This window comes from Theobroma cacao, chromosome 8, assembly GCF_053813885.1.
Source record: "Theobroma cacao isolate CCN51 chromosome 8, ASM5381388v1, whole genome shotgun sequence".
Lineage (NCBI taxonomy): Eukaryota > Viridiplantae > Streptophyta > Magnoliopsida > Malvales > Malvaceae > Theobroma > Theobroma cacao.
The window spans coordinates 12750693-12822781 of record NC_142646.1 but is presented as its reverse complement, the minus strand read 5'-3'; the positions used below and the strand labels follow the sequence as shown (position 1 = coordinate 12822781).

At 35.8% G+C, this 72089-nt stretch overlaps 1 protein-coding gene and 1 non-coding gene across 2 annotated transcripts; both read left to right on the top strand.

Annotated features, from left to right (window-relative positions):
* Window positions 1–40944: 40944 nt before the first annotated feature.
* On the top strand, window positions 40945–59669 carry LOC148761206 (uncharacterized). The gene is given in 9 exon segments (XM_088809264.1): window positions 40945–41207; window positions 41609–41708; window positions 42463–42467; window positions 58713–58771; window positions 59162–59320; window positions 59323–59404; window positions 59407–59454; window positions 59457–59610; window positions 59612–59669. Coding segments are annotated over 9 exon segments (801 nt in total). The 5' UTR covers window positions 40945–41071.
* Window positions 59670–65753: 6084 nt separating this feature from the next.
* Window positions 65754–65860, top strand: LOC148761205 (small nucleolar RNA R71). The gene has a single exon (XR_016028127.1). It is a non-coding gene; the product is annotated as a small nucleolar RNA R71 (small nucleolar RNA).
* The last annotated feature ends 6229 nt before the right edge of the window (window positions 65861–72089 follow it).

Here is a 72089-nt window from a genome sequence, read left to right as displayed (position 1 = left end):
AAGATACGAGCATGTTTCTTAGAAACTGACATGTCACTAGTGCTTTTTTTTACCTGTTTTACTTCTAGCAAAGTCAGCATCAGAATATCTAATAAGACTAAAAGATGTTCCCTTAGGATACCATAATCCTAAGTTTTGTGTGTCCAAGAGATACATAAAGATTCTTTTTATAGCAGTTAACTGTGACTCTTTAGGTTAAGATTGAAACCATGCACACAAGCATACACTAAATTGAATATCAAGTCTGCTAGTAGTTAAGTAAAGTAAAGATCCAATCATACCTCTATAAAGCTTTTGATCAACATTTTTTCCTTTTTCATCTTTATCAAGCTTGGTAGAGGGACTCATTGGTGTGTTGATTGATTTCAGCTTTAGCATATCAAACCTTTTCAACATGTCTTGAGTGTACCTTTCTTGATTGGTAAAGATACCATCTTTGCATTGTTTGATTTGAAGGCCAAGAAAAAATTTCAGTTCACCCATCATGCTCATCTCAAATTCACCCTACATTTCTTCAGTGAAGTTCTTACACAAAGCTTTATTAGTAGCACCAAATACAATGTCATCCACATAAATTTGAACAATAATCAAATCATTCAAGTATTTCTTAATGAATAGTGTTGTATCAATACTTCCTCTCACATACCCTTTCTCAACTAAGAACTTTGAGAGTATTTCATACCAAGCTCTTAGAGCTTGCTTTAATCCATATAAGGACTTATGTAGTTTGAAAACATAATCAGGCTTTTCAAAATCCTCAAATCTGAGATGTTGTTTGACATAGACTTCTTCTTGAATGAGACCATTTAAAAATGCACTTTTCATACACATTGGAAATAATTTGAAGTTCATGAAACATGCAAATGCAAGCAATAATCTTATGGCTTCTATCCTAGCAATAAGAGAAAATGTTTCATCATAGTCAATACCTTCCTCTTGATTATATCCTTGAGCCACTAGCCTAGCTTTGTTTCTAATTACATTACCTTGCTCATCTACTTTGTTTTTGAACAGCCACTTTGCACCAACAATTAGGTGATTGAATGGTCTAGAAACTAATGTCCATACTTGGTTTCTTTCAAATTGTTGAAGTTCTTCTTGCGTGGCTAATATCCAACTTTCTTATTTTTCTACCTCTTCAATACTTTTAGGCTCGATTTGTGAGATAAAGGTTAAAAATTCACATGTTTCTCTAATTCCTCTTCTGGTTTTTACTCTTTCTAAAGGATCACTAATAATTTGCTCATGCGGGTGATCTTTGGAATATTTTCAGCTTTTTGGAAGGTTATTGTGTTGATTTTTAGCTCTTTGCAAATTTTCTAAGGATTGAGCTTCTGCTTCTCTTCCAAGAGAGTTTTTTACACTGTTTTTCTTGTTTTCTAAGCTCATTTCTTCCATTTGTCTTTCAAGGTCCTCTGCATCATTTTCATCAACAAGAACTTCCTTTTGCAAGGCATTAGTTTCATCAAAAACTACATTAATAGATTCTTCAATTGTTAAAGTTCTTTTGTTAAAAATTCTATAAGCTTTATAGTTCAATGCATACCCCAGAAATATTGCCTCATCACTTTTAGCATCAAATTTTCCAAGGGAATGTTTTTCATTGTTCAAAATAGAACACTTACAACCAAAGCTTCTAAAATGGGAAATATTTGGTTTTCTGCCTTTGTATAATTCATAGGGGTTTTAGAAATCATGGCCCTTATTGAAACTCTATTAAGAATGTAGGCTGTTGTATTGATAGCTTCTGCCCAAAAATACTTTGATAGGTTATTTTCACAAAGCATGGTTCGAGCCATTTCTTTAAAATTCGATTTTTTCTCTCAACAACCCTATGTTGTTGAGGTGTTCTAGGCGCAGAAAAGTTGTGATCCAACCTTTTTTCATTACAAAAGTTTTCAAAATCATCTCCTTCAAACTCACCTCCATGATCACTTCTAATGCTAACAATGACAAGTCCTTTTTCATTTTGAACTTTCTTACAATGATTTGCAAATGCAGGTAATGCATCATTTTTGTGAGCAAGGAAGTAGACCCAAGTGTACCTAGAGTAGTCATCAACTATCACAAAATTGTATGATTTACCTTCTAGACTAGTTACATTGATAGGACCAAATAGATAAACATGCAATAATTCAAGAGGTTTACATGTTGAAATAACCTTTTTGGCTTTGAAAGATGTTCTAACTTGTTTTTCTAATTGGCAAGCATCACAAATCTTATCATTATCAAATTTAAGTTTAGGCAGTCCAATAACCAAATTTGTTCTCATTAATTTCGAGATGGTATGCATGTTTACATGTCCAAGTCTCCTATGCGATAACCAACTATCATTTCCATCATTACCATAATACATGTTTCACAATCAAGCTCAAGATCTTCAAGAAATATAACATACATATTTTTTATTCTTTTTCTATGAATGAAATTTTGTTGGTACTAATGTCTATCACTTCACATTTATATGAATCAAAACATATCTTAAACCCTTTATCACACAATTGACTGATACTTAATAGATTGTGCTTTAAACCTTTAACAAACAACATATTATTAATTTGAGCATGAGAATTCTTACCAATAGTTCCTATACCATGAATTCTACCTTTTGAATCATCTCTGAATGATACAGTACCTCCTTTTTTCTTGTCCAACTGAACAAACAACATTTCATTTTTAGTCATATGTCTTGAGCAGCCATTATCCATGTACCATGGCTACTTTTGCTTCAATTGAGCTCTTGAGCATATGTCTTATCGGTTTGGCTCAACCTACAAGACAAATTTTCAATTTTTCTTAAGAGGTACCCATACCTTGATGGGTCCTTAAAGGTTAGCTACTATATAGAATCCTTTTGGAACCCAAATCTTTTTTGTTTTCTGCGTGCTTCTTCTTCTATAACAATTATAAAATGGATGACCAAGTTTATCACAAATAGAACATCTAGATGAGAAATTATCAAAATTTTTCTTAAAGTATATGTTTTTTCTTGATGTTTTTTTTCTCAAACTCATAAGAACAGTATTTTCATCAATTGCTTTTTGCAAAGCTTCAGTTCTGTTATCCAATTCTAATTTTAGAACTTCAAAATTTGTTTTTGAATGTTCTAATTCAGTTTGAAGAAAATTTCTTTGTTCAAAAATAAAGTTAAACTCATGTTCTATCTTTTTCAAATCATTTTCAAGAGATGTAGTCTTTCTTTTTAAAGCCTTATATTTTTATGCCAGTTTTTCAAACTCATCATAGAGGCATTCATATTCTTCTTGAATTTCATCAATTAAAATATCACAAGGAGCAAAAGATACCTCGGATTCATCATCTCTGGCCATCAAACATAGGTTAGCTCTTTTTTCCACTTTCTCTTCTTCAACATCTGAACTTGAAACATCACTATTAGACTAGGTTACAGCCACCATAGCCTTCTTTGTTTTTCTATTTTTCTTTGGAGTTTCTTCCTTCAGCAAGGGGCATTCTAATATAGAGTGTCTAGGTTTTTTGCACTCATAACATATTACATATTCCTTCTTATTGGATTCATTTTTATTTTTGATTTTCCATGAGGAACTTTGATATCTTCTGTACCTTTTCTTAGCCAGCCTCCTATCTCTTTCTCCCATAAGTTTTTTGAATCTTCTTGCTACCACGGCTAATTCTTAATCATCATCACATGACAGATTATCAAATTCTTCTTCAAGAGTGCTTTCTTTTAAGGCAATGCTTTTCTTTCTTTCTTTTGCTTCTCTCTTATCTTCTTCTTTAAGTTTCAGCTCATGAGGGAGAAGAGACCTGCATATTTCATCAAAAGTGATGACTTTTAAATCCTTAGCTTCTCTAATGGTAGTCACTTTTGGCTTCCAAGTTTTAGGTAGGCTTCTAAGAAGTCTTTTCACTAGTTCATGTTCAGGGATTAGCTTACCTAATTGATTGAGTTTATTGGTGACGTTAGTGAACCTATCAAGCATAATGGTGATATCATCACCAGGTTCCATTTTGAACATTTCGTAATTATGGGTTATAAGAGCTATTTTGGACTCCTTGACTTGTGAAGTCCCTTCATGGATAATTCTAAGTTTCTCCCACACTTGTTTGGCAGTGGTACAGCTTGACACTTTGTTAAACTCAATAGGAGTTAAAGCACAATGTAAAGTGTTTATTGCCTTAAAGTTTGTCTGAACTTTTTTGGTTTCAGCTTCAGTCCATTTAGACCTTGGCTTAGGAATCATTTCATTGGTCACAACATTCATGGCCAAAGGGATGAAGGGTCCATCAGTGATAGCATCCCACATTTCATAATCTATTACCCTTATGTAGATTGACATTCTAGTGCTCCAATAGGGGTAGTTCGATCCATCAAATAAAGGTGGTCTATTTGTGAACTGTCCCTCAGCAACTATAGATTTTTGAAAAGCCATTGGATCTCCTTTAGGATGTTAAGTGTGAGACCTTGACTTTCACAGACATGTAACGGAGGTAGACCCTATGATGTGGAGCAGAGGTAGTTTGGTCATTTTCCTGGGGAGCTCCTAAAAGTGGGTTTTCTAATAATATTAAGGCCTAATTAGGCCTAAGACATAAATGAATGATGAAAATAAGGATAAAATGACGATGAAAATAGAAATATCGATAATTTTCAAGGTAGGGGCAAAACAGTCATTTTGCATCTCGAGTCAAAATTTTTAAGTTTTCATGAACCCGAGTATTTCTAGACTCTTATGGACCTTGTCTTAGTGTCAAAGAAGTAAAAAGATTGTATAAAGGCAATAGAAAGACAAAATGACATTGTTAAGGGCATTTTGGTAATTACGTGAGAAATGGATAAACATAAGGCATAAATATCTAAGTTTCTAGCAAGTTCTTCAAACTTCCAGCAACTTCTTCTTCCTCTTTTTCCTTTCTCACATTTTCTTACCTTCCATGGAACCCTCCCTTAAAGCCTCCATAACTTTCTCTCTCTAGCTTCAATTTTTATGCTTTTGAGCACTTTTTCATAGAATCTTTCGTGCTATTTCACTCTCCCACCTTAAAACCCTCAAAAGTCTTTGTTTAGCACTTTCTCTCACTAGTTGAAAGTTTAAGAGAGAGAAAGAGAGACTTGCCAAGTAGCTTGAAAACTCTTGAAAAGGAGTTCAACTATAAGTCCACTAAGGTGAGAGATGAGTTAAGGTTGATTTTAGGTGGTTAGAGATGGCTAATAATTAGAATTATGGGCTGTTATATTTTTTATGGTTATATTGTGTGTGATAGGTTCCAACGAGGCCTCACATGTCCGTTTGAAGCAATAATCGAAGTTAGAGTCAATTAAAGATTCAATAAATATCGGTGAGTGAACTTGCATCAAAGTGATTTTGGGAATTACATATGTGTTGGGATGAAGCATTTAAATGAATTTACTTGGTTTTCATTAAATTATGCATGGGAACAAGCCCTTGATAAAATGTTTTGATGTTGTAAAAATGGATAGTGTGATGAATCCATATTTTTCTGTATAATGTTGATATATATATATACTATGTCATAAATGGTACCATTGCGTGACAATCACAACCGTGCATGTGCGGGGTGAGTGTGCACCTACCGGTGATGATAGTGGTGAGGGAGATGGATGGTGATATTGCCCATGTGCACGATGTGGGGGGATGTACATGATGGCATTAACTGTGCACGATGTGGGGGGATGCATGCGATGACTCCGGCTATGTGCACGATGTGGGGGGATACACATGAGCTGGGTGAGATGGGGTGGTGTACGTGTTTATATATGTTTATATATGTATATGTGATAGAAAGTTTATGATTATAATATGTGATTGAAATGAATAATGAGAAACTTGATTATTGTCAATGTGTTCACTTTGATGTGCAATATGGTAGGAATGGATTTTGTGGCGATGTGAAAATCCCTTAATTGTCATTTGCCCTGTATCTCACTGCAGCGAGAAGCTCTCAGGTGGTGGGGACACAAACCAGCCCAGTTTCTCACTGCAGTGAATAAGAATTCTCGTTGCAGTAAAAATGGATTCTCGTTGCAGTGAGAAACTCTCGAGTAGTCCCAAAATTCTGGTGCAGTACTTCTACTTTGACAACAATTTTGACCACCTTCCATTCAGAACTGGGCAAAGTGGTAAACATAAAAGTTGTAGCCCAGCATATTATCTTTCTAATGGTCCAAAAATCAGGTCAATTGGACTTCTGTAGTGGGATATATTCCTGAAAAACAGAAATATATGTAAACTAAGACTATTTCTCGCTGTAGCGAGAAACTTGCTATCATGCTTGCTATTTTGCTTTATTTTGACATATTTTTCACGAATTTAACTTCATGGATTGATCATGGATTTTTTGTAACACTATGAGGTTATTAATCAAAGTTTGAAAGGAGAGGTTTTTAGTAAGAAATTAAATCAATTGCATTGTTTTTGAAACAAATGCATCATGATTTCCAAGTTCTCCTTTTCGATTGCTTGTTCCCTTCTTATGTTCACTCACTGAGTTTTATACTCATAATTTTAGACTTCATGTTTTCAGATTTGGAGGCAGTTGGGACCTAGATTGAGTGTCCACGTATGCTCGTCTTCTTGGTAGGTACTATGGCATCTCAGTAGCGGTACACTCACTTAAAGTCACTTCGCTGATGATTGAGAGTCTTTTGTCTGTGTACACGTATATGTAATGTAAACTACAAAGAATCATGTTATAAATGAAGTATGTATATGTTGGATTGATGATGATGCCCTTATGAGACGGCAATGAATGATAGTACTTTGAAACATTCATCGTTGAGAATTACAACACATGGTTTTAAAGATGATGGATGGAATGAGGAACAAGATCTCATAAAGAGGCTTGCTTAGGCCTAGAACACTATGCCCATTGAGCCCATGCCCCAGTCATAGCCCAAAATTTGGGCAGTGACAAGTAGGGGGTGTTTATTTTAAAATTTCAATAAATATATGTCGATATACGATTAATAGACATGCCGATTTACTTTAAGTATAATTGTGGATAGCATGAGTTGGTAGAATGTTAGGCATGTGAATGTCATGCTTTTAACAAGGTTTTGCGTATATGTATATATAACCATATATGTAAAGGGTTTTAGAAATCGAGAAATAAGCTCTTTAACACGATTTACATCAAAATGTGCCTTATTGGTTGTGTGACATGCATTCATGAATAAATTACATATTCACCATGCTGATTTGGTATTTAAACCTCATGCAAAAGTTTTACATTGCAAAGTTTTACAAAAAGAGGTTTTATCATGTTACCATGATTGATACTTTTGAAATGGATTGGAAATGAACTTTTGGGGACCCAATTTGATTTTTAAATGGTTTTACTCAACCAGGAGATTTGAGAGTAGGCCGAATGTCACAACAGGATAATGTGACCCTTGTGCACAAGTGAGCTCTAACTAGAGAACCTTTGGGTTGCTGATAAGCTGTTAGACGTGGTTGGGGCCACGGTTTGTGATGTAGATACATGGCTAGGCTACAAGTTGTTATACGTGGCTGCGACCACTTGATTTCTCTGATGTTAGCCAGCATCGTCGAGATTGCCATGGCTGTTAGAATCCGATGGAGGAGGACCTCCCAGATTGTTATTACATGGAAGTGGGTCCACGAGTGATTTACTATGATTACCTACTCGAGAGTGATGTCTCTTTGGGTTTTTAAACACAAATTCTTTCGCGTGGTGAAAATTACAGTTGTTTCGTAGCTTCGTGGTTTATACAGTGATTTTGTTTTTAAATTCCTCAAGGACGAGATGATTTACAAACTTGTGTATAAGTTTTAGTAATGTTTGATTTTACGGGAGCATGTGTGATTATACTAATTCGCTTTAAGTAAAGTTGTTAAATGATTTCGACGGTAGAAATCTTTACTTGTTTTAGTTTTGATACTTGATTTAAATGATTATCTTGCATTAAAATTCTTGGTTTTCATGTAAGGCACAAAACTTCCTTTTGAGTGAAATTGTTTATACATGCTCTTATGTTTTAATATTCAAATTTTTTGTCCCTAGCTTGTTTCCCATCTACACCCTGTTCACTAAGCCGATAATCACGGAGTTTGTGAGACTCACCCTCTTTATCTTCCTTTTGCAGGTAAGAGATCAACTCAAGTGTATTGCCCTGGCATTATTTTATTTCTCTGCGACGTAGGTAATGGTATCTCTTAGACTTCCACTCCGAGTCACTCTGCTGCATAAGGGTCATGTTGTGTAAAACAGTTAGACTTATAAAAATTATTAGTTTATCTATAATGTATTGCTAAAACCTTAAGTTTGTGTAATGAATATTAAGTGTGTTTGAATTTGTCTTAAAATCTACTAGAGTTGGACAATGGTTATTTAGTCGCTATGTCTGGATGACAACCTTTTATTCGATTTAAGCAATCGGCAGTATTATTACAAGTCGACTCATATACGCATTAAAATATCTGAACTAAGTAATAGGAATCTCAACTAAGGCTTGTTCGGGATTTACTGAGTTCAATCGCAAGTCACGAACTCCAGTAACGATCAGGGGGAAGGTCATTACAAACTTGGTATCAAAGCCCTAGGTTTAGTCGAGTCCTAGGAATTCTTGTATCAGGCAACGGAGTAGTGGGGTCGATGTAGAGTCTTGCTTATAGTTAGTGACTACAACACCGATTATAGGCAAGAAGCTGTGTAGACTTCTTTATATATCTTAGAAAACTACCTTGTATAATTATAAGAGATAACTAAATAATGAGAATTGATTGCAGATGTCTAGGTTTAAGATGCCGCATCGGACTATAGCATCTTTGAAAGCTGTGGGTGAGGTAGACGCGCCTAGAGAGATTGATGAGCGATTAGGAGTTTCTGTATCGCGAAGTTGAGGCTGTACTAGAACAAAAGGGATGTGGAGTTCTCAAAGTTCGAGTGAGGGTAGTTCAAGTGATTGAAGGAGTGCTAGTATGGATAGCACTAAGGTTGGTGGGCCAACTCTAGAGAGCTCTACTTTGGATGAATTGGCTGCTGGATTGTGAAATTTGACCCAACAGTTTACAGAATTTACTAGGCACTATGCTGGTGCAGCTGAAGAGTATATGGATTCAAGTTCACAAAATCCGGATTATGACCAAAATATAAATATGATAGAGGAGGAAGGGTCATAGGAGAAGGATGAGAATGATCCAAATGATGACGAAGGAGATGAATCAGTTTCGTTGTCTGCATTTATGAAGTTAAAACCTCCATCATTCACTGGTTCCACTGTGGGAGAGGACCCATGTAGATTTTTGGACACCATGGAAAGAATTTATCACGCTTTAGGAGCTTTGAGCATGAGGTCAGTAACATTGGCTAGTTTCCGTCTTGAGAATGTAGCACAACAGTGGATTATGTCATACATGTGAGGTAGACCTAGTGATGCCAGTCCGCTTGGGTGGAAGAAATATGATAAAGCCTTTCTGGATAGATTTATGCCTTGTAGTGTGCGAGCAGCTAAGGCTAAGGAGTTTGAGGCCTTAAAGCAAACACCCGGCATGACGGTATTTGAGTATGATGTGCAGTTTACGTAATTGTCTAGATACGCCCCATATCTTGTGTTTTCTGAAGAAATGAAAGTGAATCGATTTGTTGCAGGACTATCTAAGTACTTATTTAGAGCTGTTGCTCCGCAGAGGTTTGATTCATATTTCGATGCAGTGGATTGTGCTTGATTAATAGAAGGTCGTAGTATAGAGGCAAGAGCACTTCATGAAAGTACCGAAAGGATTAAGATTGAAGGGCAGTCTAGTCAAAGAAACACTAGTCGAGAAACAACCTTTAGAAGGTCAAGTCAGCCTGGTTGAAAGGATACTATTCAGAATAGAGGACAAGTGTCAACTAGGTTTCAAGGATTGAGAAGAACCTTCAATTTAGTAGTCCACTTCGTTTTGGGAATTTTTTATAGTAAATAATCGTCGAGAACATGGTAATGAAATGACTAGCCCTAACAGTTGATAAATAGGCCAAAGGGATCCTTATTGTGCACATTGTGGAACTACGCATGTGGGGCCATGCACTCACTCGTATGATGTATGTTTTAATTGTGTTCAAGTGGGATATATGCGAAGAGACTGCCTTTATGATAGGAGATCGCAAGGAACTGGTTGTGGGTATGTACAACCAATATTCGTGGGAGCATCTGCAATTTCACCTCCAATTAGGAGAGGTCGATTCGATAAAGGCAAAAGAATAGCTTCTACTTCTCGATCTCAACCTACTAAGTTAACACCATAGGGTACTTTCAGAGGAGGACAAACGAGAGTGTTTGCCGTGGGTCCACAAGATGTGCCTACTTTTAATGATGTGGTGACAAGTACTCTTTAAATTTGTGGTTTTGAAGCATTGGTATTATTTGATCCTAGAGCAACCCATTATTTTGTTTCCTCGAATTTTATGTCAAAATTGAATAGACCTTGTGAAATAATGGTACACCCTTTGGTAGTGTGAGACCTTGACCTTCACAGACATGTAGCGGAGGTAAACCTTATGATGTGCAGTAAGGGTAGTTTGGTCATTTTCTTGGAAAGCTCCTAAAAGTGGGTTTTCTAATATTATTAAGGCCTAAGTAGGCCTAAGACATAAATGAATGATGAAAATAAGGATAAAATGACAAAGGAAATAGAAATAATGATGATTTCCAAAGTAGGGGCGAAATGGTCATTTTGCATCTCGAGTCTAAATTTTTAAGTTTTAGTGAACTCGAGTACTTCTAGACCATTATGGACTTTGTCTCAGGGTCTAAAGAGTAAAAAGTTGAGCCGAAGGAAAGAAGAAGACAAAGTCACCTTATGGAGGGCATTTTAGTAAATTACATGAAAAATTGGATAAACTTTAGATATAACTATCTAAAGCTCTAGCAATTTCCAACAGCTTCCATCCACTTCTTCTTCCCTTCCCATCTCATGTTTCTTCATCTCCATGGGAGCCTCCCTTAAAGCTCCCATAACTCTCTCAAATTAACTTCAATTTACATGCTTTGGTGCACTTTTTTCATAGAACCTTTGGTGCTCTTTCACTCTCTGTCAAGACCCAATTTCCCGGGCCATGACCGGCGCATGAGCTCAATGAGCATAGCTCACTAAGCCCAAGCAAGCCTATCCATTTACCTTTGCTTAACAAATTTATCATATCATGCATACACACACACACACCTTTTCTCGGGTGTGAACATAGCCAAAACACAATGGCATTATCGATAATAATATACATGCACTATACCAGTCATGTATTTAGCAATTTACATTGCATACACATATTCACATTGTTAGATTGTATTCACACTACAAAAGGACCCATGACTTCCAGCGAAGACATTTACAATAAAAAGGATTACTACCGAATGCCAGACACATACCCAGGAGATGCACTACGGGGACTCCTCGATCTAGGGTTCAACAGTCACCTGATCTGAAAACATGAATTTTTTTTTAATAAAACGTGAGTACAATACTCAGTGAGTGAACAAGATGGGAACAAGCATACCATAAGGAATGTTTATCGAAATCATGATGCATTCATTTTCTCAAAACCATGCAATTGTTTTAGCTCCTTTAAACCCCTCATGTAAACCCCACATGAGTAAATCACTTTACAAAAATCCATGCTCAATTATGGTACCAAAGAAATGGGATATATGGAAAAAACCCACTGCAGCGAGAACCAGAACATCAAGGAAAAAGTCTCATTTTTCCCTTAAAACAAGTCATCCTGCTAAAATAACAATAGCAACATGTAACACATGTAAACTTCCAAATTCTAACAAAACAAATGCTTACATTTTGCATTTACAACCATATACCCATCATCAACATGCACACCATCCCATCATCATCATCTCATATGCAACGGCTTATACACATATATCCGGAACAGAAACGGCTTATGCTCATATAGCCGAGTTAGCAATGGCTTATGTGCACTCCCACTCACACATAGCCGGGTCAGCAATGGCTTATGTGCACTCCTACTCGCACATAGCTGGGTCAGCAACGGCTTATGTGCACTCCTACTCACACATAGCCGAGTCAGCAACGGCTTATGTGCACTCCCACTCCCACATAACCGGGTCAGCAATGGCTTATGTCCACTCCCACTAGCACATAGCCGGGCCAGCAACGGCTTACGTGCACTCCCACTCGCACATAGCCGGGTCAGTAACGGCTTAGGTGCACTCCCACTCGCACATAGCCGGGTCAGCAACGGCTTATGTGCACTCCTACTCGCACATAGCTGGGTCAGCAACGGCTTATGTGCACTCCTACTCGCACATAGCCGGGTCAGCAACGGCTTATGTGCACTCCCACTCGCACATAGCCGGGTTAGCAACGACTTATGTGCACTCTTACTCGCACATAGCCTGGTCAGCAACGACTTATGTGCACTCCTACTCGCACATAGCCGGGTCAGTAACGGCTTATGTGCACTCCTACTCGCACATAGCCGAGTCAGCAACGACTTATGTGCACTCCCACTCGCACATAGTCGGGTCAGCAACGGCTTATGTGCACTCCTACTAGCACATAGCCGGGTCAGCAATGGCTTATGTGCACTCCCACTTGCACATAGTCGGGTCAGCAACGACTTATGTGCACTCCTACTCGCACATAGCCGGGTCAGCAACGGCTTATGTGCACTCCCACTCACACATAGTCGGGTCCAAATCAACATGCAAAGAAGCATCCAATGCATATCAAACAATTGTATAGCACATTTTCATAATATAAAATCATTTTACTAAAAGCTTGTTCCCAAGGTACATTTTCTAAGACAAGTTGGATAGAATCTTTAATTTTTCCCAAAACAAGTTTGAAATGCAAGTCCACTCACCGGTATTAGAAGTAGAAATACTCCTATTTTCAGTCCGCGGGTACAATCCCTTACCCGTATCCAATGGCTCACCACCTAGCCATAATCCATGACACATATTCCAATTAAATTGTGTCTAACAGTCATAAGCTATTTCAGGCTCGATATATATATATATGATATGAAATGAAAAATGCACGGGTAGCCATCTAGACCCGGTAGTGGCCTAAATCAATTTTTCATCCGATAAATTGGCCAATGCATCCAATTTCACTCCAAATTAATCCATTTCTCCTCTAATACCTTAATTTACCACATACCATTTAAATAAAGCCAAATTCAGCATTAGAACCCTCACAGTTCCTAATAGAAAAATTCGATCATTTGGTGCACTAGCACCGAAAATTTTTCTACATAATCGTTTCACTTTAATTCATCATTTTCCAAGCCATTTTCCTTGAAATAAAAACAATCCCCCATTGATATTCAGCCCTCATGGTTTGACCAACAAGGAACCCTAGAGAAATTGAATATTTCTTTTGTGTTTTTGTTCATAACCATGCTTAACTATCCCTAAACACTAACATAGTCTGAAATCAAATTATTCCAACAACAATTCCTCTTCCATACCCATTTTTCAGAATTGAATTCATCATGATAACTCAATATTCAACCATGGAAATCAAGAACAAAAGCATGGGTAAGCTAGGTATCAAGGAGAATTAAAGAAATTTTAACTTACCTATCTTGTTTCCTTGAATTCCAACACTTTCTCTTTGATTTTTCCCACCTAGGGCTTGTTCTTCCTTGGTTTCTCTTCTCTTCTGGTTTGGCTGATCACTATGGGAGAAATGGGCTGATTTTTATGCCTTTTATAAAGAAAATAATGAATGGATGAGATTTTAACACATGTCACCATTCCATTGGTCCATGTGTCATACTTAGCCATTAAGCAATATCTCTCCACCACACATTTCTCATGTTTATCCATTTACAGGATGAATAAAATCCCTTGGCCTTGACAAGTGTTGGGGCAAAAAATTTACCGATTTGCCCTCGGGGTAAAAAAAATTACAATTTTGCCCCTATACTCCAAAATGTACCGAAATCAAATTATTTCTACTTTTCAACCTCAAATAACACTAGCATTGATCAATATTAACCAAATGGGGCAAAAAAACTTGTTTTATAAAAATTTTCGTTTAGTCCTCTAGTGGCAAAATTACTATAAGTCCACTACGATGAGAGATGAGTTAGGGTTGATTTTAGGTGGTTAGAGATGGCTAATAATTAGAATTGTAGGCTGTTATATTTTTTATGGTTATATTGTGTGTGATAGGTTCCAACGAGGCCTCACATGTCCGTTTGAAACAATAATCAAAGTTAGAGTCAATTAAAGATTCAACAAATATCGGGGAGTGAACTTGCTTCAAAATGTTTTTGGGAAATACCTATGTGTTGGGATGAAGCATTTAAATGATTTTACTTGGTTTTTCATTAAATTATGCATGGGAACAAGCCCTTGATAAAATGTTTTGATGTTGTGAAATGTGAAATGTGTAAAAAGATGAATCCATGTGCTCCTATATTATGTTGGTATGTATATATATGAATATATGTTGTGCATTGATGAATAATGTTGTGTGATAATGATGACTCAGCTATGTGCGGTGTGGGAGTGCACATGAGCTGATGATGACCCAGCTATATGCTAGTAGGGAGTGCGCATAAGCCGATGATGACCCGGCTAAGTGCGAGTAAGGAATGCACATGACGATGAATGAAGTGGGGTGGTGTACATGTTTATATATGTATATGTGATAGTAAGTTTATGATTTATAATATGTGATTGAAATGAATAATGAGAAACTTGATTATTGCCAATGTGTTCACTTTGATGTGCAATATGGTAGGAATGGATTTTGTGGCATGTGAAAACCCCTTGATTGTCATCTGTCCTGAATCTCACTGTAGCGAGAATGCATTCTCGCTACAGTGAGAAACTCTCGAGTGGTGAGGGCACAAACCAGCCCTGTTTCTCACTACAGGGAAAAATAATTCTCGTTACAGCGAGGAATTTTATTGCAGTGAAAATGGATTCTCGCTTCAGCGAGAAACTCTCGAGTGGTTCCAGAATTTTGGTGCAGTCCTCTCACTTTGATGAAGATTTTGACCACTTTCTGTTCATAACTAGGCAAAGTGGTAAACATAAAAGTTATAGCCCAGCCACTTAGCTTTCTAATGGTACAAAAATAATGTCATTTGGACCTTTGTAGTAGGAGATATACTTGAAAAACCAAAACATACGCAAATTGAGATTATTTCTCACTACAGTGAGAAACTTGGTGTCATGCTTGCTACCTTGCTTGATTTTGACATATTTTTCACCCATTTAACTTCATGGATTGATCATGGGTTTTTGCAACACTATGAGGTTATTAACCAAAGTTTGAAATGAGGGGTTTTTAGTAAGAAATTAAATCAATTGTATTGTTTTTGAAACAAGTGCACCATGATTTACAAGTTCTCCCTATCGATTGCTTGTTCTCTTCTTATGTTCACTCACTGAGTTTTATACTCGCATTTTTAAACTTCATGTTTTTAGATTTGGAGGTAGTTGAGACCTAGATTGAGTTGTCCATGTATGCTCGCCTTCTTGGTAGGTACTATACCTTCACCCACGGTCACTTTGCTGACGGTCAAGGGTCTGTTACTTGTGAACACGCATATGTAATGAAATCCGCTAGTATCCATGTTATAAGTCAAATATGTATATTTGATTGCTAATGCCATTAGGAGTTGGCAAACGGGTGACATTATTTTGACATAATAAAATAGTAAGTATTGGGTCACTATAAAATGTTACTGAAATATTTTAGTAGAGAATTATAATATGTGGTTTTAGAAATGATGGTTGTGAATGATGATCTGGATTGCATAAAAAGGCTTGCTTGGGCTTAGTAGGCTATGCCCATTGGGCGCATGCACCGGTCACAGCTCGAGATTTGGGCTGTGACAGGTAGTGACTACTCCTTTAGAAAACATTTATATAGCGGGGTTTGTCTATAAGTTTTGTGTAGTTCAAATTAATCATCGGGAGACATTGGTGGATTTGGTGTTATTAATGACATTGGGATTTGATGCAATATTGGGAATGGATTGGTTGTATGATTGTTATGCCAATGTCTATTGTCACTACAAATATGTAGAATTTAAGTTTCCTGGAGAAGTCCCCTTTATTATTTATTGACATAGGAGTCCGTACACTAAGGAAATATTGGTAGGAGTCACTAGGGTGGAAATGGAACAGAATTATTTGGTGTGCGTAGCAGCCAAGGAAGATGTGTTAATGGAGGAAGGGGTTCCGAATATTAAAATGGTGCCAATAGTTGACGAATTTGAAGATGTGTTCCCTGAAGAATTGTCAGGGTTGTCCTCAGAAAGGGAAGTTAAGTTTTGTATTCATTTGATTCTTATTCAAATACCTTTTTGATATGTCCCATTGAATTATTTATTTATTATTGGCATACAATTCTTGTCCTGTACACTGAAGTAAAAATATTAGACACAAATGAATGGGAGTGTTTTACTATCATCAAAAACTAATGAAGCCAACAATTTCCCCCTTTTTGATGATGACAAAACATTCCTTGATTAACAGTATATTGTCCATTTAATCTTTTTAGTTCTGCACAAAACAAAAAATAAGGATTTCTCCCCCTAAGTGAGTGCTCCCCTTGAGTGTATGCTTATTTTACTTATTCATTTCAGCCAAATTTTTTATTCATGTCATACAGATAATGACATTGTACATTCAGAATATATTTATGCAGACAGTAGGTGACTGTTGATAAATTTTCATCAATATTTTAGCAGTGTTAGTCAATAGTGAATCGTTACCAGATTTTATTTATGCCATTAATTATTCAACAGATATAGTATAATTAGCATCCATATACATCCTCAGCCATTTTTCATTCACATTATCATATTAAAATCTAATCATCAGCATGATAGCCCAATATCAGCACCAAAGCAACAACAAAAACTCAATGGCGAAAACTTTAATAACAGATTTAAATATTCAACCATCAACTTGTCAACATCCAAAAACATAACCAGCAATGTTTATCAGCATTCAAAACATCTATCAACAAAGTCAAATTTAATTGTTCAACTATCAAAGCAAAAATAGTAGGAAAATAAAAATAGTAGTCAATAATCCTAAATTACCCCTAATTCTTCCCTAGACTTTCTACCATAATTCTCCCCCTTTTTTTCATCATCAAATCCTAAGGACGCTCAATCATCTTCTGAAGAAGGTAAAGAAGTAGACTCATCAGTGCAATAGAAAACATTAAGGGGTTCAAGAGATGGTTCTGGAGGTGATTTCTGTGGTGAGGTTCAGGGGATGATTTTTCAAGAATTTCAAGGGGGTCTTAAGGAGAAGAGATGGCTGGTGGTCTAGTTTTTTTAGCTATTCTAGAGGATTTCCGTCTCTTGAGAAATTTGGTCTTGGTTGCCATTATCTTTATGCCTTTACTAGATGGTTTAAACTTGGCTTGTGGAGAAGCAGTAGCTTTTTCTTTTCCTTTCCTAGATTGTTCCTCTGTAACTGAAGCTGGTTCAAGGGATTCTTTTGGAGATACTGACTTTTGTGCTTTCCTTTTAGTTGTTTCCTTTTCAACTTGTTCTTCTTTAACCATTTGGTGGAAGACATCTATTATTGAGACTTCCTCTGAATTGGGAGGAGAAGGCTGTTCTTGTTGAGGTTCATGATGGGACAGAGGAATTTCACCAAGTGATCCAAGCACCTCGGTACCTTGTTCTAATTCAGTTTCCTTTTATGGCTCAAGTAAAGGGGATTTCCTTGTTGATCCACTTTAGTTTCATGACCCTCGGCCTGAAAAGTAAAACCTTCAGCATCCTAACCTGCTGGTGTAAGACTTGGAGTATTAGAGGTGTCTACAGTTGTAGGTTCAGAAGGCATTTTTCCTTTTTCCTTCAATACATTTTCGAGCTTTGCCAATTTCTCTTCAATTTTCTACATCCTTACTCGTTGGTCAGTCAGCTTTCCATCAATCCTCATGAGCAGGTTGAAAAGTATTTATTAGAGAACTGTAAGGAAGCTGTTTCTAGTTGAGTAGGGAGAGAAGACTCTTTTCCAAAAGTGGCCTTGGGGGTTTTAACATATGTTTCTCCATCAAGCTTATACCCCATTTTAGGTAGACTCCCAAGATATATAGCCTGGTCCCTGCATTTTACTAAATCCAATTGATACCTTGAGCTCCATATTACCTTTTTCTGTACTAAGGAAGAGATCATGTTCCCATACGATAGATTTATCTTGTCAACTCTACAGGCTCCCCTCATTCTCTCTATCATGAACCGACCTAAATTGAATGGAGCACCATTGAAAGCATGCTCCATCAGCCATAAGTCCTGAAGACTAACATAGCTAAAACTGCCACTTCTGCCATGAATGTTTGCAACTATAAAGTAATGAAAAATTCTGATTTGGGGGCTTGTAATGAGACTGGCATTACTTTTAGATGAGTACTTTTCTTTCTTTCTTGTTATAATTTCCCATAGAGATTATGGGTCATTGTTCTCAAGCATTTCAAAATCTCCCTCTTCATATTCAATTTTGAGTAGACTTCCTAAGTCTGTTGCTGTTACAACAAATTATTTCCCATTCACAAAGACATTTAAACCTTCATTACTGAAGTCCTTTAAATCCTCCAGTTTATCTTTATCTAAAGCTATGCTAGCATAAAATTCTTTAACTAGACTAGGACTATAGGATCAGTTTTTGAAAGTACTAAATTTCTTCAGGTTCATCTCTTCAAAATAATCTGACAAAACTACTTGAAATTCAGGAGACTCCTCAAAACTACTCCAATCAATAGATTTACCACAAGTAATAGGGGCATTTTTTATTTTTTTGAACCTATCTTCATGAAATTTATTTCTAAATTTTGAGGATGAAGTTTACCTTTCATGAAGGATTTTTCTTTCTCTTTCTTTTTCTCGACTTTGTATTCCTTCTCTGTTTGTGATTTTCCAGTTTTTCCACTTTCAACAGTGGACACTATCTTCTTCTTCTTCTTCTTTTGTTCTTCTAGTTGCAGACTTTCTTCCAATGGGCGTTTACCCTTTTCCTTCTCCAGAATCTCTTTGGACTATGATGATTTCGCCATTTGGTTTGATAAATTTCTGACTCGGGGTTTTAGGAGTTTGAGAGGGAATGGTTTCAATTTTAGGTGGGTTGGTTTCAGAAGAGAGAAAATGTAGAGAAAATGAGTTAAGGGTAGTTTAATTTTCTCAAAAAACCGTCTGCCTCCCCCTTATGTTGTCAGTTTTTCTCTAATTCAAAATTTGAAAAATTCCTTTTAAACTTAGTTTTTGCCAAGGCGATTTTTCTTCTCTTTGTTATTACTCGGTAGATAGTTTCTTTTCATTATTTTATTCCTCCTTCTTTTGACTGGCTGAGTCTTATTATTTAAAGAGACAGAATGCTTTTAGTTGATTAAGTGCCTCTCTTAGTCAACTAAGTGCCTACTGTCCTTTGAGAAAATTTCAGAATATTTCTTAAAGCTCCTGCACACTGACCATTCCTAAATTTCTCTTAATCTCACAAAATCTTTCCTCATTCAGAGGCTTTGTGAATATGTCAGCTAACTGTTGAAGAGTATTAACAAACTCAATCTTAATATCACCTTTCACTACATGATCTCTAACAAAGTGATGCCTAATCTCGATATGTTTAGTTCTAGAATGTTGAACAAGATTTTTTAAAATATTGATTGTACTTGTATTATCACAATATATTAGAATGTTATGCATTGATATTCCATAGTCTTTTAGTTGTTCTTTAATCCATAAGATTTAAGCACAGCAGCTACCTAGAGATACATATTCGGCTTCAGCTGTAGAGAGAGCAACTGAATTCTGCTTTTTGCTTGACCATGACACAAGCATACTACCTAGAAACTGGCAGGTTCCGCTAGTGCTTTTTCTATCTATTTTGCTACCAGCAAAATCTGCATCTGAATATCCAACTATACTAAAGGATGATTCCTTAGAATACCATATGCCTAAAGTTTATGTGTCTAAGAGGCATCTAAAAATTCTTTTAACAGCAGTCAAGTGTGATTCCTTGGGTTGAGATTGAAACGAGCACACAGACATACACTAAATTGGATATTGGGCCTGCTGGCTGTTAAATAGAGTAGTGATCCGATCATACCTCTATAGAGCTTTTGATCAACATCCTTTTCTTTTTCATCTACATCAAGTCTGGTGGATGGACTCATTGGTGTGCAAATTGATTTAAGCTTCAGCATATCAAATCTTTTAAGCATGTTTTGAATGTATCTTTCTTGGCTAATGAAAATTTCTTCCTCATTTTGTTTGATTTAGAGCCCAATAAAGAATTTTAGCTCTCCCATCATGCTCATCTCAAACTCACCCTGCATTTTTTCAGCAAAATTCTTGCATAAAGCTTCATTAGTTGCACCAAAAACAATATCATCCACATAGATTTGAATAGCAATTAAATCATTTAAGTATCTTTTAATAAACAAAGTTGTATCAATACTCCCTCTACCATAACCTTTTTCAACTAGGAATTTTGAAAGCCTCTCATACTAAGCTTTGGGAGCTTGTTTCAATCCATACAAGGCTTTATGAAGTTTGAAAACATGATCTGGTTTTTCAAAATCTTCAAATCCTGGTGGTTGTTCAACATATACTTTGTCAAACCCTGTTCTGTAAAATAATTACGACGTCATTTACATGCTCAATAGAATGTTTGCATATTTAGGAAGTTCGAGAAATCGTTAAAAGACGATATTGCCCATAATGGTACCATTAAGTCGATTAAGCCTCGAACTAGTTCAAATAGGAATTTTAAGGTGAAATTAAGAGTTTCACAGTCCAGAGATGACTCAAAATGGTAATTCGAAGTTCGAGGATCAATTTGGAGTCAAACCGAAATTTTCACTATTTAGGGCAAAATGGTCATTTGACACTTGGGGATAAAATGGGAATTTTTAGAAAAGCTTTTTTGGCCCTATTTGACTTATTGGAATATGATTTGAGTATTGGAGTATGATTTGAGGTTTAAAAGTGAAAAATTTTAATTTCGGTATAAGGGTGAAATGGTAATTTTGCCACCTCGGGGGCAAATCAGTAAATTTTTACCTCCGACACTTGTCAAGACCAAGGAATTTTATTCATCATGGAAATGGATAAACATGAGAAATGTGTGGTGGAGAATTAAAGAATTAAAAGTCAAATATTTAAAATTTGAACCAATAAGAAAATGCCATGTGTCATGCTTTTATTATTTTATTGTTTCTTTATAAAAAGACATAAAAACTAGCCCATTTCTCCCATAGTGGTCGGCCAAACCAGAAGAGAAGAGAAACCAAGGAAGAACAAACCCTAGCTGGGGAAAATCAAAGAGAAAGTGTTGGAATTCAAGGATTTGATCAAGCAAAGGTAAAATTTCTTTGATTTTGCTAGTGATTTACCTTACCCATGCATTTCTCCTTAATTTTCATGGTTGGATGGTATGTTTTCATGGGGAAATCATGGTTGGCTAAATGGGTTTGGTGAGAGAAATGATGTTGGAATTGTTAGATTTTGAGTTATGTTGGTGTTTAGAGTTAGTTAAGCATGTTTAGAAACAAAACAATAAGAAAAGAATCCATTTTCCCCATGAACCTTCAATGGCCGAACCCTATGTGAAGTGTAGAAGTAATGAATTGATTTTGTGATCAAGTGAATTGGTTGAAAAATTGATGAAATGATGAGTTATGGTGAGAAAATGGAATGGAAAAATTTTTAGTGATAGTGCACCACAATGGCCGAAATTTTCAAGAAGAATTGTGAGGGTTGTTAGGTTGAATTTTAGATTATTGGAATTGCATTTAGTGAATTGAAATATTAGAAATGAAATGAAGCAATTAGGAGCCAAATCGGACACAATTGTCATTTAATCGGGTAATAGGCCGAATTAGGTCAGCACCGCATTTAAGCGGTAGTCGGATAAGTTGCATATCATTTCATACATATACACCGAGCCTGAATTGATTTTATAATGGTCAAGTATTAATGTGGTGAATTATGTATTGTACATTATGGATAGGTGGTGAGCAAATTACACTGGTAAAAGTACAAAAATTGTGCTTGAAGATTGGGATTAGGAGTGCATCAACTCCTAGAATTGTGAGTGGACAATTTATTGTCTTAAATATCTAGAGTAATTATACTTGTTTGATGCTTTTATTGAATAGTGAGTTTAAATTATAAAATATTATGTTTTTCAATTAAAATATTTTTTAATAAAAATGAGATTTATACTGATTTTGAAATCAAATATTATTTTGGGAAAATTGAGTATATGGAGACTGTGTTGAATTTATGATTTTATATGTTATTGAAATTGTGGCTTATGACACTATGGTAGTATGATGGCTAAATTTTTGGGGTTGGCATGAAATAGATGAACAGTTTTGGATTGGTCTCGGTAGACTGGATTACATTTTAGTCGCCATATTATGCTACTGAAAATTTTATGGGTCTGGTGGTATATTAAACGGTCACTGCAGTGGTGGGGGTTTCCGTGGACTGCCTATGAGAGGGGCACGGTAACCCAATTATATATTTACCTCTGGGGGGAGATGTTGGATGAAGTATCTCATGAGGTAAGATTTGAGTGCACCTCACGTTCTGGCAACCACTTGAGAGTGAGACTCAGCCAATGCCAAGGAACGGCTGTGCGTCAAATGTGAAAACATGTTTATGGGTATGGGACATTTAACAGCCTTGGTGGTCTCAGTGGGATAACTTGACAAAGGTACTCGCAAGAATGATTCTGGCAGGGGCCAAGTTTAAGAAATTCATAAGCCGGGAAATTTTGATGAAAAGAAATTGTTTGGTATAGATTGAAATGAAATTTGCGTTATGAACATTATTGAGATATAACGTTTTTATATTGTCTCCATCTACTCGGCTTTAGATGCTTGTGATGGTAATTGTTTACTCACTGGGATTATGTAATCTCACCTCTCTTCCTATCCATTTTTCAGGCTCAAGACAGTTTGTTGATAGTTGATTAAGACGAAGATTAATCTCGGAGTTGCATCCTAGAAAGTAAGGGTTCGTAGCCCTACACCTTCTTGGTCAGTTGGGGGCCCACGTATCACTGTAAACGAAATTTCATACTTTAATTATCTTTATTACTATATGAATAAATTTATTTTACTCTTATGCTACAAAAGTTATTTTAGGAAGACTTTGAAAATATTGTGTTTTAAGAAAATAGAATATTTTATTTAATGTTTTTATTATATTCAAATAGCTATAACTTTACTTTAAACAAATGTTTTAGACTACAAAATTTAATTTAAATCATGAAATATGTGTTTCCACTTACATATTACATTTTTTACAGATTTCAAAATTTTTGAAAAAGAAAAAAAAAATGACTAAAATACCCCTGTGAGACAAAAATAAATTTCATTGTTTTTGGATGGGAAAATGGTCCATATCATTTCAAAACAAGATTTTAGTTACTGTCAATCACAGGGGAGGTAAGAAAACTGATACGAAAGCCTTGCAAGGTTTCGGTCAGCATTCGAGGTAAAGAATGTCTAACGAGACTTCGCGGCGGTTGTCACTAGCTCGATGAGAGTTCTGGGTCGTGATAATTAAGTTGGTATTAGAGCATGATTTTGGGTTTAAAAATCAAAATATTTGGTTTTAAAATTGTTTTAAGAAATTCGCACTGACACTGCGTGGCCCGAGTTAAGTTAAGTCGAATAGAATGCATGAGTCTGCATATAGAGACTTGTTTGTTTTCAATGTGTACAAGAGATTAAGTGATTGTCGTTTGATTTCAGATAGGTTTTGAAGTGTGTTGGATTACACTTAACATGTCTAGGGGGGACAGTGATTCTGATATTTCACAGAGGTTAGTGAGAGACCAATAGATTTCACTACTGAAAGTCTATGGTGTCCTGAACTTAATAATCCAGAAGGAGTTCCATTTAGAGTACTTACTAATTGGGCTCCATTAGATTTGGGAGTTTAATGCATATCCTAGAAATATAGCTTCATCACTATTTGCATCAAACTTTCCTAAAGGCTATTTTCCATTATTCAACACAAAGCATTTACAGCCAAAGCTCCTAAGGTGAGAGATATTTGTTTTCCCACCTTTGTATAGCTCATATGGGGTCTTTGATATCATGGCTCTTATAGGCACTCTATTAAGAATATAAGTTGTAAAACCCGACCATATAAATACATGTCATAACATACATGCACTGAGTAACATGTTATTATGCTAGGAAAGTCCCTAAGAATAGACGAAACTCGGTATTGTACTTAATGGTACACTTGAGTTGATTTAACCTCGAATTAGTTCAAATAGGAATCGTAGGATGAAATTTAACATTTTATAGTCAAGGAATGACTAAAAATGATTGTTCGGAGTTCGAGGGTTCATTTGGGGAAAAATTGAAAATTTTGATGTTTAGGGGCAAAATTGTAATTTTTCCACATGTGGACAAAATTTGAGATTTTGAGAGAATTTAGATCACATTTGACAAATTGGAGAATGGTATGAGTATAAGGGATGAAAAATATGTCTATGGACAATTTTTCAGTTTTTAGGCCAAAAATGTAATTTTTGACTTTTACGGGGGCAAAAGTGTAAATTTCAAAAATTATTGCACCAAGACTTTGGATAAGTCTGAGAATTTTATCTAAGCTATGGATATGTGAGACAAGTGTATGGTGAAAATTTGGAAACAAATGGATGAAATTTTAAAAACGGGCCAATGGGAAAGTGACACATGGCTCTTTTTAATGATTTAATATTATTTTAATGAAAAGTCAGCCCATTTAAACCCCATATTAAGTGATGGCCGGCCATAAGGAGAGAACAAGAGAGAAAATAGAGAGGAAAGGAAGAAAAGAGAAAAACCAAAGGAAAAGTAGAAAATTCAAAGGGGAAATCGCGTTTTTCGACCGTTTATGCGTCTAACGGTAAGATTTTTCGACTTTAGCTTCATTTCTACCTTTCTTATGCCTTTGTTTCCATTTAGCATGCTTGAGGAGAGAGATCAAAAAGTGATATCAAGGGCTGGATGAAATTCAAGGGGGAGGAATTTGAAATTTTTATGTTTTGATTTTTAGTTAAATTGATAGTTTTAAGTAGTTAAATGTGTATAGAAATTAAATTGGGCAAGAAAGCATGAAATTTTCACAATACCCACCCTTGGCTGAATATGCATTGATGTACAATGATGATGAACTGATTTTTATTCTAAGAGAAATGAAGAGAAAATGATGAAAAATGGTTAAATGTGATAGAAAAACAAAGTGGCAAATTAACTGAGTAAATGTCCCATTTTGACCGAATTTTCCAAGGAGGAAAGTGAGCTGATTTTGGTGATTTTAGACGGTTATTGGCTGATATTTAATGGTTAGAAATGTTGTGGAGAAAATGGGACAATTTGAGCTAAAATGGAGCGCATTAGCAATTTAACGGGTAAAGTGCCAAAAATAGGTTAACACCACGTTTAAGCCGTTTTTGGCTATTGCATTTCATACCATGCATTAGTATAGGATTTAAGTCAATTATATAGAGATTTAACATCTATGTGGTGAATTGGGTAAATTTTGCATTGTGTTTAGGAGGAGGGCCTTCCGGTAAAGGCAAGGAAGTCGTACCCGACGAACAGTGATCGGGGCACCTCAATAAATCAGTTAATTTGTACAAACGGTGAGTAAAATTATTATTATTGTAAATTATCTAGAGTTTATTTTTAAATGCTCTTTATGTATTTTATGAAATAAAAACGAGATTAAAATGGGATTTTTGATGTTTTACAAATAAATGTGACAAATAAAGATATATTGGGTTGATTATGAAATTGAGTAATTGGAGGCTGTTAACTGTCTTGAAAATTATATATTTTCCTATAAATGACTTATGAGATATGAGTATATGTGGCTATATTTTGTAAGTGTATTGGGAAATTTATGTAAGCTGTTTTTACTATGCAGGCTGGATAAATAAATAAAAGCCACGTTATACTGTCGAAATTTTATTAAAATTGGTGGGTTGGTCACTGCAGTGACGGGTTTCCGTGGACTGCCTATTAGAGGGGCACGGTAAACTTGATTATATAGTTACTCCGATTGTATAGGCGAGGAGGGTAACTCCTGGGGTAGTATTAGAGCTCACTTCACGTTGAACCCCCACGTGAATGTGTAACTCGGCCAACGCCAAGGAACGACTTGTTTTAAAAATAAAAATGTGTTTCACATGTAAATGTTATAACAACCTTGGCGGACTCGGTTAGATGCCTCGGCCAAGGTATCCCTGAGGATTAGTTTTGGCTTGAGCCTTGTTTTTAATAAAAGACATAAGCCTTAACAACTGTTTTGATAAATTACAAATATTTTATGGTTTAAGAAATAAATTGAAAACATTATGAAATGGTTCGTAATTTGTTGTTTAAACTTGCCTCCATTTTACTCGCCTTTAGATATTTATGATAATGTCTGTTTACTCATTGGGATTGCAAAATCTCACCCACCTCCTTTCCAAACATTTCAGGTCAGTGGTAGCTTGTAGATACCCTATTTTGTCGAGGATTCCAGTTGACATCTCTACCAAACAAACAATAGGTTTCTAACACCAACACTGGGTGTATTTTGGGCCACTTGTCATTGTAACCATTTTGTACATTATAACTTAGTAAATTTTTGTATGTATGAATTTATTTTACTTACACATTACAAAAGATTTCTTACACGTGTTTCTATAAATATTATTTTATATAAAAATGCTATATTTTAATCAATATTTTGAATAGTGATATTTGTCTATAAATCCTTTAAAAAAAATTTCTTTCGATTTATTTGAGCCAAAAACGACCGATAATTGTTTTTAATGGAATGTTTAACAATGATTGCTCACAGTAAAGGAAAGAAACTGATATGTAAGCCTTGCGGGGTTCCGGTTGGCATTTCGAGTAATGAGTGTCAATCGGGACGTCGCGGTGGTTGTCATGGGCCCGAGTGAGGTTCCGGGTCTTGACATAAGCTGTTGTGTTAATAGCTTCTGCCCAAAAGTATTTAGGTAGATTATTCTCACATAGCATAGTTCAAGCCATTTCTTTCAAGGTTCAGTTTTTCCTTTCTACAATTCCATTTTGCTGGGGTGTTCTAGGTGCTAAAAAATTATGATTTAACCCCTTTTCATTACAAAAATTCTTAAATTCATTTCCTTCAAACTCACCTCCATGATCACTCCTAATACTAACTATAGCTAGTCCTTTTTCATTTTCAACCTTTCTACAATGACTTATAAATGCTGGTAGAGCATCATTCTTATGAGCAAGAAAATAAACCCAAGTGAACCTAGAGTAGTCATCAACTATTACAAAGCCATAAGATTTTCCTCCTAAACTAGTTGTACTTATTGGACCAAATATATCAATGTGCAGCAATTCAAGAAGTCTAGATGTGGGGACAACTTTCTTGGTTTTAAAAGATGTTCTAGTTTGTTTACCTAATTGACACGCATCACAAATTTGATCATCCTCAAGTTTAAGCTTAGGCAATTCTATAACAAGATTTTTCTTAATTAACTTTGACATGGTATGCATGCTTACATGTCCAACTCTCCTATGCCATAGCTGGCCATCATTTTCAACTTTTGCTACAAGACATGTTTCACAATCCATTTCAAGATTCTCAAGAAATACAACATACATATTCTTTATTCTTTTTCCTATAAATGAGACTTTGTTAATACTTATATCTATCACTTCACATTTGGTTGAGTTAAAACATACCTTAAAACCTTTGTCACACAATTGGCTAAAACTTAATAAATTATGTTTCAAACCTTTAACCAATAACAGATGACTAATTTGAGTTTGGGAGTTCTTACCAACCATTCCTATGCCATGAATTCTACCTTTTAGATCATCACCAAAGGAAACGACACCTCTTTTTTTCTTGTCTAGCTGAGAAAACAGCATTTCGTTTCTAGTCATGTGTCTTGAGCAGCCACTGTCCATAAACCATGGTTCCTTCTTCTTTAGTTGAGCTCTTGAACATGTGTCTTTTAGATTCAGCTCAACCTACAAAACAAATTTTCACTTTTTCTTAACAAGTACCCATACCTTGATGGGTCCTTGATTGTTAGCAGCAACAAAAGATCCTTTTGGAACCCAAATTTTTTTAATTTTCTACACATTTCTTTTTCTATAACAATCATAGGATATATGACCAATTCTATCACAAATATAACACCTAGATGATGCCTTAATGGAATTCTTCTTGAAGTATGCATTTCTTTTTGGAGTTTCATTTTTCAAACATTTGAGTGCAACATTTTCTTCACTTACCTTTTGTAAGGCTTCAGTTTTGCTTTCCAATTCCAATTTTAGAGTTTCAAAAATTGTTTTTGAATGTTCCAATTCAATTTGTAGAAATGGTTTTTGTTCAAAAACAAAATCAAAGTCAAGTTTAATCTTTTCCAAATCAGATTCTAGAGATGCAGACTTTTTCTTTAAAGTCTTGTATTTCAAAACAAGGTTCTCAAATTCATCATATAAACATTCATATTCATCCTAAAGTTCATCAACAGAAATATTGCAAGGGGATGAGGATACCTCAGATTCATCATCCCATGCCATCAAACACAAGTTTGCTCTTTCTTCAACTTTTTCTTCCTTAGCTTCAGAACTTAAAGTATCACTATCTGACCAAGTAGCTGCCACCATTGTCTTCTTTGATTTCTTGTTTTTATTTGAAGTTTCTTCTTTCAGCAAGGGGCATTCAGACTTGAAATGTCCAAGCTTCTTGCATTCGAAGCATGTAAGCTCTTCCTTTTTGTTGAAGTCATTTTTATTTCTTATTCTCCATGAAAAACCTTGATCTCTTCTAAACCCTCTTTTTGCCAATCTCCGATTCCTTTGGCCCATAAGCTTTTTGAATGTCCTTGCAACTAGTGCCAATTCTTCATCATTATCACAAGATAGCTCATCCAGTTCTTCTTCAAGAATGTTGGCTTTTAAGGCGATGCTCTTCTTCTTTTCTTTTACTTCCCTCATATCTTCTTCTTCCTCTTCCTTGAGTTCTAGCTCATGAGTAAGGAGAAAACCACAAATTTCATCCAAAGTTAAAACATTTAAGGAGAGAACCACAAATTTCATCCAAAGTTATAACATTTAAGTCATTGGATTCTCTTATGGATGTCACCTTAGGCTTCCAATTCTTGGGTAGGCTTCTAAGAAGTCTTTTTACATTTTCATGCTCGATTATTGGTTTGACTAGCTGACTTAGTTTGTTTGTGATGTTTGTGAATCTATTTAGCATGCTGGTGATATCTTCACCAGGCTCCATCTTAAACATTTCAAATTATGGGTCAAGAGGACTATCTTGGACTCCTTGACTTGAAAAGTCCCTTCATGGATAATCCTAAGCCTATCCCACACCTATTTTGCTGTGGTACAGCTTGATACTTTGCTAAATTCGGTGGGAGTTAGAGCACAATGCAATGTATTGATTGCCTTAAAATTGGTTTAGACCTTTATGGTTTCAACCTCGGTCCATTCAGACCTTGGCTTAGGATCATCTCATTGGTCACTACATTTAAAGTTGAGGGAATGACTGGTTCATCAGTTATGATGTCCCACGTCTCATAATCAATTGCTTTAATATATATTGACATCCTAGTACTCCAATAAGGGTAATTTGAGACATCAAACAGAGGTGGTCTATTTGTTGATTGTCCCTCAGCCACTATTGATTTTTGAAGAGCCATTTGGATCTTCCCAAAGGGTGTTAGACCTTAAGATCAGGGAACTTGCTCTAATACCACTTGTTGGTCCCAAGTAAATGTGCTAGAGGGGGGGTGAATAGCACTTTTTGACTCTTACAAAAATTGACTTCTAATTGGGGACAAATGTAAGATAAAAGAAAGAATTAAGAATGAATGAAAAACTAAAAACAGAGCACACAATCGTACAAGAATTTATAATGGTTCGGTCCAAGATCTACATCCACTACCTTGATTGTTCAACCAAGGATTTTCCAATCAATCCACTAATAATGGTGAAATTCACAAGCTTTCACCAAGCTTTTACAATGGCTTTTACCAGGCTTAGCAAAAACCTTTCACAATTATTTTTACCGGGATCAACTAAAACCCAACACCTACCTTTTCAAGGAAAAGTTAGAACCTATGCTCAATCAAGCAATCCTAGCTTGAATCAATCCCTTAGAGTGACCTGCTCACTCTAAGACTACAAGGAGAGAGGTGATAAGAGTGTACCTATGATCACAAGGTTGATCTAAGTGGTACAAAGTGAAGTGCATGTCACACTTATAAAGATAAAAGTTGAGTGCAATAAATGAGCAGAGAATATTTTTTGGTTTTTAAGCTCTTTTTGTTCTTGGAAGCCTTAAGTACATTTCTCACTATTGAAAGCCTTTTAAATAATTGAAAAATCAACTCTGATAAGTGTTAGGCAGTTTTTGACCATTGGAAATAGTTTTGTTGCAGTTCTAGTGCACAATTAAAATTTTCTAGTAGAATGCTCTTAGTCGACTAACTGATATCTTACTCGACTAAGTTGTTTCTGTCTTTTGATCTGTGCTTTTGGCAGTGAGTACTTAGTCGACTAACTTCCTTCTTAGTTGATTAAGTTGGTTCTGTCTTGAAGTCCAGATTTCTGATAGTAGACTCTTAGTTGACTAACCCATTTCTTGGTTGACTAAGTCTTTTATGTTTCTCAATACTCTTAAGCCCGCCAACTTCTAATTCGAATCTTAACTGACTAACCCTTCCTTATTCAACTAAAGAGCTTCTATTTTGTTGATTAGTTGTGGCTTCTTATTCATATACCTTTTTGATATGTCCCATGGAATTATTTATTTATTAGTGGCATACAATTCTTGTCTTGCACACTCAAGTAGAAATATTAGACACAAATGAATGGGAATTTTTTATTATCATCAAAAACTAGTGGAGCCAACAGATTCTTGACACGGAACCAATATCTAAAATTCCTTATCGGATAACACCAGCAGAGATATGAGTATTGCGATAGCAATTTCAAGAGTTAGGGGAAAAGGGATTTATTCATCCAAGTACTTCACCTTGGGAAGCTCTGGTATTATTTATAAAGAAAAAGGATGGAAGCTTGAGGTTATGTGTGGATTATCGGAAGTTGAATAGTGTGACTGTTAAGAATAAATACCCACTTCCCAAGATCGATGATTTATTCTATCAACTGCAAGGGGCGTGATATTTTTCAAAAATTGATTTATGCTTTGGGTATCATCAGTTAAGAATTCGAGAAGAGGATATACCAAAAACAACATTCCGTACGAGGTACGGGCATTTTGAGTTTTTGGTAATGTCCTTTGGCTTAACTAATGCTCCCGCGTCTTTCATGGATTTAATGATTAGAGTGTTCCAGACCTATTTGGATAGATTTGTGGTGGTGTTTATCGATGATATCTTGGTGTATTCTTAGAGACCCAAAGAACATGCACAACATTAACGAATGGTGTTGCAGACTCTTCGAGAACATGAATTATATGCAAAGTTCTCTAAATGCGCTTTTTGGTTAAAGAGTGTTAGCTTTCTCGAACATGTGATATCGAAGGAAGGGATTAGTGTGGATCCAAAAAAGATTGCATCCATTCAAACTTGGTTAAGATCGAGAATAGTTATCGAGGTTCAGAGTTTTCTTGGATTGGTCGAGTATTATCGTCGATTTATGTAGGATTTCTAAAAAATCACAGCACTATTGACAAAGTTGATACGAAAGGTAGCTAAATTTGAATAGACTAATGAATGTGAGGATAGTTTCTTAAGATTAAAAGAGTGTTTGATTTCGACACCAATCTTAAGTTTACCAAATGGTACAGGAGGTTAAGTTGTGTATTGTGATGCATCGAGAGTTGGATTGGGATGTGTGTTGATGCAAAATGGTAGAGTTATTGCGTACGTTTCAAGGCAACTCAAGAGGCATGAGCAAAACTATCCTACTCATGACTTGGAGATGGCAGTGATAGTATTCGCATTAAAGATTTGGCGTCATTATCTATACGAAGAAAGCTTTGAAATATATACTGACCATAAGAGTTTAAAGTCTATATTTCTACAACGTGATCTTAATTTAAGGCAATGCCGATGGATGGAATTGCTCAAGGATTACGATTGTATCATTCAATATCACCCTGGTAAGGTGAACATAGTAGCTGATACTTTGAGTCGAAAGTCTATGGGGACTTTGGCACATTTGTCTGCCGAACGAAGAAGTATAGTGTGCGAATGGAAAAGCTTAGGCTGCATGGGGTTAAGACTGATATTTATGGGCCTAGTGTCCTTATTACTCATTTTCGAGTATGACCAATGATCTTGGATCCAATTCACGGTGCTCAAGATCAAGATGAATTCGTGATAAGAATCTTAGGTTCTGAAGAGTGAGATCAGAAATTTTTGTATGGAGATGATGGATTGTTGAAATATGAATTCCAAACGTATGTACCAGATCGAGAAAACTTTAGGGAAGAGATTTTAAAAGAAGCTCACATTACTGCCTACACTGTACATCCAGGAGCCACCAAGATGTATCACGATTTGAAAATGGTTTATTGGTGGCCAGGCATGGAGAAAGATGTAGCTAAATATGTAGCCAAGTGCCTAACTTGTTAACAAGTTAAGGCTGAACATGGGAAACCCCTAGGTTTGCTACAACCCTTGTCGATTCCCGAATGGAAATGGAAACATGTGTCTATGGATTTTATGACTGGATTGCCCTGTTTCAGAAGGGGATATGATTTGATTTGGGTAATAGTGGATCAATTGACCAAATCTGCTTACTTTATTCCTGTAAAGACTAACTATGGGTCAGGTAAATATGCCAAGGTTTACATTGACTATATCATGCGATTGCATGGAGTTCCCATGACCATAGTATCTGATCGAAGGCCACAGTTTACCAATAAGTTTTGGAGAAGTTTAGATGAAGCTTTAGGCCCTCGTTTAAACTGTATTACTACAATAATCCTCAAACAGATGGTTAGTCGGAGCGTGTGATACAAATGCTTGAAGACATGCTAAGGTCAATAGTGTTGAATTTGGGAACCACGTGGAATCAATAGTTATCTTTGGAGAAATTCTCATATAATAACAATTACCAAGCTAGTATTGGAATGGCTCCTTTTGAAGTGCTGTATGGGCGAAAGTGTAGATCACCCATTAGATGGTTTGAAGTGGGAGAAAGGAAATTATTAGGTCCTGATTTGGTGCAACAAGCAATCAAAGTGGTAAGTTTGGTGAGGGAATGTCTAAAGTCAGCTCAGAGTAAACAGAAGTCTTATGTAGATAATACGCGTCGCCCTTTGGAGTTTCAAGTGGGAGATTTTGTATTTTAAAGGTGTCTCCACTGAAACAAAGTAAAAGATTCAGAAAAAAAGGGAAGTTGAGTCTGAGATATATTGGACCTTTCGAGATCTTAGAACGAATTGGGTTAACAGCATATCGACTAGCTTTGCCGATGGAGCTAGCTTGTGTGAATCCCACTTTTCATGTGTCTATGTTAAGAAAGCATGTTAAGGACTCGACACATGTTATAAGATATGATTTGGTTACATTGGATGAAGGATTAACTTTTGAAGAGCAACTAGTAGCAATACTGGATCGACAAGTGAAGCAATTGTGCTCTAAAGAAGTTGCCTCAATAAAGATCTTGTGGCAAAGTCGTTCAGTGGAAAAGGCAACCAAGGAACCCGAAGAGGAAATGAAGAAGAAATACCCACACCTCTTTTGAGACTAAGGTAAGCCTTACCAACCCACTTTATTTAAATTCAAGGACGAATTTGTTTTAAGTAGGGGAGACTGTAACACCTCGTACCCTTGTATAGAAGCCAATAAGACCTTATCAATAAGACAAATGGTCAATTGTCATAAATTTAAGTCCCAAAGAGCAGTAACATGTGAAAAGAATATTTAAAATAAAATAATATTTTATGAGTAAAATAATATTAAAATATTAATATTTTATCTATTGTTGAGATTAGTCATGGAGGGTTATATGACTAATCTAAGTGGGGGAGAAGAAGCAAGAAAGAATTTTGAAGAAAAACGACATTAGTGGAGCCCACGTTCCTTTATTAAATAGAGTAAGAACGGGTAAGTATATATTTAAATATTATGGTGACACCTTGGTGAAGTACAAATTTTATATTTTATTTGTACTAGTGTGAAGGAAGGAAAATAGAAGGAAATTGGAATCAAATAAATGTTGGAAAGACCAAATTGTAAAGGATGAAAAGTTTGGAGGGGCACATGGTAAATAAGGAAAAGTTTGAGGACTTATGCGTAATTTCAATATTTGGAGTTAAATAGAAATTAACTAACCAAAGAAAGTTAGATTATGTGGCATAATGAGATGTGCATGTGAATTTACTATTACATGTAAATTATAGCATGCAAAAAAGAGAAGTTAGTGAGGAACATGTGAGACCCCCATCATGTGAAGTAAAAAGAAGAATAAGACTAAGTTTTTGTGCATGCAATGAGATCGGTGCATTAGATGGCTAAATGAGGAAAGAAAGATGTGGGATGCATGTGACTTGAATGGTTTAATAAGTGACCAAATAAAATATAAAGTGAAGCTTGTGCATGAAATGTGATTGGAGGAATAAGGTGGTGCATAAAAGGAAACCTTGCATGCACAAGCCACCAATGGAAAGTGGCATTAATAACAAAGTGAGGAATTGAATGGCATGACATGTAAAGAAAAATACCAAAAGTTGATAAGCCTTGGGCAATCCGCCCATGAAAGAAAAGGAAAGGAAAAGAAGGCTTTCACAAGACTATTCGAAACTCATTTCTTGTGATATCTGCCCATATCAAAGAAAGAGTAAACAAGTGAGTTTGCCTTGAGAGGTTTGCCCATTTGGAAAGGAAATGAAGAGGAAATGGCTTTGTGAAGTGTCCACCCAGAAGGAGAGGAGAAGTTGAGAGGGAAGAAAGAAAGAGAATTGGCTTGAAAGAAATAAGAAAAGAGAAAGAAAGAAAAGAAAAAGGAGAAGGGAGAAAGAAGGAAAGCTAAAAGGGAGGCTCAACTTTGGCGGAGTTGGAGAAAAGCCGAGAGGCTTTCCTCCCCACACACGCCATTGTTGGAGTTTAAAGAGAACTTGGTGGTTTGGGTTATAGATCCCAAGTTAAGGAAGGTAAAAATTATCATTTTGTTTGAATGCATGCTTCTTGAACTGATTACAATGTGAAATTTTGCTTATGGCAGAAAGAATCTTCAAGGATTCAAGAATCGGGTGCATGCATGTAGGTGGATCTTGGAATGCATGGTGATTTTGAGCTAGATAAGCAATGTGTAAGTGTTTTAGTCTTGAAATCACAAGTAGACAAGGGAAATGAGATGTGTATTAATTGTCTATGCTTGTGGCAGCAATGGTGACCGAGGGTGTGAGGAAATGGTGAACTATATGTGGAATTCAAGCTAAAACCAAGAGGTAAGCATGCAATGTGACTACATTGTGTTGTGTTGGCTTGGTTGGTTGAAAGTACGTGGATTGTATGTTAAATGATTTTGAATAATGTTGATGCAAACTATGAAATTAGGTTAAGGATTTATTGATTGATGTGCTACCCGTTTTCAATTATAATTAAGTGTATTAGGTTTGAATGGTTGCTAGGAAGTGTACAAGTAAGGAAAATGTGCTGTGGTGGCGTGCCGGAGGAGGTAACAGGTGATCGGCAAGTAGAATTAGCTAGATACACACCCGAATCGATAATGACGTAGTGTCCCGCTATTGTAAGGTTAGTAGGGTGTGTCTATTTTAAAATTTCCATAAATATATGTCAATATACGATTAACAGAGGTGTTGGTTTACTTTAAGTACAATTGTGGACAGCATAAGTTGGTAGAATGTTAGGCTTCTGAATGTCATGCTTTTAACAAGGTTTTACGTATATGTATATATAACCATATATGTAAAGGGTTTTAGAAATTGGGAAACAAGATCTTTAACACGGTTTACATCAAAATGTGCCTTATTGGTTGTGTAATGTGCATTCATGAATAAATTACATATTCACCATGCTGATTTGGTATTTAAACCTCATATAAAGGTTTTACATTGCAAAGTTTTACAAAAAGAGGCTTTATCACATTACCATGATTGGTACTTTTGAAATGGATTTGAAATGAGCTTTTGGGAACCCAACTTGATTTTTAAATGGTTTTACCAAACCAGGAGATTCGATAGTAGGTCAAATGTTACATCGGGATAGTGTGACCCTTGTGCACAAGTGAGCTCTAGCTAGAGAACCTTTGGGTCACCGATAGGCTGTTAGATGTGGTTGGGGCCACGATCTGTGATGTATATACATGGCTAGGCCACAAGTTGTTATACGTGGTTGTGACCACTTGATTTCTCTAATGTCAGCCAACATCATCGAGACTGCCATGGCTGTGGGAATTAGGTGAATGAGGACCTCCCAGATTATTATTACGTGGAAGCGGGTCCACGAGTGATTTACTATGATTACCTACTTGAGAGCGATGTCTCTTTGGGTTTTTAAACACGAATTTTTTTCGCATGGTGAGGATGACAGTTGTTCCGCAGCTCCATGTTTTATATAGTGATTTTGTTTTTAAACTTCTCAAGGACGAGATGATTTGCGAACTTGTGTATAAGTTTTAGTAATGTTTGATTCCACGGGAGCATGCATGATTATACTGATTCGCTTTAAGTAAAGTTGTTAAATGATTTCGATGGTAGAAATCTTTACTTGTACTGGTTTTGATACTTGATTTAAATTATTATCTTGCATTAAAATTCTTGGTTTTCATGTATGGCACAAAACTTCGTTTTGAGTTAAATTGTTTATATATGCTCTTATGTTTTAATATTTAAATTTTCTATCCCTAGCTTGTTTCCCATCTACGCCCTGCTCACTAAGCCGATGATCACTGAGTCTGTGGGACTCACCCTTTTTATCTTCCTTTTGCAGATAAGTGATCAGCTCAAATGTATTACCCCGTCATTATTTTGTTTCACTACGACGTAGGTAATGGCATCTCTTAGACTTCCACTCTGAGTCGCTCCGCTGCATATGGGTCATGTTGTGTAAAATAGTTAGACTTATAAAAGTTATTAGTTTATCTGTAATGTATTGCTAAAACCTTAAGTTTGTGTAATGAATATTAAATGTGTTTGAATTTGTTTTAAAATCTACTAGAGTTTGACAATGGTTATTTAGTTGCTATGTCTGGATGACAACATTTTATTCGATTTAAGCAATCGATAGCATTATTACAAGTCGACTTGTATACTCCTTAAAATATCCAAACTAAGTAACAAGAATCTCAACTAAGGCTTGTTCGAGATTTGCCAAGTTCACTCGCAAGTCTCGGACGTCGATAACGATCTGGGAGAAGGTCGTTACAAGTGTAGTGCCCATAATTGCTTTAATTAATTAAAAATTTATGTTAATCGGTTAAGACTAATCTGTCTTCATTAAAGCTCTTTCTTGTTTGCTTGTTTTACCAATTAACCCACCTTGCAACTGAACAACCATCTTGACTTGCTTTCAAATACCAAATGTATTAATGAATTTAAGCTTTCTCCTACACACTTAAATAATATAATTAGATACCAATGTATAGAAATGTTTTGTTATCATCAAAAACACAATGAGTCAACGTTCTCTCTCTCTCTCATTTTGATGATAACAAAATACTCCTAGATTAAGAGTGCAATGTCCATGTTCAATATGAATGCTTCAAATCTTTATGCATAATGAGTTGCTCCCCCTTAGTTAATGCATCTAGTTTTCTTTAAAGATTTACAATAAAATATTTATAATATCCATAATAGCTAATCAAGATCTACAATATCCACAGTAGCTAAGCAAGATATATTGAATACTATAATAACTAGCACATAATATTCAACAAAACCATAACTAAGTATCACACACATAAATTAAACATGAAGACCTATCAAACTCTATTTAACTTAGTCTTCCTTCTCACTTTTTTTGTCATCATTAAAAAAGATATTCAAAACTCCCCTTAATGAGTGCATTTAGATTTTTATTTAATCCTTAAATCAGACATTAATGAATGAGAATCATAAGCACTCGTATACCTAAGTCATAAAAGCTTATAGATATAGTTCAGTAACTTCAAGATTTAAGCTTGTAACTATGTAAGAAAAAATGTTTGGGAGTTAAATCATTTCAAGAATTTGTCAAGGATCACTCAAATAATGTTCAAGCAAATATGTTCATTTTGTCATAATCAAAACTATAATAATTTTCAAGCTAACAATCTCCTCCTTTTTGATATGACAAAACTATGAGCAGAATTTGCATTTGAAATTATTTTAAAATCTCCCCCTCAACATATGCATAAAATTAAATTTGCTCATAAACCTTCTCCTCATTTTTGTTATATCAAAAAAGGTTAAGAAGAGTGAGCATTAAACTTTTTAAGCTCAAGAAATAATGGTTAGCAAAATCCATCAAGAATATAAGCATTAAGACCATGGATATGTAACTATAAAGTCACCAAGTCATCATATATATATGCACTTAATATCCTCAGCCAAGTCATTAAAAAATATACCCATTAAGCACATTCAAGTATTAATTCATCAAGAGAATCATCAATAAAAAAGCCACATGTATATATATCTATAAGGAAAATGTGGACATAACAATTATGAAGTTCAAGAAAGATAATCATAAAGATGTTCAATAAGAACATAAGCCATATTTCAACTCCAATACCAAGTGTTAAAGCTCAATATACCAATTAATAGATATAAGTAAAATTTCCCTTTGTAAAAGCACAATATCAATTATGAGAGATGGAATCATTTTACAGCTCCATATATCAATTGGTAAAGCACTAGTAAAGACTTCCCTTATCATTAAGCATTCCAAGCGTATCAACTTCGAGTCTCAAAATATTTAAGAAAAATATGATCAATTTAAAGCACAAGTGAGAAGAGACAATTATAAAGCTTGATGCTAATTTTAAAGCTAGACACTAATTGAGAAAACTTAAGGCTTGATAACAATTATGCATTTCAACATATAAGTTTAAGTGAGAAGCAATATAAGGCACAATATCTATTTTGTTGTTTAGAAAGATGTTACAGGTAGCGAAGAACACCAAATGTTGAATTCTCACCAAACCTTACTGTTGAAGTTCTTAATTCCTTATGATATCAATGACAATGATTGACTGCCCCTTAAGAAATCATAAGATCAACACAAATTGTTAGAGATCCTTAATAGATCAAATATTATGAAAGAAATCATGAGCCTAGAATAAATGAGCATTTAAATGGATATTCAATTTATTTTTCTAATACTCAAGTATTCATGGAACCATAAGAGTATGAGCATTTGAATAAATGTTCAACATATGCATCAAATACTCATATTTCAAGAAATATTTGCAAAGTAGTTCCTAGGCATGTCTAAGGTATCATTAGTCTTCAAGCATCATTCTCAATTATCATCAAGTATTATCAACAATTAAGCATCATCAAGCATTCATTATTTATTCTCAATATCAATCAACCAAGTAGTATCAATCAAGCATTTCTAGGAAATTCCTTAATTCATATATAAAGATAGCAACTCAAGGAGAAATCAAAAAAATTATCATCATTAATCATTTTTAGCGAGCATTCTTCCAAATCATTTTCAAGCGGCCATTCATCCAAGTCATTTTGAAGCAAGCATTGCAAGATGTAATCTCCAAATTATATATGAAATTATCAATTCAAGGAGAACTTTCACAAAAAGCATATCACTATTAATGAAGCATGACCAAAGCATTTTACACTTATTGCAATGATGTAAGAGAATATTGTGATCAAGTAAACACTAGCATGACCACAAAAAATAAAATGGCTATCTTCATTAATCATGATTCCATTTTTTCACAAATATATAGACATATACCAAAAAAAATACAAGCATTGAATTTTAATGTGGTACATGTTATTTCTCAATATTCTTCATAATTCATGAGTGATACTAAAGAAAATTGAAAATAAAGCACTCAACTCATGAATATATTTAAAGTGAACATTCAATCATCAATGATTACCAATTATCAAGATTCAAGAAAGAGATAGTTAATCAAAGCACATTAGGCATTCATTGCTAACTAAAGCTATAGGCCATATTTTATTTGACATGTCATGTTGTTTATGGTGAACAATAAGCTAAAGTTGGATCCACACAAAATCTTTAGATCATGTAAACATTAAGGCTCAATGAAGATATAGTTAACATTTAAATGCATATTCAAAATAAATTTCAACTATCTCAACTCATAATATATGCCATGATCAACCTTGACAATTAAATTCATATTCAAATGCATAGCTCAAGTCAAGTTTTAGACTTCAAACCTTAAGGTCAAGCAAAATGAAAAGTCATGTAAGCATGTGTCTTGACTAATATAATAGATGAACCAAAATTTATTTGGTTCTAACGTAGCCCTAGATCCTAGATCCGAGCCAATATAAACTTAACCTGAGATCATTGATAGCTCACCTTAGCCCTGGGCCTTTTACTCTCCTAACGTAAGCTCCAAGGCTTCACACCAAGTCTTCACTGACATAATATTCATGCTTAAGTAGGGTCAGGCGAAAAGGTTATTGCCTGATGGGAACTTCCCCCATATTGCTACCAATGTCTTCATGTCGCATGACCTCTTAACATTACACCACTGAATTCCCAATCCTTTGCTTGCTGTGCAGTGACAGTACCAATATCCACTAATCGTTGTTTCCAGATATAGTTACCGGTTGACATCTCTTTTAATTCGTCGATACGAGAAGCAAATTGTTGTGTGGAGGAATCAATATCTGGACATAAGCCAAGAGGCAGATCTTGTGCCACTCCACCTGGTCATATGAAATTGGCATGCATCCTCGCTCTCGAGACTCTTTCATATAATTCCAACAATTTGTTCTGGTCCTCAAAAGCCCACAAGAATGGAGTTGATGCTCCCACATCCATAGCAAGAGTAGTTAAAGCAAGTGAATGATTTAAAATTCGAGTTATTTCACGGAATAACACTCGTATTTATTGAGCTTGTAATGGTACCTCGTAATTCAAAAGTCTCTCTACAGTTGAAGAATGAGCGTGTTCTTGGGCCATCATAGAAACATAGATAAGGTCAAAGACGAAATGAACAATGAAACTTTATGACAGCTTTTTCGTACACGTTCACTTGCATCACATACACAAGTGCTCTCTGAACCGTGCAATAAGGTCCCCCATAACACCGCTCTCCCACTTGAGTTACCTTAGCTCTAGGCCATGCTATTCAATGATATTGAAAAAAAGGCAGCATAACGTAACAACTAGTATTGAAAGTTGGTCGTTGAGGAAAGGAAAGCGTTTTAACAAGAGCCCTTCTTCCTTCTTTGTGACTTCATCACTTCAATTTAAGCGCAAACCCATTTCTTTCTTAGTCACCAAGTGGAGTGCACCTTTGGTACTTTAGTACGACAAGTTATTTGATAGTCACTTCTTTCATTTGCTAGGGTGACAAAAGGTTACTTCAATCTAGGAAATAGCCGAAAACTCGAGAGGGTCGCCTTTGGTATCGTTCGTCGGTAACCAAAGCATATTGTTCTTGCAACCACTTTGGTACTTTGCTTATAGCTCTCTTTTTTAGGTTATATAATAAAAGGGAGGCTTAGCTCTAGAACCCCGCTGCTTGTAGAAATGAATGGATCAGAAGGGGGGCGGGGTTTTGTTTTCGAGCTGGGTTGTAACACCTTGTGACCTAAAACGGTTGTTAATATGACTTTAGGCACAAGACTAAGCCCAATTGAGGTTAATGAAGGAGTTTATGAAGGTAAAGGAGGACAAAAATATTTTAAAATAAAATATTCCACGTATAATAAAATAATAATATTTTATTAAGGTCATAGTTATGGAGTAAAAAGGAGCGATGGAGCTAAACCAAGATAAATTAAAATGTTTTAGAACCTCGAAAGCCAAATGGAAAATTTTAAAATTAAATATAATTTTATTAGTAAAATATTATTAAAATAATATTGAGATACTTTTATTGTGATTGATGGACAAACTCACATAATTTGAGCATTAAACTTAAATGAGGGAGTTATAATATAATTTTGATGATTTAATGAATAAATATTATTTTATTGATTCTAGAATATTAATTTAATGAGTGAAATTTTAGTGATATGAGTATTAATAATAATATATGTGAGTTTGGAAGGAATGGAGACATGGAGAATTAATTAAGATAATGAGGATATGTGGGATAATGAAATGTGCATGTGGATTCACTATTATATACAAATTATTGCATGCAACAAGGATAGAGTTAGTGGGAAACATGTGGGACCCCCATCATGTGAAATAAAAAAAAGAATAAGAATAAATCCTATTACATGTAATAAGATTGTTGTATTAGGTGGCCAAATGAGGAAAGAAAAAGTGGGATGCATCTGACTTGAATAGTTTAATGAATGACCAAATAAAATATAAAGTAAAGGTTGTGAATGAAATATGATTGGATGAATAAGGTGGTGCATGAAATAAAGAATGAAGAAAGAAAGGATGAGGTAGTGAAGGTGGCAGATGGAGAAGATAAATGAAGATAGATATTGGGCTAATGAACAAGGAAGAAAATTGGTGCATGAAAATTGAATGGGTGATGAATTGGTCCAATGAGAAGTGAGGAATAAAATAAAGAGAAAGGTGGGGAAAGGCTTGGGAAACCCGTGTCTTTGAGAGGAAAAAGAGAAAAGGGATCGGCCTTGAGAGCTCCACCCCAGAGGAAAACAAAGAGAAAGAAGAAAAGAGAAAGGAGAAGAGAAAAAGAAAGAAAGGTCAGCTTGGAGAAATTGCAGGAAAACTAAAAGGTTTCCTTCCATACGCCATTATTGAAGCTTGAAGGAAAAAAAAATTGGTGGTTCAGTGTCACGATCGAATTTTTGGGCCATGACTGACGCATGGGCCTAATGGGCATAAGCCACCAAGCCCAAGCAAGCCTATTATATAATCTTGCTCAACATTCTATCAACTATTCTCAAGTCACCTTTCATAAGTCCAACTTATAATCACTTTAATAATGGGCTATAGCAATCAAGAATTTCATTAATGTAAACCCAAAATGATGTTAACATTTCAACTCATGGTGGCTTTAACAGTTAAAATATACATATTTTGTCTAAGACACGTATCTTAGTACTTTACATCACATGAACGTATTCATAAAACAAAATGACTCTTGACTTCCAGCGGAGTGACCATAGTGAAGGTGCGGCTACTGAATGCCAATATACCTACCAAGGAGACGAAACTACATGGACACCTCGACCTAGGATCCAACTGCCTCCTGATCTGAAAACATGAAATTGAAAACAGTGAGTACAAACTCAATGAGTGAACATAAGAAGGGAACAAGCAATCGATAGGAAGAATTTAGAAATCATGATCCACTTGTTTCAAAAATAATGCAATTGATTTAATTTCTTACTACAAACCCCTCCTTTCAAACTTTGATTAATAACCTCATAGTGTTACAAAAACCCATGATCAATCCATGAAGTTAAATGGGTGAAAATATGTCAAAATCAAGCAAGGTAGCAAGCATGGTAGCAAGTTTCTCGCTACAGCGAGAAATAGTGTCAATTTGCATGTGTTTTACTTTTTCCAGAATATCTCCCACTATAGAAGTCCAATTGACCTGATTTTTGAACCATTAGAAATCTAAGAGGCAGGGATACAACTTTTATGTTTACTACTTTTCCCAGTTCAGACAGGAAGGTGGTCAAAATCTTCATTGAAGTGAAAACACTACATTAGAACCTGAAAGTTTCTTGCTGCAGCGAGATTTATTCTCGCTGCAGCAAGTTGCTGGTGGCCAAAATAGAATGTTTCTCACTGCAGCGAGAATGCTTTCTTGCTGCAGCAAGAAGTAATGCACCTAAATGTAGAAAGGACCTCCTTTGCACTAAAATCCATTTGGTGCTGCAATAAAATCAATTTGCAAGAAAATGGGAAATTCTCAAGGTTCATCATGCCAATTTCAACATGCCATACAATCACACACATTCTATCACATATCTATAGATATAATCATATATAACACCTACACCACCCTACCTTCCTCAACTCTTGTGCACTCCCTACACGTACAAGGCAATACCACCATATGTGCACTCTCTACTTGCACATTTCAATGTCATCATGTGTGCATTCCATACTCGCACACCTCATTATCATCATACAACATTATTTATCATTGCACAACATACATTCAAATATGTATACCAACACAATATAGGAGCACATGAATTCATCCTCTTTACAAATTTCACACCTTTTACAACATCAAAGCATTTATCAAGGGCTTGTTCCTAGGCACCAATTTGTAATGAAAAGTTGGATAAAATCAAGCAAAAAATTCATCTCAACACAATTCTATTTTCCAAAATAATTTTGAAATGCAAGTTCACCCACCGGTATTGTTGAACCTCTAATCAACTCTAACCTCCACTAATGGTTCAAATGGGGCTATGGGGCCTTGTTGGAACCTATCACGCACAAAAACATCAAAACCAATCCAATTTACATTAATATCACTCCAAAAGCTAGTTTCTAATTCAAGTTCTACTAGTCATTCCTAATTGGCTTCCAATTATATCAAATGGCTATTCCTTGCTCTGCTCTAATCATACTAAAAAAGAATAAACAACCTCAACAATAAAATAGCTCATAATCCCAATTAATATCCATTATCAACAACTTAAAACCAAGCCTAGTTCATCACTCACCTTAGGGTTTCTTTGTAGCTAAATTCTCTTTCAATATCTTCCAAACAAATGTGGAAACTCTCTCTCTCTCTCTCTCTCTCTCTCTCTCTCTCTCTCTCTCTCTCTCTCTCTCTCTCTTTCTCTCTCTCTCTCTAGAACGTCCAACTAGTGAGAGAGTGTAATAAGGAAAGGTTTTTGAGGGTTTTATGGTGAAAAAGTAAAAGAGCACAAAGAACTTTGTGAAAGGGTGCACAAAAACATGAAAATCAAGGTTAACTCGAGGAAATATATGGAAGTTTCAAAGCAAGCTGCCATGGGGGGTACAAAAATGTGGGAAAGGAAGAAAAAGAAGAAGAAGTGCTAGAAATTTGAAGAACCTCCTAGAAACTTAGATATTTATGCTTTATGTTTATCCATTTTCTCATGAAATTACCAAAATGCCCTTAACAAGGTCATTTTCTCTTTCCATTGCCTTTATACAATCTTTTTACTTCTTTGACACTGAGACAAGGTCCATAAGGGTCTAGAAATGCTCGGGTTCATGAAAACTTAAAAATTTCAACTCAAGATGCAAAATGACCATTTTACCCTTACCATGAAAATTATTGTTATTTCTGTCTTCTTCATTATCTTACCCTTATTCATTCATTCCTTAGGCCTACTTGAACCTTAATAACATTAGAAAACTACTTTCAAAGGCTCACCAAGAGAAATGACGAAATTACCTCTGGTCTGTATTATCGCATTTACTTCTAGTTACGGGTCTCTAGAGGTCGAGATCTCACATTCTCTCCCACTAAAAGAAATTCGATCCCCGAATTTAAATCCAACTATAAGGTAGCTTACCTCTATACATTAAAGAGGTGTGGATACTTTGTCTGTATCTCGTCTTCGATTTCCCACGTTACCTCCTCACTGGTGTGGTTTCGCCATAACACTTTTATCGATGCTACAGCCTTTGAACGGAGTTTTTTGACTTGCCGATCAAGAATAGGTACCGGTTGTTCCTCATAGGTCAAATCATCTTTCAGCTGGATGGTCTCATACCGTATTACATGAGATGGATCCGGGTTATACTTCCTAAGCATTGACACATGAAACACGGGGTGAATATTCGAAAGGTCTGGCGGTAATGCCAACCGATATGCTATTGCTCCAACCCTTTCTAAGATCTTGAAGGGTCTTATATACCGAGGGCTCAATTTTCCTTTCTTGCCGAACCTTATTACCCCTTTTGTTGGTGAGACCTTAAAAAATACATGATCCCCTACCTAAAACTCCAAGTCTCTCCGTCTGTTATCAGCATATGATTTTTGTCTACTTTGTGCTGATAACATCCTCTGTCGAATCATATGTATCTTCTCAGTGGTGTCCTGCACCAACTCAAGCCCCAAGAGTTTCCTTTCTCCCACCTCTAGCCATCCAATGGGCGACCTACATCTCCGTCCATATAATGCTTCAAATGGTGCCATTTGGATACTAGTTTGGAAACTGTTGTTGTAGGCCAACTCCACTAAGGGTAGATATCGATCCCACCTGACCCCAAGGTCTATTACATAGGCCCTCAACATATCTTCCAATGTCTGTATCTTTTGTTCAGACTGGCCATCTGTTTGCAAGTGGAAAGCCGTGCTAAAATCCAACTTAGTGCCCAACGCTTCCTGCAACTTTTCCTAGTACCTATTGATGAATTATGCCCCCTGTTAGATACTATAGAAATAGGAATGCCATGCAGCCGTATTATCTCATCTACATAAACCTGGGCATACTGGGAAGCCCCGTATGTAGTTTTAATTGGAAGGAAATGAGTTGATTTCGTTAACCGATCCACTATGACCCAGATCGAGTCATAGCCCTCACTAGTTCGAGGCAAACCTGTTACAAAGTCCATTGCAATATGCTCCCACTTCCATTCAAGCACTAGTAACGGCTGTAGTAGTCTCGTGGGCCTTTGATGTTCTGCCTACTTGTTGAAAAACCAGGCACTTAGAAACAAACTCAGCTACATCTTTCTTGTCATGACCCGAAACCTCCCTCGAGTCCATGACAACCGCCGCGACGTCCCGATTGACACTCATTATCCGGAATGCCAATCGAAACCCCGTAAGGCTAACGAATCAATTTCTTGCCTTTCCTGTGAGCAATCGTTGTTAAATATCGAGTTTTAAGAAAATATAAACTATTTTAGATCGAAAATAATCAAAATAAAATTTTCGCCACATAAAGGTATTTTGGTCATTTTTACCAAAAAATTTCAAAACCTGATAAAGATACAACGTGTGGTAGAAAAATATCCACTTCCGATTAAAAATAAATTTTTGTAATCTAAATCATTCATTTAGAGTGAAAAGTTGGCTAATTAAACTAAATAAAAATATTTAATAATATATTTCATTTTCTTATAAAACAATTTTTATAGAACTATACATTAATAATTTTTGTAGTGTGAGAATAAAATAAATTCATACATACAATAATTTACAAAGTTATAATGTATAATAATAATTACAATGACAAGTGGCCCATAAATACACGCAGTATTGGTGATAGTAACTTACTGTTTGTGGGATAGAGGGGTCAACTGGAATCCTCGACAAAATCGGATATCTATAAGCTACCACAGGCCTGAAATGTTTGGAAAGGAGGTGGGTGAGATTTTGCAATCCCAATGAGTAAACAGACATTATCATAAATATCTAAAGGTGAGTAAAATAGAGGCAAGTTTAAACAACAAATCACAAACCATTTCATAAGGTTTTCAATTTCTTTCTTAAACCATAAAACATTTGTAATTTACCAAAACAGTTGTCAAGGCTTATAACCTTTATTAAAAACATGGCTCAAGCCAAAATCTAGTCCTCGGGGATACCTTGGCCGAGGCATCTAACCGAGTCTGCCAAGGTTGTTAAGATATTTACATATGAAACACATTTTTATTTTTAAAACAAGTCGTTCCTTGGCATTGGCCGAGTTACACATTCACGTGGGGGTTCGACGTGAAGTGAGCTCTAATACTACCCCGGGGGTTACCCTCCTTGCCTCTACAATCGGAGTAACTATGAAACTGGGTTTACCATGCCCCTCTAATAGGCAGTCCACGAAAACCCGTCACTGCAGTGACTAAACCCACCAATTTTAATAAAGTTTCGACAGTATAACGTGCTTTTATTTATTTATCCAGCCTGCATAGTAAAAGATAGCTTACATTCTATTCTCAATGCAATTATAAAATATAGCCACATATACTCATATAGCATTAGCCATTCATAAGAAAATATATTTTTCAAGACAATTGGTAGCCTCCACTTACTAAATTTCATAATCAACGCAATATATTTTTATTTATCACATTTATTTCTAAAACATCAAAATTCCCGTTTTAATCTCATTTTCGTTTCATAAAATACATAAAGAGCATTTAAAAATAAGCTCTAGATAATTTACAATAATAATAGGTTTACTCACCGTTTGTACAGATGAAATGCTTCTTAGGTGCCCCGATCACTGTTGGTCGGGTACGACTTCCTTGCCTTTACCGGAAGGCTTTCCTCCTGGACACATTGCAAAATTTACCCAATTCACCACATTGATGCTAAATAACTATATAATTGACTTAAATCCTATACTAATGCATGGTATGAAATGCAATAGCCTAAAACGGCTTAAACGCGGTATTAACCTATTTTTGGCACTTTACCAGATAAATTGCTAACGCGCTCCATTTTAGCTCTAAATCATGCCATTCTCTCTCCAACATTTCTAACCATTAAATATCAGCCAATAACCTTCTAAAATCACCAAAATCAGTTCACTTTCCTCCTTGAAAAATTCGGCCAAAAATGGGACATTAACTCGGTAAATTTTCTACTTTGTTTTTCTATCACATTTAACCATTTTTCATCATTTTCTCTTCATTTATCTTAGAATAAAAATCAGATCATCATCATTGTACCTCATTGCAGATTCGGCCAAGGGTGTGTATTGTGAAATTTTAATGCTTTCTTGCCCAATTTAATTTCTAAACACATTTAACTAACTAAAACTATCAATTTAACTAAAAATCAAAACCTAAAAATTTCATTTCCCCCCCCCGCCCTTGAAATTCGGCCAGCCCTTGATGTCACTTTTAGATCTCTCTCCTCAAGCATGCTAAATGGAAACAAAGGCATAGGAAAGGTAGAAATCAAGCTAAAGTCAAAAAATCTTACCGTTAGACGCGTAAATGGGCGAAAAACGTGAATTCCCCTTTGAATTTTCTTGTTTCTCTTTGGTTTTTCTTTTTTTCTTCCTTTCCTCTCTATTTTCTCTCTTGTTCTTTCCTTATGGCCGGCCAGCACTTAGAATGGGGTTTAAATGGGCTGATTTTCCATTAAAATAATATTAAACAATTAAAAAGTGCCATGTGTCACTTTTCCATTGGCCCATTTTTAAAATTTCATCCTTTAAACTTAAATTTTTCACCACTTAACATACCACAGTTGTTCATACCAAAAATAAATAAATCCTATGATTTTGACAAGTTTTGGGTGGTGAGAATTACGATTTTTACCCGCAATGATAAAATTACCGTTTTGCCCCTATGTTCCTAAAATTGCCGGAATTGAAAATTTTCACTTCCTATCATTAAATTATACTCCAAATAGTTAATCTTGGTCAAAAATTTCACTCCATGATCAAAATATTATCTTAGGTGGCAAAATGACGATTTTACCCCTGAACATCAAAATTTTTCATTTTACCCCAAATGCACCCTCGAACTCTGAACAATCATTTTTAGTCATTCTTGGATTGCCAAATATTAAATTTCATCCTACGATTCCTATTTGAACTAGTTCGAGGTTAAATCAATTCAAGTGTACCGTTAGGTACGATACCGAGTTTCATCTATTCTGAAGTGTTTTCCTAGCGTAATAACATGCTACTCAGTGCATGTATGTCATGACATGTGTTTGACATGACATGTGTTTATAGGGTCGGGTTTTACATTTCTTGAGTCCTTCCCACCAATACACCTCCCTCAAATCTTGATACATCTTTGTAGCCCCTGGATGTACTACATAGGCTGCCATGTGCGCTTCTTCTAATATTCCTCTCCTCAATCCATCACTAGTGAGCACATAAAGTCTGGGTCCATACCTCAATACTCCATCAGTGCCTTTAGTAAACATATTTCCTTTCCATCCTTGAAGGTTCTCTAAGGCCTTAGCTACGAACCCATCTTTACTTTGTGCTTCTTTGATCCGGTCCATTAAGATGGCCTCACTTTAAAATGTGCTAGCAATGCATTTGCCTCTGAAACTTCTAAATGAACACCCACATCTCCAAACCTATGCATTTCCTTAATCAAAGGTCTCCTATCTGTAGAGATATGTGCCAAACTCCCCATTAATTTTCGACTCAAGGCATCTGCCACCACATTTGCCTTACCAGGATGGTAAAGAATAGTACAATCATAATCCTTTAGCAACTCCATCCACCTACGTTGCCACAAGTTAAGATCCCTTTGCTGAAATATATACTTCAAGCTTTTGTGATCCGTATATATCTTATAAGTCTCACCATACAAGTAATGTCTCCAAATCTTTAAGGCAAACACGATTACTACCATCTCCAAATCGTGTGCAGGGTAATTTTGCTCTCATGCCTTTTAAGTTGTCTTGATGCATATGCGATCACCTTCCCATGCAACATTAATACACACCCTAAACCAACTCGTGATGCATCACAAAATACTGTATAACTCTCTGTGCCTTACGATAGGCTTAATACTGGAGTTGTGGTGAGACATGCCTTAAGCTTCTCAAAGCTATCCTCACAAGCATCTGACCACTCAAATTTTGTATCTTTACGTGTCAGCTTAGTCAGAGGGGCGACTATTTTGGAGAAGTCCTTCACAAAACAACGATAATAGCCAGCTAAACCCAAAAAGCTTCCAATCTCCGTAACTGATGTTGGCTTTGGCCACTTTTCCACTACATCGACTTTCTTTGGATCGACTTGTACCCCATCTTTGGATACCACATGTCTCAAGAATGCAACGCTTTCAAGCCAGAACTCACACTTGGAGAACTTGGCATACAATTGATGTTCTCTTAAAGTTTGGAGCACTATTTTAAGACGCTGCTTGTGTTCCTCTCTGTTCCTCGAGTAGATCAAGATGTCGTCAATAAACACCACCACGAACTTGTCCAAATAGGGCTTGAACACTCAATTCATCAAATCCATAAAGGTCGCGGTGCATTCGTAAGCCCAAATGACATCACCAAGAACTCATAGTGCCCATATCTTGTTCGAAATGTGGTCTTGGGTATATCGTCATTCCGGATCCTCAACTGATGGTACCCAGATCGTAAATCTATTTTAGAGAAACATTATGCTCCTTGTAGTTGATCAAATAAATCATCTATTCTTGGAAGGAGGTACTTATTCTTCACTGTTACCTTATTAAGTTGTCGATAATCAATACATAATCTAAGTGACCCATCTTTCTTCTTTACAAATAGCACCGGTGCTCCCCATGGTGAGACGTTGGGGCGAATGAAGCCTTTATCTAACAAATCCTCCAACTGATCCTTAAGTTCCTTAAGCTCCACCGGCGCCATTCTATATGGGGGTATGGATATAAATCTAGTGTTGGGAATCAAATCTATGCAAAATTCAATCTCTCGTTCGGGAGGCCAACCTGGTAGTTCCTCAGGAAATACATCCATGAACTCATTCACCACCGACACTTGGCTTATATCTCCAACCTTCGCTTGAGTATCCCTTACCACAACCAAGTAACCTAAACAACCATGTCTTAACAACCTTCTGGTAGACATGACCGATATCAAATTGGTTGGAGCATTACTCCTATCCCCTTGAACACTAAATGATGGTTCACCAGGAAATCAAATCTAACCAATTAATGATAACAATCCACACTAACATGGCAGGGTGATAGCCTATCCATTCCCAAGATCACATCTAAGTCTAAGGTGTCTAACACCACTAGATTCATCAAAGTGTCCTTGTCCTTGACTAGAACTACACAAGACTCATATTCTCATTCGGCCACAAATACCTCCTTTAAAAGAGTAGACACCACTAATTGTTCTTCTTTCCTAACACAATCCTTACCCAAACGAGATGCAAAGCATGGAGAAATAAAAAAGTGGGTAGCACCAAGATCAAATAATACTCGAGCATTCATATTACAAACGGAAAGAGTACCTGAGACCACTGCATTGGATGTTTGGGCCTCTTGGGGTGTTACAGCATATACCCTCACTTGACCTCTACAAGCGAAACTCTGACGTCCAAACCCAAAAGGCCTGCCCTGAGAAGAAGTGACAGCACCTCTACCTCTTAATCCACTAGCCTCCCGATCAGATGGGGTGACAACTGAAGAAGCAGACGAAACTGGCTAGGTGGAGTTGCGAGTAGAACCTTGTGATTGATGAGTCATTGGGCAATTCCTCCTAATATGTCCAAGTTGACCACACCCGAAATAAACTCTTGTAGAAAGAAAACATCGTCCCTTATGTCATACCCCACAAGTACTACAAGGGTTGATAACTTGACTACTCTGCCTTGAATCTTGCTGCCTTCCCCCACCAAAGGTTTTCTGCCCTGATCCAACGCTAGCACTAACCACATCACTCCCCCATTGGGGTAACCGTGATTCCCTCTGTGGGCCATGATGGTTAGAAGATGAAATACCACTACTGAAATCCCTACGACCTTGATAGCTCTCTGTCTTGGCCCTTTTTGCTTTATCCCTCACAGCCCTACTCTCACTGGTTCTCATCTCAATCCGCTAAGCGTTATCCACTGCTGCGGAGTAAGTATTGAAATCTCGGGATGCCACAGCCCTAAACAATGGCTCCACTAGCCCATCCACAAACCTTTGTATCTTCATCTCCTCTGTAGAAACTAAATAAGGCACATACCGAGACAATTGTGTGAATTTTATGTCGTAATCAGACATTATCATACTCGAGCTCTGTACCAAAGCCTCAAACTCCCTGGCTCTGGTATTACGTACACTGAGTGGTAAAAATTGATCTAAAAAAGTTATACTGAACTCACTCCAAGTCAACGGTGATGCATCCATTGGTCTACCTCTACATAAGGAACTATACCACTTTTGCGCCACGTCCTCTAATCGGAAGGCAGCTAGCTCGACTAATCGGACATTGGAACATCCCAAGGCTTTACAAATCTTCTCCATCTTATCTAAGAAAATCTAGGGTTTCTCCGATGCATCAGGCCCTGAAAATGATGGAAGCTTAAGCTTGAGAAAATCAAGAAGAGAAATCTCTAAATAACCCCTCTCAACCTCAAGATGTTTGCGTTTGACCTGCCCTTAAGAACTAGGGGATTCTTGTACTATAGGCCTCCCCTCCACTACTTTTTGTATATCATCCATACAAGCTGCCATCATCTCTACAACCCATTTAACTTCTTACAGGCCTACCGCCAAGTCCTCGATGGTAATGCCCCCAATTGGTTGTCTATCCACATCACCCAACGACTGTCCCTCCTCTCGTCTACTCATAAGAGTATCGGCCCTCACTGATCTAATGGCCCCGCCACGTCTACCTCCCCCCTAAGGGCGGATGCCCATGGCCTATCTGTCATCTCATTAAGAGCATCTTGCTCCCCCATCCATCTTAAGGCACCTCATGTCTTAGGCGACATTCTTACCTAGACAAGAGCAAACACCTATTATTAAACACATTTTTCTATAATCATACATAAAGGAAAAGGTGGTTTCTAAGATAAGGAATCTATGCGGTCCCTTGGTTATAAAATGTGTCGCGATTCACACTTCACAACTAAAGTTTCCACATAAAGACCCGACACTTCGCTAGACCAACAAAAATGAAGTCCTACAACCTAAAAAACCTAGGGCTCTGATACCAAGTATGTCACAACCCAATTTCTGGGCTATGACCTGCACATAGGCCCAATGGGCATAGCCTACCAAGCCCAAGCAAACCTATTATATAATCTTGCTCACTTTAATAATGAGCTACAGCAATCAAGAATTTCATTAATATAAACCCAAAATGATGTTAACATTTCAACTCATGGTGGCTTTAACAATTAAAATATACATATTTTGTCTAAGACACGTATCTTAGTACTTTACATCACATGAACGTATTCATAAAACAAAATGACTCTTGACTTCCAGCGGAGTGACCACAGTGAAGGTGCGGCTACTGAATGCCAAAATACCTACCAAGGAGACGAAACTACGTGGACACCTCGACCTAGGTTCCAACTGCGTCTTGATCTGAAAACATGAAATTGAAAATAGTGAGTACAAACTCAATGAGTGAACATAAGAAAGGAACAAGCAATCGATAGAAAGAATTTAGAAATCATGATGCACTTGTTTCAAAAACAATGCAATTGATTTAATTTCTTACTAAAAACCCCTCTTTTCAAACTTTGATTAATAACCTCATAGTTTTACAAAAACCCATGATCAATCCATGAAGTTAAATGGGTGAAAAATATGTCAAAATCAAGCAAGGTAGCAAGCATGGCAGCAAGTTTCTCGCTGCAGCGAGAAATAGTGTTAGTTTGAATGTGTTTTACTTTTTCTAGCATATCTCCACTACAGAAGTCCAATTGACCTAATTTTTGAACCATTAGAAATCTAAGAGGCAGGGATACAACTTTTATGTTTACCACTTTTCCCAATTTGGACGCGAAGGTGGTCAAAATCTTCATCAAAGTGAAAGCACTGCAACAAAACCAGAGAGTTTCTCGCTGCAGCTAGTTGCTAGCGGCCAAAACAAAATGTTTCTTGCTACAGCGAGAATGCTTTCTCGTTGCAACAAGAAGAAAGGCACTTAAATGTAAAAAGGACCTCTTTTACACTAAAAATCCATTTGGTGCTACAATAAAATCAATTTGCAAGAAAATGGGAAATTCTCAAGGTTCATCATGCCAATTTCAACATGCCATACAATCACATTTTACAAGCACACACATTCCATCAGATATCTATAGATATAATCATATATAACACCTACACCACCCTGCTTTCCTCAGTTCTTGTGCACTCCCTACATGCACAAGGCACTACCACCATATGTGCACTCTCTACTCGCACATTTCAATTTCATCATGTGTGCACTCCCTACTCGCACACCTCATTATCATCATACAACATTATTTATCATTGCACAACATACATTCAAATACGTATACCAACACAATATAGGAGCACATGAATTCATCCTCTTTACACATTTCACACCTTTTACAACATCAAAGCATTTATCAAGGGCTTGTTCCCAAGCACCCATTTGTAATGAAAAGTTGGATAAAATCATGCAAATAATTCATCTCAACACAATTCTATTTTCCAAAACAATTTTGAAATGCAAGTTCACTCACCGGTATTGTTGAACCTCAAATCAACTCTAACCTCTACTAATGGTTCAAATGGGGCTGTGGGGCCTCGTTGGAACCTATCACGCACAAAAACATCACAACTAATCCAATTTACATTAATATCACTCCAAAAGCTAGTTTTTAATTCAAGTTCTACTAGTCATTCCTAATTGGCTTCCAACTATATCAAATGGCTATTCCTTGCACTACTATAATCACACTAAAAATGAATAAACAACCTCAACAATAAAACAACTCATAATCCCAATTACTAGCCATTATCAACAACTTAAAATCAAGCCTAGTTCATCATTCACCTTAAGGTTTCTTTGTAGCTGAATTCTCTTCCAATAGCTTCTAAACAAATGTGGAAAGTCTCTCTCTTTCTCTCTCTAGAATGTCCAACTAGTGAGAGAGTGTAATAAGGAAAGGTTTTTGAGGGTTTTATGGTGAAAAAGTAAAAGAGCACAAAGAACTTTGTGAAAGGGTGCACAAAAACATGAAAATCGAAAATAACTAAAGGAAATATATGGAAGTTTCAAAGCAAGCTTCCATTAGGGTGCAAAACCATGGGAAAGGAAAAAGAAGAAGAAGAAGAAAAAATGCTGGAAATTTGAAGAACCTCCTAGAAACTTAGATATTTATGCTTTATGTTTATCCATTTTCTCATAAAATTACCAAAATGCCCTTAACAAGGTCATTTTGTCTTTCCATTGCCTTTATACAATCTTTTTACTTCTTTGACACTGAGACAAGGTCCATAAGGGTCTAGAAATGCTCGAGGTCATGAAAACTTAAAAATTTCAACTCGAGATGCAAAATGACCGTTTTACCCCTACCATGAAAATTATCGTTATTTCTATCTTTTTCATTGTCTTACCCTCATTCATTCATTCCTTAGGCCTACTTGGACCTTAATAACATTAAAAAACTACTTTCAGGGGCTCACCAAGAGAAATGACAAAATTACCCCTAGTCAGTATTATCATGTCTACTTCTAGTTACGGGTCTCTAGAGGTCGAGATCTCACATTCGACTTAGTGATTCAAGGGTAAGGAAGGTAAAAGCTATCATTTTGCTTGAATGCATGCCTCGTGAACCGATTGTGATGTGAGATTATGCTTGTGGTAGCAAAGATCTTTAAGGATTCAAAGAACTAAGTGCATGCATGTGGGTTAATCTTAGAAGTATGGTGATTTAAAGCAAGACAAATGATGGGTAAGTGTTTTTAACCTTGAGATCATAAATGGAAAGGAAAAAAATGAAATGTGTATTGATTATTTGTGCTTATGGCAGAAATAGTGACCGAGGATGTGAGGAGTTATTAAGTTACATGTGGAATTCAAGGTAAATCGGAAGGTGAGAATGCAATGCGGGTATGCTATGTTATATTGGATTGGTTAGTTGAAAGTTTATAGATTGCATGTTAGATTATTATGAATGATAAGGGTGAAAAATGAGAATTTAGTTTAAAGATTCATTGATTAAGGTGCTGCCCAAATATGTGTACAATTGAATATAAACACGAAAGTAGACATAATGAGAGAGGTCTGCTATTGTGAGGGATTCTTGAAAATAAAGAGAACTAAGAATATGCTATATAGGGCAGTAAATATGATCCAAATTGTGGTGACGTTCACTAAGTATATTAAGTTTAATTTGATGCTAAGAAGTGTATAAGTGAGGAAGGATTGCCGTGGCAACATACCGGAGGAGGTGACGGGTGACCGGTAAGTAAAATTAGCTAGAGACTCACCCAATCAATGGCAAAGTAGCATCCCGCCACTGTGAGGTGAGTAAGGGGTATCTATTTTTAAAAGTTCCATAAATTATATAATGACATACGTATAATAAACGTTGTCGGTTTTCTTTAAATGTAATTGTGGATAGTATGAGTTGTTAGTTCCAATAGGCGATTTCAAATTAATTTGCAATTAGATTGTACTCGCAATTATGGATAGCATATACTGGTAGAATGTTAGGCATTTGTGGATGCCATGTTTTTAATCGTTTTGTATATATATAAGCTATATATGTTTAGGGTTTTAGAAATCGGGAAACAAATTCTTTACCACGGTTTATGTCAAAACATGACTTACTTGTCTTTGTGATGTGCATTCATGAATAAGCTTTATGTTCACCATGCTTGATTTAATACTTAAACCTCATGCAAAGGTTTTACATTGTGAATTCTTACAAATGGATTTATAACGTTGCCATGGTTTTGTTTTTGAAATGGGTTGGTAATAAGCTTTTAAAAACCCAAATTTGGTTATAAATGGCTTTGTCAAACCAAGAAACTCGAGAGTAGGCCGAATATCTCATCGGAATAGTGTGACCCTTGTGCACAAGTGAGCTCTAGCTAGAGAACCATTGGGTCACTGACAGGCTGTTAGATGTGGCTAGGCCACGATCTGTGATATATACATGGCAAGGCCACGAGTTAATATACATGGCTAGGCCACAAGTTGATATATGTGGTTGTGACTACATGATTTCTCCGATGTCGGCCAACATCGTTGAGACTACTATGGCTGTGGGAATCCGGTGGACGGGGGCCTCTCGGATGTTATTACTAAAAGTGGGCCCACAGGTTAATTATTTATGATTACTTACTCGAGAGTGATCTCTTTGGAGTTTTCAAATACGTATTCTTTCGCATGGTGAGAAATATCAATTTTTTCACAACTCCTTTATTTATACGATGGTTTTGTGTTTAATACCTCAAGTATGAGTTCGTTCATATGCTTGTGTATAAGCATTAACATTGCTTGATTTTACGAGCGCGTGCGTGCTTATGTTAGTTCGATTTTAAGTAAAGGACATTAAATGATTTCCACGGTAGAAATCTTTTAATTGCACCAGTTTTAATATATTACATGAAATGGTTACTTTGAATCACATTCTTTGGTATTTATGTACGGCACAAATGTTCCATTTGAGTTCAAATTGTTTATATATTCATATGTTTTTAATATTGAAGTTTTCTATCCTTGGCTTGTTTCCCATCTACGTCCTGCTCATGGAGCCAATGACCACTAAGTCTATGAGACTCACCCCTCTTATCTTCCCCTTTTTATAGATATGTGATCAGCTTGCATGTATTGCCTCAGCATATTTTTACTTGTTGCAACATAGGTAATGTTATCTCTTAGACTTCCACTTTGAGTCGCTCTATTGCATTGAGGTCATGTTTGTGTAAGATGGTCGGTTGTATAAAAAAATTTAGTTTATCGAAATTGTACCGCCGAACAACCTTGATGTTGTGTATCAAATGCAAAATGTGATGTTCGAATGTATTTTGAAATTTGTTAGATTTGGAGATTGATATCTATTTGCCGATTTTAATTGAAGTTTCTTATTCGCTTTAAGTAAACAATCTTATTTATACAAGTCGGTAGAATTTTTAATAGTCGTCACAACACGGTCCGTTATAAAGAAATTTGAGTTTATTAATTTACGCATTAAAATATTCGATTTAGTTAACAAGAATCTCAACTAAGACTTGTTCAAGATTTGGCGGGTTTTCCCGTAAGTCTTGGACTTCGGTAACGACTGGGGAAGAGGGTCGTTACATGGGCAAGAGGTGAAGGCCATAAGAGAAGATTTCCCTCTCAGTAAGAAGGAGAGGAAAAAGGTGTTGTCATCTATCTTGACAAGTTTTTCCAGAAGCATTGGAAATCTAAACCGACTTGGAGAATCACTAGCACTATTTAGCCCTTCATTTCGCTAATAACATAAAGAAGTCATCCTTGATGATTTCCCATTCCTTCCCTGTCGAGCCGCCTCTCTTCGCCATTCGAAGTGCTACCACTTCCTTCCCTTTTTGTAACATACCCAAGCACCTTCCTTACCAATCACTAAGAAAAAATCAATACCAATCAAAGCCCTCTCATTGTTAAGCTTCATCTGTTATTTTTTGGCCCTAGGGGAGTTTACTCAACCCATTCCCAAGTCTCTCACACTGCTCAAGTAAATGTGCAACTCTACATGAGGACCTCCTTCCCTTTTACCCATTCTCTGTTCACACGGTTCTCAAAGCGGAGGAAGAAGGGTGGGCAACAAGTACCACTAGCCCTCTATTCCACACATCTATCCAAAAGCAAGTGCAATTCACCGATTCCACCGAATGCTTCTATCTCTCAGCAAAGATCACGCGAATGCATAATTATGCTTCAAATGCCTAACCATAGAATAGATCGACCCAATTCTCGTTCCTTTTCGATGCACTCGCTTTATATCTCTAACACACAAGGAAGAACATTGTGGGAAGGAAGCAGCCTAGCCTCTATCCGGTTGATCATTCCATTGGCATCATGCATTCCCATCCTGTTTGACTACCACTCAGGGATGTAGTTGTAGATATGTTAGTCTTAGTGGGTCATTGGCTCCACCTATTATCTCCTTCTATGAAATGTTGTTGTCATCGCCATATTTCATATGTCACTTAGTCATCTCTACCTCGTTGCAGGTCAAAACCTCCAAAAAATGGAGGACTTCATTCAATGACTCTACAATCGCCTTCTAAATTATCAAGATAAGGTAAAGCTTGAAGATAAGTTTTGTACTTTATTAATTTCTCAGTCGCTCTAGTTGGGTGGCACAGGTCAATCTTTCGACTAGATCCCCTTAAAAACTATACGTGTGAGTCACCTTGCATACAGCTCATGCCATTCGAGGTGGCCCAACCTAGCATTCATTTCGCAAATTCTGTAGTGAAATTGAGATGCTCGACCTCAAAAGTGAATTCGCGTTTAGGTAGCACTTTTTGTCATACAGTTGACTCTATTTATTCATTGATTTGACTTTATTACATTTTTTATATAAGCTCACTCCTTCTTTTTCCAAGAATTCATGCACTTCCCTTTTTTTCATAGGGCTTTCTATAATAGGAGAACAACCTTCCATTTTCGTCAAATGACCTAGCTTCCCCTGGCTTGTCCACCATCCAGGCTCCCTTTCCTCCTTATGCTATGCTCCCTCAACACAGGCTGTTGTTCAATTTTTTACTCACACAAATATACGTATCGCAAAGATAATATAAATATGAGTAAAGTGTCGATCCCATAGAGAATTGAATTAATCCTTACTACTAACTATTAAAATTAACACACCCTATTTTTATCTAAACAATTGAAATTAAAAAGAAAGATTGAAACTACTAAACTAATAACTAAAATTAGTATATCAGCAAAATTACTTCTAGTGATTACCAGACCTAAGATTATGATATCGCTCCATACTTCATCTGAATATTGTCTCTCTCTTTTAACTCAGTTTAATAGATTAAGTTGCTAACCTAGAGTCCTAAATTATTTACAAGTCTCTGTTGAGTTTCTCATAAAAATACCTCTCTCAATTAATTTAATATATGTCTATGCAAATTATATTGAAGAAAGATTCATTAAGTTTGTACTCTAATTTTGAATACGTATGGCTTATAGGTGTATGTCTACCCTATATGTAAATCAAACCATTTAATCAACTAAGTGCATTCGATCATATGCTATTCTATTCATGGCCTACCTAAATCTCCTTCGTCAAGGTTTAACTTAGGTTTCCAATTCAATCTAATTAGTGGCCAGTCAACTAGAAGCATTAAGAACAGAATAAAATAAACAACTTAAATCCATCAAACATAAATAAAAGAGAGATAAATAATTCAGACTACATATTGAGTTCAATCATAATCTTAAATAAAAAGTTTAGTTCCCCATCAAGTCATTCATCATCATTGAATAAAGTTTAAACATTAAAAATAAAACCAAGATAATAAGAGAATAAAAAATGATAGAAAAACTCAAGAATTGTATTCTTGATCTCCAAATCTCCTTGGATCCTTCAAATTCTTCTTAGCTTCAATAACTCTGTGGCTTGACTATTAGCTATTAATCTGGCGTTTTATTCTCTCCTAAAAGTCCTCCGAAAGGTTGTTTTTATAGGGCTTGGAAGTTAGGCCAAGTTGGGCAAAAGAATAAGTCAATTTCAGCTGGGATTTCCTCATCAAACTATGTTGGTCGCAACCTTGCCCAATTAATCAACAAAAATCGTAATTGCTTTAGGACTATTATAGTGCATCAACTTTGACAAGATTTTTGACCCCTTCCAAGCAGAACTGGGTGAAGTGGTAAACACTAAAGTTGAATATTTTTTTCTTGTCTTTCTAATGGTCTAAGAATCACTTCATTTGGAGCTCTGCAGAGAGAGTTATGGCCAAAATACCAAAATATGTGTAGTAAAAGTCTACATCTTGAAATTGCTCTTCTTCTTCCATAAAAATTCTTCTTTCATCAAACACCTACAAAAGCATAAATAAATAAATCAATAACAACATATCTTAACCACATTATCACCAAATTAAGTATAAATTAATTAAGACTAGATTGACTTACCTAAAATAACTAATTTAAAATAATTAAATAAAACTTACTAATTTTTATGCATTACTACAAGAACTAAGCTAAATTACTATCAAAATTAAGCCCAAATAAATCTATATTATAGAGTTATCACACCCCCAAACTTAATATTTTGCTAATCCTCGAGCAAAACCTAGAAAAAAACTAACTTACAAAAATTAAATTCAGTTAAAGAAAACTAAAATAAATATAGCTATTACTACTACTAGAGATAAAGTGAACCAAATCAATGATTCCCTATAATTTCCTCAAAACTATGTCTATCGATCATTAGCCAATGGAAAAATATAGGCCTCATTCAAATTCATGTTTCAATTCCAATGCAAGCACATTCTCGAATGGATTTCCATGTGTGTGTGTGTAGTACTTTACCAAGAATATCATTATATCCGAATGAGTTTATACCAACACCAATTTCAAATTAGTACTAGAACTCCATATGTTTACTTTTCATCTCTCTCTCCACTAATGTAGACTAACACCAAGCTAGGGATCAATAGGACTTTAATAAGCTTGTAATGTATAGCTAGGGTCAAGGTATGATAAAGGATATTAATGTGGCTCAAATCACCCTAAGCACATAATTATTCTAAGACCTATATATGGAGCTCTATTTTGCTTTTCCTAGTACACCTTTTCTTCCACATTTGAACTTTTCTTTTTTCTTCTTTTTTTTCTTTCAACAAATTTTTTTTCATAATTTCACAATTTCACATCCCCAAACTTATTTTCTTTGTATTGTAGGTAGTAGGGTTATATTTCATATTTTGAACTTTTTTTTCACATCAACGTCACCTTTTCACCTTTTACAACATTTAGCTCAATTTAAATTCCTAAAACAATATACATGCTTAAGAGTGAGGGTTGCAAAATTGGAAGTTTAATTTTAAGGCTAAGCTCAATTATTAGGTAGTTAAATAAACAAAAGGAAAATTAGGCTCAAAGGGGAATACTAGGGATAAAAATTTAACAAGGTTAGCTTCTTAAGCTCAAACAGTCCAAAGATGGCTTAAATCATTTCCCTAACTAAGTATTGCCTAGGATTTCGCCTCAAGAGAAAATCATACAAATTCTAGAATTCATGAAATCTAAAATTCACATCAATATAAACCTTCTCTAAATATTCATAATAATTCAAAGTAAAAGATATAGTGCTCAAAATTGTGGAAATCACATCCTAACAATGATACTCATCAACAGAATTTAGCATGAATCCAAACAAAACCTTATTCACCAAAAGCTAAGAATTTAAGACAACTAGTTATCAGCATTGGATAGTGAAATCATTAAAAAAATTGGCACAACTTTATTTTAGATTCCTAAAATTCAAGCAAATAATAAATTCATTTACCAACTAATCCTAAATTATTTATAAAAATAAATACGCATGCAAATAAAACTAAATCTAAAACTTCAACAGCATATTCATCACTAGAAAAATAAATTCACCCCCCCTAAAACTTAAACTAAACATTGTTCTCAATGTTAGAAAAAATAAAAGAAAGGTAAAGAGTACTCCCCTAATGATTGGATGAATCTGGTGAAGCGCTAGTCCTCCATCTCGTTTTTATTATCATCTTCCTCATTCTCACTTCTAGGAGGAATTTTTTTTTAACTACAAAAAGAAAATAAATAAAGATTAATGTAGAGAAATAAAATAAATAATAAATAAAAATAACTGAATAGAAAATAAATAAAGAAAAAGGGTTTTTGTTGGGTAATGGGCTGTTTATTATTGGCAGCCCATATAAAAAAAAAGGGAAAGGGGTTATGGTTAGTGGGTAGTGGGTAAGTGGGCAATGGGCTGCCCATTGTTGGCAGCCCACTTCAAGGGGGCTTATGGGGTAGTGGGCTGCCCATTGTTGGTAGCCCACATCAAAGGGGGCTACAGCCTACCCTTTAGTGGAAGTCATGGCCCACATCACAAAAGGGAGTGAGGCTGTGGCCTTGTTGTTGGAACGTCGTGACTTGCGCTCCAACAATCCGTTGGAGGGGATGCCGCAACCTTGATTATTTTTTTTTGGGGGGGGGGGGGGGGGGGGGGGGGGGGGCGCTGGGGGGCGCTGGGCTAGAGCCTAGTGGGCAATGGCCCATATTCATTAAAGTTTGGGAGGCCGGGGCTTCCTCTAGTGGGAGTCGCAGCTTAACCCCCTTTTTTTGAAAATTTTTTTTTTAATTTTTTTTGCATGTACTTACAAAAATAAAAGAGAGTGTTAATAATTTAACAATTAAATAAATAAAATAAATAAAAAAATAAAAGAAAGTAAGTTAGAGTGCTTAGGTTGCCTCCTAAGAGGCGCTTCTTTATAGTCACTAACTTAACTATGGCACCTCATTCTACACTACTTTATATGGCTCTAGACTTTCTTTATTGATCTTGATAGCTCTGGTAAGCCCACTATAAATCTCAATAATATCATAAGGATGAATTTTTACCACCTTAAAGGTGTTCCCTCGATATGGTCTAAGATTCCATGGCAAAAGATGGAGTTGTGAATCAGAAAATATTACTCGTTGTCCAACCACAAAATCAAGATGACTGAAAAGTGGTAGTGGTTTTGTCTCAAGAGTTGGCACCTTCTCCGTTGAAGGTGGTGGACTAGGTTTACCTTTACCTCATTAACTAAATCCAATTTATAGCCACTATCTATATAAGAATATTAAGTTACATTGAACAAATTAAATACCACTTCCTGTTCTCCAACTCTGAAAGTTATTTTGCCATTCTTCACATCAATAATTGCTCCAATTGTAGCTAAGAATGGTCTTCTCAAAATAAGAGGAATTTCAACATCATCTTCAATCTCAAGCACAATAAAGTCTACAATAATGTATAAATGCCCAACTTTAAGCAAAACACCTTCTATAATTCCAACTAGATACCTTATTATTCTATCTGCTAATTGCAAGGTAACTGTAGTAGGTTGTATCTCTTGAAATCCAAGTTTTCTAGCAGTAGATAAAGGCATTATTAAAACACTAGCACCTAAATCACACAAAGCTTTAGAAATTTTAAAACTACCAATAGTGCAAGGAATAGAAAAACTCCCTAGATCCTTAAGCTTTGGTGGAAGCTTGTTCTGGATTATAGCACTACACTCCTCAATAATGCTATTGTCTCAAAATCTTCCAATTTCCTCTTTTTGATTAGGATATCATTCAAGAATTGAAGATAACTTGGCATTTGTTCTAAAGCTTCAGCAAAAGGAATATTAATGTGCAGCTTTTTAAATACCTCAAGAAATCTCTAAAATTGTTTGTCAAGTTTTTGCTTTTGAAAACATTATGGAAAAGGTGGTGCAAGTGTGGGAGGATATCTTAATTGTGATTTTTCAACAAATTTTTCAACCACAATTTCTTTTTCAGTAGTTTTTTCACTTTCTTTCTCATCAAATTGAATTGAAATCTCAGAATTTAAAACTTATTACTTAGCTCTTTACTTACCTCTTTTCCATTGCGGAGAGTGATTGCCGTACAATGTTCACTATCTTCTCTTCTTGGCTTGGGTTCAATATCGCTTGGTAAGATACCAGGAGGTCTAGTATTTAAAACACTGGCAAGTTGGCCCACTTGTGTCTCAAGATTTCTAATTGAAGCTGCTTGATTTTGAATAGAGGCATAAGTCCTTATCATAAATGCATCGATCTTTGTCATGGACTGCATGAACATATCCTCCATTGAAGGCTTTTTCTCTAGCATAGAGGCTCTAAATGGAAATCCAAGAGGAAAGTTTGACTTATCCGTTGATGAAGACCCTTGGTTGTTATTCCATGAAAGATTAGGATGATTCCTCCAACTAGGATTATAAGTGTTGGAATAGGGATTGTTCCATTGCCTATTTCCAACAAATTGACAAGACTCAAAATAGATGGGACAATTGTCATTGGAATGTCCTTCCCCACAAAATTCACATGTCATGAAGGGGTTCTGAACAGCATTAACACTTAGTTTATCTATTTTCTTTACTAGAGAAGCCAATTGTGTAGAAATAGTGTTTATCACATCTAATTCATGAATTCAAGTAATTTTCTTGTACCCAATCTCTCAGATGGCCATTGATAATTATTATAAGCCATCTCTTCGAGCAAATCATAAGCCTCATCAATGCATTTACTCATGAGTGCACCTCTAGCGGCAGCCTCAATGGTAGTTCTAAAAGGTCCTAGCAAACCATTATAAAAAGTCTGAACTTGTAGCCACTTAGGTAATCCATGGTGAGGACACCTTTTTATCAAATCCTTATACCTCTCCCAAGCCTTATATAGTGATTTGGAATCAAATTGCATGAAAGAAGTGATATCATTCCGCAAATTTTGCTAAGAATTTTTTAGCCAAACCATCACAAGTATTAATGGAATCAGTAGGAAGCGAATTTAACCAACTCTTTGCTTTATCTCTCAATGAAAAAAGGAAAAGCCTCAATCTTATGGCATCAGCAGTAACACCATTAGCCTTGAATGTATCGCAGATTTTTAGGAAATTTACAATATGAACATTCGGATCATCATTAAACGAACTCCCAAACTGAATAGCAGTTTGAATCATCAGAATGATTGATGGCTTAATTCCAAAATTGTTGGCTTGAATAGGAGATCTTCGGATACTAGAGTGGAGATTTTGTACTTGTGGGACAACATAATCCCTCAAAGGCTTGGTCTCTTCCTCTTGTTGATCAGCCATTGTTTTACTTAGAGCAAAAACTTTTTTATTTTTCCTTCGAAGTTTTTGAAAAGTCTTTTTTATTTCTGGATAAAAAGGAACAATTTTCAAATTTCGGGCTCTTCGCATACAATGACCAAAGGTACTTAAAAAAATTAAAGGAAAGAAAAGTCTGGATTAAAATTAAGAATGCTTGGTATTAATATTAACAAGAAAGAACTAAAAATCAATTTCTCGACAATGGTGCCAAAAAATTATACGTATCACAAAGATAATATAGAGATGAATAGAGTGTCGATCCCACAAAAAATTGAATTAATCCTTACTGTTAACTACTAAAATTAACACACTATAATTTTATCTAAACAATTAAAATTAAAAAGAAAGATTGAAACTAATCAACTAATAATTAAAACTAATATATCAACAAAATTACTTCTAGTGATTACCAGACCTTAGATTATGATATCCCTCAATACTTCATCTAAATATTGTCTTTCTCTCTTAACTCAGTTTAATGGATTAAGTTGCTAACCTAAAGTCCTAAATTATTTACAAGTATCCGTCGAGTTTCTCATAAAAATACCTCTCCCAATTAATTTATTATATGTCTATGCAAATTATATTGAAGAAAGATTCATTAAGTTTATGCTCTAATTTTGGCTACGTATGGCTTATAGGTGTATGTCTACCTTATATGCAAATCAAACCACTTAATCAACTAAGTGCATTCGATCATATGTTATTCTATTCAAGGTCTACCTAAATCTCCTTCCTTCAAGGTTTAACCTAGGTTTCCAATTCAATCTAATTGATGGCTAGTCAACTAGAAGCATTAAAAACAAAATAAAATAAATAACTTAAATCCATTAAACATGAGTAAAAGAGAGATAAATAATTCAGATTACACATTAAGTTCAATCATAATCTTAGATAAAAAGTTTAGTTCCCCATCAAGTCACACATCATCATTGAATAAATTTTAAATATTAAAAACAAAACCAAGAGAATAAAAGAATAAAAAAAGATAGAAAAACTCAAGAATTGTATTTTTTATCTCCAAATCTCCTTGGATCCTTCAAATTATTCTTTGCTTCAACAACTCTGTGGCTTGACTATCAGCTGTTTACTTGGTGTTTTGTTCTCTCCTAAAAGTCCTCCGAAAGGTTATTTTTATAAGAATTAGAAGTTAGGCCAAGTTGGGTGAAGGAAGAAGTAAATTTCAGCTAGGATTTCCTCATCAAACTATGTGGGTCCTAGCCTTGCCCAATTAATTAAAAAAATCATAATTGCTCTAGGACTACTACAATGTGTCAACTTTGACTAGATTTTTTACCACCTTCCAAGTAGAACTGGGTGAAGTGGTAAACATAAAAGTTGTATATTTTTCTCTTATCTTTCTAATGGTTTAAGAATCACTTCATTTGGAGCCCATTAGAGAGAGTTATGGTTGAGATACCAAAATATGTGTAGTAAAAATCTACACCTTCAAATTGCTCTTTTTCTTCCACTAAAATTCTTCTTTCATCAAAGACCTACAAAAGCACAAATAAATCAATAACAACCTATCTTAACCACATTAACACCAAATTAAGTATGAAATTAACAAAGATTAGATTGACTTAACTAAAATTACTAATTTAAAATAATTAAATAAAACCTATTAATTTTTATATAGTACTACAAGAACTAAGCTAAATTACTATCAAAATTAAGCCCACATAACCCTATATTATAGAGTTATCACAGGCTTACCAAGCTTCGCGCCCGTAGCGTTTTCACCAAACGATCTTTGGCCAGTAGTGTCATGCTCCCCGCTGGCTGTATGGGCATGTTGTCCCTTGTTGCTGCATTTTGTTAGGCTATAGATTATTGGAATAAATGTAGTTGAATGAGACAACATGTGGGTACATGTTCCACTACCGAGATGTGAGGTGCAGGTAGTGATGATCACCCCGAGGTATGCGCTAGCACCCTTGACAAGCACTCCAAGACCTGCCAACACTCATGAAAACCTAGGTTGATCGATCCTCCATTCATCTGACCAAATGTGTGGATAATGAAGCCACATTCACAACCTTCTCCCTTTTGTCCCTATGTTGTAGAAAGGTAAGGCAATTCGCTTGAGTTGCTCAGCAGCCCCTTAGCTCAAATGCTCATGACACGCTACAGAATCTCCATCATGATAGGGATCAAGCAGGGCATAGGTAGCTACATAAGAGCCGACTCGGCGTCAGTGGCTTCATGCAACACTAAAGTAATCCAATATGTGGTTCCACACGTTCCATCACTTCTCTATTCATTTCCAATACTGATCTTGAAACACCATGAGCAGTAGGATGTTGAGGTCTGAAATTCAAAGTGAAATTTTTTATTTGTCTGTTCCTAGTCATCATGGGAAAGAAAGGCAGAAATAAGAAAGAGATTATTCCCTGAGAGCTTGTCTAGTACTACCAGTACAGAAATGCATCTCTTTCACCCTTAGCAATAGCTCCACCTGGCGTGCTGCCTTGCATGCAAGTGAAGCGCCATTGCCGATAATAAATAGCTCACTGAATGATGATTGATGTTGCCCCTACCTCTAAAAGCTGAAGGAAGGCAATGCCTTCAATTGTTCCAGGGAGAAGGATCATGGCACCCCAAAACCATGGCATCCAACAACAGCATCTCCTTGCATGCAAGAGACTTCTATGCCAGCCCTTATTCCTAACTTTGTTATGAAAGAAAGTGGTAGACTAATCTTACAAGTGTTCCTTGTAACACCTCGTACTTTGGAATGGTGCCTAATATGACCTTTGTTGGTCCCAAATAAATGTGCTAGAATGGGGGTGAATAGCACCTTTTGGCTCTTGGCAAGATGAGGAACTAATTTGAAAAGCAATGAAAATAAAAATAGAGTAGATAATGCACAAGAATTTAGAATGGTTCGGTTTAAGACCTACATCCACTACCTTGATTATTCAACTAAGGATTTTCCAAATCAATCCACTATAAAAGGTGAAATTCACAAGCTTTCACCAAGCTTAACAATGGCTTTTACCAGGCTTAGCCAAAACCTTTCACAATGGTTTTTACCGGGATCAACCAAAACCCAAAGTGGTTTTTCAAAGGCTCAACCACAACCTTTCACAATGGTTTTTCATGGGCTCAACCAAAACCCAAAACCTAACTTTTAGAGGCTAAGTTAGAACCTTAACACATTCAAGCAAACCTAGCTTGAAACAACCACTTAGGGTGACTCCCTCACTCTAAGAATACAAGAAAAGAAGTAAAAGAAAGTACCTATGATCACAAGGTTGAGTGCATAATACAAATACAAAAGATTGACATTTAAGTGCAGAAAGGTTCAGAGGAGATTTTTTGGTTTTTCAGCTCTATATGACTCAAATCTCTTTCAAAACTTCCAAAGAACTGATTTTTAACTATTGGAAGACCCTTTTATACATGGAGAAACAACTCTGATGGCAGTTTGGAAGTTTATGGCTGTTGAAAATAGTTGAGAGTTGGTTCTAGCCGTTAATCTGTCTTCTAATGCTCTAGTTCAAATTACAGACAGAGAGCTCTTAGTCGACTAACTTTCTTCTTGGTCGACTAAGTTAGTTCTATCTTCTGGTCGCAGATTCTGGTAGAGAGCATTTAGTCAACTAACTCATTTCTTGGTCTACTAAGTTGGTTCTGTCTTGAAGTCCAGATTTTGGCAGAAAGCATTTTGTCGACTAACTCACATCTTGGTCGACTAAGTCGGTTCTGTTTCTCAATATTCTTCAACCCGCCATTTCATCAATTTAAATTTTAGTCAACCAACATTCTTCATTATTTAACTAAAGACCTTCACTTTTGTTGATCAATCGTTTTTCTTCGTTTTCATGATTTTTGATATACACATTTGAAAGGTTGATTTATTATTTCCATATGACTTTTTGTCCTACACACTTAAGTAGAAATATTAGACACAAATGAATGGAAATATTTTATTATCATCAAAAACTAATGGAGCCAACAACCTTAAGGATAAGATGAAGATCAATTAAGGCCAATGGAAGTGTTTAAAAGTGTTGGAGGGTGAAAGGAATATTTTAGAGTAAAATATTCTATATGCGATAAAATAATAATAAAATAATAATATCTTATTGAGGTCAAAGTGGTGGAGTTAAAAAGGTGCTATAAAGCTAAACCAGGGCAAAGTAAGATGTTTTGGAGCCTTAGAAGGCTAGAGGAAAATTTTAAAATAAAATATAAATTTTTGGATGAAATAATATTAAAATAATATAGATGTCAAATTGGTTTTATTACACGAAGAACATATGATTTGTACAATTTGTCTAAGTGGGGCAGTGAAAGTAAGAAATATTTCAAAGAAAGGAAGCTTTAGTGAGGCCCACATGCTTTCATTAAATGAAAGTGAGAAAGAATAAGTATATATTTAAATATTATGGTCACACCTTGGTGAAGTATGAATTTGACATTTTATTTGAACAAGTGCAATGGAAGAAAGATAGAAGAGAATTGAAAATAAAGGAATGATGGAAGGACCCAATTGTAAATAATGAAAAGTTAAGAGAATATTTGATGTATATATTTGTATTATGGAAAGCAAGATGAAATTCAAGTAGGATGCAAGTAAAGTGAAATGCAAGTGAGATTGCTTACCTTGATGGAATTTGCATGTGAAGTTACTATTACATGCAAATGATTGTATGTAGAAAGGATAAAGCCTAGTGGGGGACATGTAGGACCCCCACCATGTGAAAGATGACAAAAAGAAAAAGAACAAAGAGTATTTAATTTAAAAAAAACCATGGTTTGGCAAAGATAGCCCATGGTAAACATAGTAAGGTTGGTAATGTGACTTGAAAAGAAAAAGGTATAATCATAACATTTGATGGAAAGAAAATAAAATAAAAAAATTTGAGTTGATAGAGGAACTTGGGAGAATTCGCCCATACAAGTGCAAAAGCAAGATTTCAAGGCTTTTTGCCTTGTGATATCTACCCACGTAAAAGAAAAAGAAAAATGCCAAAAGTTACCAAGCCTTGGACAATCCACCCATAAAAGAAATGGAAAAGAAATAAGAACTTTTAAAAGGCCATTTTAAGCTTATTTCTTATTATATCCGCCCATATCAAAAAGAAAGCAAACAAAGTGTGTTTGCCTTGAGAGATCCGCCCCATTTGGAAGAGAAATGAAGAGAAATAGCTTTGTGAGGCTTCCACAAAAGAGGAGAGAAAGAGTTTAGAGAAAAGTACTTGGCTACTCCATTTCCCTTAGTACCCGTGAGCCTATTTCTTGCCATTTTCCTATCAGCAAGCTTCATTGCTCCTAGAAACCGCAAGGAAGAAAGTGTAAATGATTCACGGGTTCAACGAAAGTTTAGGTGAGTAAAGTTGAGTTTGATCTATGACTTTCTTAAGGAATTGAATTGTGATTGTGTGAGAATGTTTGTGGCAGCAAAAAGAACACCATGTGGTGCCAAGAAACCCATGCATGTTGGTGATTCGTAAGGAATGTAAGATTATGCTACGAAAGAGCTTGAGATTTCTTGGTTTTAGCTCAAGTTAAATTATTGAGAAAGGTAAGACGAATTGTGGCCTATTCCTTGATTGTTCATTCTATATGATTATGGGTTAGGAAGATTGCTTATACTAGTTATGAGTTTTGATATTGTGTGAATGTAATGTTTTGAAGGACGTAAAGGATAGAAAATTATGCATGTAAGGACTTGAGAATTCTTTGGTAAAGTTACTGCCTATATATATATATATGTGTGTGTGTGTGTGTGCAAAGGATTATTTGTGAAGGAATGCTAATTATAGCATGAATTGAACTATTTAGTTAATGGTTAGTACTTGAATGAGAATGGGGAATAAAGAATAAGTTATAAAA